General features: G+C 49.4%; 1 long non-coding RNA gene and 14 other non-coding genes across 15 annotated transcripts; 8 read left to right on the forward strand and 7 right to left on the reverse strand.

Moving 5' to 3' along the window:
* Positions 1-394: 394 nt before the first annotated feature.
* TRNAQ-CUG (transfer RNA glutamine (anticodon CUG)) lies at positions 395-466 on the reverse strand. The gene has a single exon. It is a non-coding gene; the product is annotated as a tRNA-Gln (tRNA).
* A 3,409-nt stretch (positions 467-3,875) lies between these two features.
* On the forward strand, positions 3,876-12,570 carry LOC138850549 (uncharacterized). Its single transcript, XR_011390456.1, has 4 exons — positions 3,876-4,998; positions 5,354-5,454; positions 5,767-5,946; positions 12,211-12,570. It is a non-coding gene; the product is annotated as an uncharacterized lncRNA (long non-coding RNA).
* Positions 7,718-7,791, forward strand: TRNAN-GUU (transfer RNA asparagine (anticodon GUU)). Its single transcript has one exon. It is a non-coding gene; the product is annotated as a tRNA-Asn (tRNA).
* On the forward strand, positions 11,751-11,914 carry LOC138850770 (U1 spliceosomal RNA). Its single transcript, XR_011390949.1, has one exon. It is a non-coding gene; the product is annotated as a U1 spliceosomal RNA (small nuclear RNA).
* A 7,790-nt stretch (positions 12,571-20,360) lies between the features above and the next one.
* TRNAG-CCC (transfer RNA glycine (anticodon CCC)) lies at positions 20,361-20,431 on the forward strand. The gene has a single exon. It is a non-coding gene; the product is annotated as a tRNA-Gly (tRNA).
* Positions 20,432-29,728: 9,297 nt separating this feature from the next.
* TRNAV-CAC (transfer RNA valine (anticodon CAC)) lies at positions 29,729-29,801 on the reverse strand. Its single transcript has one exon. It is a non-coding gene; the product is annotated as a tRNA-Val (tRNA).
* Positions 29,802-30,955: 1,154 nt separating this feature from the next.
* On the forward strand, positions 30,956-31,027 carry TRNAE-UUC (transfer RNA glutamic acid (anticodon UUC)). The gene has a single exon. It is a non-coding gene; the product is annotated as a tRNA-Glu (tRNA).
* Positions 31,028-32,132: 1,105 nt separating this feature from the next.
* Positions 32,133-32,203, reverse strand: TRNAG-CCC (transfer RNA glycine (anticodon CCC)). The gene has a single exon. It is a non-coding gene; the product is annotated as a tRNA-Gly (tRNA).
* A 1,061-nt stretch (positions 32,204-33,264) lies between these two features.
* Positions 33,265-33,338, reverse strand: TRNAN-GUU (transfer RNA asparagine (anticodon GUU)). Its single transcript has one exon. It is a non-coding gene; the product is annotated as a tRNA-Asn (tRNA).
* Positions 33,339-37,515: 4,177 nt separating this feature from the next.
* On the reverse strand, positions 37,516-37,589 carry TRNAN-GUU (transfer RNA asparagine (anticodon GUU)). The gene has a single exon. It is a non-coding gene; the product is annotated as a tRNA-Asn (tRNA).
* A 250-nt stretch (positions 37,590-37,839) lies between these two features.
* TRNAQ-CUG (transfer RNA glutamine (anticodon CUG)) lies at positions 37,840-37,911 on the forward strand. The gene has a single exon. It is a non-coding gene; the product is annotated as a tRNA-Gln (tRNA).
* Positions 37,912-46,031: 8,120 nt separating this feature from the next.
* TRNAE-UUC (transfer RNA glutamic acid (anticodon UUC)) lies at positions 46,032-46,103 on the reverse strand. The gene has a single exon. It is a non-coding gene; the product is annotated as a tRNA-Glu (tRNA).
* Positions 46,104-47,257: 1,154 nt separating this feature from the next.
* Positions 47,258-47,330, forward strand: TRNAV-CAC (transfer RNA valine (anticodon CAC)). Its single transcript has one exon. It is a non-coding gene; the product is annotated as a tRNA-Val (tRNA).
* A 9,296-nt stretch (positions 47,331-56,626) lies between these two features.
* On the reverse strand, positions 56,627-56,697 carry TRNAG-CCC (transfer RNA glycine (anticodon CCC)). Its single transcript has one exon. It is a non-coding gene; the product is annotated as a tRNA-Gly (tRNA).
* A 12,430-nt stretch (positions 56,698-69,127) lies between these two features.
* Positions 69,128-69,199, forward strand: TRNAQ-CUG (transfer RNA glutamine (anticodon CUG)). The gene has a single exon. It is a non-coding gene; the product is annotated as a tRNA-Gln (tRNA).
* The last annotated feature ends 351 nt before the right edge of the window (positions 69,200-69,550 follow it).

Consider the following 69,550-nt stretch of genomic DNA (forward strand, 5'->3'; position numbering starts at 1 on the left):
ACCTGTCCCCGATAGCCATGGGTGATTTCCCCACCGGCTCAGGTTTCAGCCTCAGCAGGGCCAAGGGCGCCCTGTGTGCCTCTGCCCCTTCGTTCATGGCGAGGGCAGGAGCCCCAGCCTCGCCCAGGATGGGGATCCTCCAGATTGGGTCATTTCCCTGGGGACCGGGCCGGTGTAAAGAACCCATTTCTGGAAGGCAGACTCCAGAGAGTGCAGGAGAGCAGAACAAACCTGCGAGGTTCCAGGTGCTGGCGGGGACAGGAGGCATCGAGGCCCAGAGCAGTCCATACCCTGCAGAGCTGCCTTCTTGTCCCTTACAAGGTGGAAGGACCTTGGGAGCGGTAATAAATCCCATTGAAACAGTCAAAATGACAGTTCAGTAAGTTAAAGGCAAAGGTCCCACCGAGATTTGAACTCGGATCGCTGGATTCAGAGTCCAGAGTGCTCACCACTACACCATAAAACCGAGATTAAGACCTACCTGCTCTGGAGGCCTGTGGTCCACAGTAACTGCCAGGCGCGGGCTCCTGAGGCGAGAAGACCACCTGGCTGCCCTGCGGCTGCCCGACCTCCCTAAGCACCGGTTGCCTGCGTGGCGCACATTGCGGCTCCCGCTTACTTCTCTGCAGTGGCCGGGCTCCGGAGCCCGAAACGTCTCCCTTCAAAGCCGGCGGTTGCCCGGGGAAGGTTCGGTCCCTGTGCCCTGGGAGCCGAGTCTCTGTGGCGCATTCAATTAGCGCGCGGATGGTCTCAGCTTCAGCTGTTGAGGCCATTTGGGGAGTGAACCAGCAGAAGGAAGACGTCTCTCTGTGTCTCCATCTTTCTCTAACTCTGTATTTCAAATAAATAAATATATTAAAAGAAGAGAAATATGTAGGGAGAGAAAGAAAGGAAAGGAAACCTGAAAGCTTTTACCTCTTGTAAATCTGGCAGGAGCGGGTTGACTTCATGCAGATGAAGCCTGTGCCCTGGTATCTTCATGAGACAATGTGGTGCCTTTCTTGTCCCCTTCCGGCCGCCATCGGTCACTTCCCCCATCCACACAGGATAACAAACCCCGCGTTTCCACGAACACGTTTAGGGTCCTGCTGGACAGAGGGGGCAGTGTCCGTTCTCCTGCGGGAGCAGCACGGGCGCCAGCCTCTGGGGAACCCGCACTCCCTGCGGCCCCGCACGCCTGCGCCTCGCCGCGCCCCCGCACGTCCCTGAAGCAGCCGCTGGAGCTCCTCCTCGGGACGCCCCGGGAGCTGCCGGGTGCCAGCCGCTCGCACAGGAGCCGCGCAGCCAGGGCCCCGCCACGGTCCCTGGGCCCGGGACAGGCCTGGCAGAGGGTGAAGCGGAGGACTGAGCCGACGAAGGCGTGCAAGGACAGCACAGTGCCACTGCCGGGGGGCGCGAGGGACATGGGTCTGCTCGCCTTGGTCCGCGCCGCTTACTTGAACTCCGTCACCAGGAGGAAGGACCGGGTGACAGCAAGGCCCGTCCTGGAGCCGCGGGAACACACGCGCTCCTGGCGGGTTAGATGTGGAGTCGAGGAACGCCCCGGCGTCAGAGCCCTCGTGTTTGGGATTGTTCTGAGCGTGGGGAGGATGGGGACCGAGCTCCAGCTGAGATGGAAACACTCAGGGGCGGCAGAGTTTGGGGGACAGGCTCGTGGTGGTCTTTGGGGGAACTCAAGACCTTGCTTGGGAGAGATTCCCTCGGGCGTCTGTGTCCCTGCTTTGTGTGCGTTGTCGTCGGAGCTCGTAGCGGCTCAACTCAGCTCCTTGTACCCTGGGCGCCTCTGGGTCTCCCTCCCGCCGGCCACCCCCGGGGTGCCCAAGCACCTGCGGACACCTCCCCAGAGGCCCGCTGTCTGTTCACTAAGGCTTGGTGGTTTCTAAGTTCAGCTGAAAGCCAGGCTGCCTGCGGGGCGGGGCTCCTGGTGCACCCGGTGCGGTTCGCCCTTTGTTGAGAATCTGCAGGGGGCGGCCTCCCAGGATTTCCCCGAAGTAAGGACAAGGCACAGCATGAAACATGGATCTTCTCAGACGTGCGTGTCCAACATAGCCGCTGCTGCTAGGGAAACACACCACAAAGACCTTACTGTGTGTCCCTAGTGGTCTAGTAGCTAGGATTTAGCGTTTTCACGCCGCGGCCCGAGTTCGATTCCCGGTCGCGGAAGGGTCGTTTTATGCTCCCATGGTCTTCCCAACTCTCCCTCTGGGCCTGCTGTTGTCATCTCCATATCCCCACTCAGGCCCCTGCCTCTTGACAAGTCCCACAAGCAACATACCCCACGCTACACAACTAGGTGGCCTAAACTCCATCACTACAGTGCAGTAAGAAATGAGATTCTGAAAGTGTGCAGGAAAATTTAACAGGAGTCTGAGAAGAGCCGGCTGACGCCCAGCATGGAAACTGTGGGGCTCTGCCTTATGTTTGTCGCTGATGGACGTCAGCATTCACTGAACCAGCACATGGAGATCACCATCTGCAGCACACTCTCATCCAAGGCCCCTCCCCCACCACGGTGTGGGGAAAATGTCTTCCTGGTGCTTACCTGAATCAGCCTGCTAGCCTAGAGGTCTGGTAAGCCTGGGACTTCCTGTGTTTCAATGATGTCCAGCTTTATGTTGGATTGCCAAAGACAAGTCAGTGGACAGGAAAAGTTTAGCTTCAAAAAAAGAAATAAAACAAGACTGAAGTTTGTGAAATGCCCAGTGCAATCTGGGCACATGTCTCAGTCTGTGCGCTACACTGAAACCTTTATATGGAAATCTGGAGTCCTCAGGAAGACTTTCGACGTCAGGAGTGAAGAGCCACTTCTCAAGACTCTGCAAACATTTTATGACTGTTGCCTTGGGTTTTCTAGCAGTGAACCTGTGTGACCCTGCTCTCCTACAGACCCTACAGACCTGCCTCCTACAACACAGAATTTCTTGCCTGACCTATGTCAGTTGTCAGAGTGGGGGATCCAATGCAGTTTTTCTGTGTAATCCCAGGGACTTAGTGACATTTGATTCTGGAATGATTGATGCACCTGGACTGGTGCTACCACTCTGTAGTATACAGGAGTGCACCTATGGAGATGGGAATTTAGGGGCCACCGCTGTTCCATAGCGGATAAAGCTGCTGCCTTCAGTGCCGGCATCCCACATGGGCACCATTCCAAGACCCTGCAGATTAAAACTCCCACAGAAATCAAGGGCCACTGCTTTGTTTCCCTTTAGGTCAGACTGACTAAAAGCGACTCTTGAGACATTACTAATAAATGGAAACAATGTATGAGCTCCCAGTAGAGCAGGTTACCAATAGAGTTAGGACACATCCTTATATATCCATGAACAAAGAGTTTCCTTCTGCAGTCTCTGGGTTGGCTTTGGTGTTGTTGCTCAAGGTGTTAATGTTGAGCTCTCTTTGATCTCTTGCTTTTGGAATCCTCTCTAGTTTTCCTCGCTCCATCACCAGCTCCTCAGCATTCAGAGTTACCTGTGGGCCAGAGTCTCTTGTCTGTCTCTTTTCATTGTGATTCTCTGCAAAGCAAGACTAGAAAGTGAGTCAGAAACTAAGCAGGCCCCATTCAGACATCGCAGACATGGATGGGACTCTATGAGCAAGGACTGAACATGCTGTGTGTATACTCAGAAAGCTCTGGGAGAATTGCTCCAGGAGGCCTCTGGGTTCACCTGGATAGCAGAGCCTTGGAAGGATTTCCTATCCCCTGCACAGGGTGTTCCCGATGTAGATGCAGGATGTCTATAGTGTCTTCTTCTCCAGCTCACAGGCCCCTTGCATAGTTGCCTTCAGGATTTCTCCAGCTGGAACCTTCATTTCCACCCCAAAGCTGCCCACCAGAGCGTGGTTTGATTCCCATTAATGCTCCTCCTGCAGACCCCACTGCAGTGTGGTGGGAGAGGACAGGCAACCCTGTCCACCTCCATCCCACCCAGAGTGCAGCCCAGGCACCATCAGGCCTGGGCCTCTGGTGCACTCAGATGTTCCCAGAGGGAGTCTCTCTCTACAGAGAGACGCCAGAGAAATCCACTTTTCCAACACCAGCATCTGCTTTATCTGGTGCATAACCTGAACACTGAAAGGAAACAACTCACAAGCAAGGAATTCCAACTGACCCATTTTAGTAAAGAGGAAACAAATTCAGCATGGACCAATCACTTGATCAAAGGAAGGGCATGGATGAAATGAATTACCATGCTGAGATGAGAGCTGGCCTGGAAAAGGGGCAACTGGGACAGAATCCAGAGCCCCATCAGGACTAGAACCTGGTGTGCCAGCCCCACTAGGTGGAGGATTAGCCTACTGAGCCATGGCGCCGGCCTGGGAAATCTTTCTTAAAAAATGATCTCAAGTTTCTGGGCACTGCAGGCAGCCTCCTGGAAGAATGGAGCCACTGTTCCAGCTTCATAGATGTGGCTGAGAGCTAATTTTGAGTTGCTGGACAAGGTTGAGGCCACCACAGCAGCTGGGAAGACAAGGGGGTTGGAGGAAATCTCGGAGAGGAAAAAGCCAGGAAGGCAGTTCCAGGCATGTGTGGAGCTTGTGTGAGTTTGGGTGGCTCCAGGCAGTCCTGCTACAGCTAAAGGGACCCAGAGAGACCTCAGCTGCCATCTGCTGAAGGGGAGATGGGCACAAGCACGTGGGCCTCTCCTATCCATGGGGAGACTGGGTTGAGCCAGGTTTTGGCCTGACCCAGCCCCAGGTGTTGTGCACATTTAAGGAGTGAATTATTGGATAGGGGTCCTCTCTCTATGCCTCTTATTTTCTCTCTGTCTCATTTTCTCTCATCCAAGGCCCTTCCCACACCAGGGTGTGGGGGAAGTGTCTTCCTGGTGCCTCGCTGAATCAGCCTGCTAGCCTAGAGGTCTGGTAAGCCTGGGGCTTCCTGTGTTTCAGAGATGTCCAGCTTTATGTTGGATTGCCAAAGACAAGTCAGTGGACAGGAAAAGTTCATCTTTAGAAAAAGAAATCCAACAGCCCTGCTCCCAGCTTCTGCTGCAGGTGAGTTAGCCAGACCCCCACCAGCTCCTCCTCAGCCTCAGTTTACCCTTCATGCTGCCCCTTCAGAGAAAATAAAGGTCTTTGCCAGGTCCCGGGATGAGAGCCGTAGCTCACACATGCACATTCACAGACTTGTTACAGCAAAGAGAAGACATTTGCAGGAAAATTCTCCTAAATCCATCTCATAGGAGGGTGGGGCCACAAGGAGAGCCCTACAGTATGAGAGCCACCAGGGTCCTTGGACAATAACAAGACTGTGAGAAGATCATGGTGACAAGGGCTAAGGACTAAACCCACATGACCTAGAAGTCAAAAGCCTGAGCTGGACACCAACATGTTTTCTGCTACGTCACAGATTGTCAGGGAAGGCGGAGGGAGGGCTTCCACCTGGAGGAAGCTGGACAAGTTCTACAGGGTGAGCATGACTTTGGCTGGGACAGGAACACGCTTTGCCCGGTGAGTCTTGTCAATGTTCTTGTACACATAGAAGGCCAGGTGGGGGAAAGGAGTGAACAGAAGCAGAAAGTGGAAACTGCCAACTAAAGAGCAAGGCATAGATCTGGGCTGATGCCCTGTGCCCAGGGTAAGCAACATTCTGCAAAGTTATTTCTCCTTAGGGCATTCCAGGGATATCTTCAGGAAATAACCAAAAATTCTTTAATGAAAAGTGAAAAAATGCTCATTTCTCATTCCTTAGGTGTTTCCAGTCAACCAGTCTTCTTAGGGAAGGATTTTGGGTTTGCTTTTGATGTGTTCCATCTGTTGCAGGGGAGGCAAATGCAAACCCAGAAGCTATTCCCTAAAGGTTTGGTTTTCTTGCTGTTGGGTTCTCTTTGGGAGAAGAAGACCTACAAGCTCTCTGTGTAGTTTCTTCTTGAGAAGACTCATTGAAGGCAAAGATTTTCAAGTTGTGATCCTGCTCCAGGCTCGAGTTGTGAAATCAAGACTGTAAGCACTTACTACTGAGATTGTACTGAAATAATAGGGCTGGATGCTTCTAGCAAAGGTTCTTGTTTCTTTGATTTTTTTAAAGATTTGCTTATTTTATTTGTGAGGTAGAGCTACAGGGGTGGGGTGGAGGAGGGAGAGACTGTGAGAGAGTTGTTCCATGGCCTGGCTCACTCCACAAATGGCCACAAAGGCCTGAGCTGGTCCAGTCTGCAGCCAGGAGCCAGGGGTTTCCTCTGGGTTGGCCAAGTGGGTGCAGGGGCCCAAGTAATTGGCCATCTTCCACTGCCTTCCCAGGCATATCAGCAGGTAGCTGGACTAGACGTGCAGTTCCCACACTCAAAGCTGCCTTCATATGAGATGTGGGCCCACAACACCAGCCCCTGCGTTTTTACTCAGTTTACTGTCCATGCTACAGGTCACAGAGAATTGTGTGCTTCTCACTACATTTTGAGGACAGAGGTCTAGGAGAAAGTTGCTCTATCTTTTTCTCTTCATTTTTCCCCCTGCTGTGCAAATATGATCATTGAAAGAGGAAGAATTCTATCAATGTCTCTTGTTAGGACTCTTCTATGAAGAAGGTTCATGCTTGGGATACTTCTAGGCTGGTGACCTGAGCACATTCACATTCCTTGTCATCTCTAGCCAAAGGCTAGAAGCCCCTGGGTACTTTGAAAACTACTAATGCTCCAAACCCACCTGAATGTCAAACTGAGATTGCTAGGAACAGAAACCAGTCATTCATGGTAGTTATAGGCTCACCACGTGATTACAACATGATAGCACGATTAGAAGCTACTGCATACACCTGGTCTAATTCCCACCTTTCTCTGATTCCTTGTCTCTCCCATGATGGGTGTCTTGCCCATGCAAGCAGAACATCTTTAGTCTTCCTCTGCACAGTCTCACATGTGTCACTCTCTGTCATAATTGGACCTTCTGTGGCAAGGATTTATCCATTTCTATGTAGATCTTTAAAAGGTGGCCCCTGCGTTCCCTTTTCCCCAAGCCTTATTCACTACAAAATCAACTAGCTGGGCTTTCAGATACCTGAACCTGTCAATCATAGGTAAATGCTCTGCACAGGGTTCCTGGGTGCTGTAGGATTGGCAGAAACCCCCAGGGACTTCCAGCTCTCTGAGCCATCAGGCAAAATGACTCCAGTAAGCTGACAATTCTCCCCCTCATTAGGGACTTTGGGAACAAAAACAAACCATGGGCCTGAGAGAGCAAAAGAAAGCCTAGGTGCTTACCTAATGGATCTCATGCAGAGCTGGATACTGAGGTGGGCTTGCAACAGCAGGAGTTCAGGAAATGCTGTATCTGGTGCACAAGGGACAGGCTGAAGATAGTTTGAGACTTTTAAATATTTCCACTAAGCTAAAGATATTTTTGTGTTTTGTTTTTCTCCTCAGTCAGAGTCTAGTACAATGAGGAGATAGGATATTATAATTTGAATACATTAAATTTGTATTTTATCAAAGACCAACATGAATCATCCTTGCTTCATCATTTAGTACATTTTTTTCAGCAGTTTGAAAAAAAGTATTTTGCTCATTTCTTTCTGAAAGACTACTGACTCCTGAGGCGGTGGGGTGAAGGCCATGCGGCTGTCCCCGCGGGTGCCTAACCTCCCAAAGCACCGCGCGGCTCCTGCTCGCCTCTCGGTGGAGTCCGGAGAGCTGGAATGGGCAGAGTTGCTCTGCAAGGCCGGCGGCAGCCTGGGATATGGGACCGGCGAAGGGGCGGTCCCTGTGCTTCTGGGCGTGGAGTCTCTGTGGCGCAATCGGTTAGCGCGTTCGGCTGTTAACCGAAAGGTTGGTGGTTCGAGCCCACCCAGGGACGGCTGCCCTCACTTTTAACCCACTTGCTAAATCAGTCAAATACCTTCATTTCTGACACCATCAGAGCCCCCCTTCCCCTGCATCCCCAATTGGGCACCAAATGTTAGGGAAAGAGGCACAGAATAGAGAGGAGTCAGCCAGACCCAATTTGTTCAGAGAAAAGAAATCCCAGAGGTCGCTTGGTCGACCAGCTGCCTGCAAATACAGGATGGAACACGTAGAGGAAGGCCCTGACCCCCAGGGGCTGGACCTTTTGAAGGAGGACTGGGGTTGGGGGTGGGGGTAGGGAACAGCAGGTAAAGGGGACTCAAGGAACTGGGCGAGGCTTTGGGAACCTGGAAAAGAATGCAGGGTGGAATATGAAGGCAATACGGTGTGAGAACCAATGGAGGTGCCAGGGCAAGAAATACATACCAAAGTTTCTCTCTTTTGGGCAGTGAGGGAGAATGGCTGAGCCTTTATGTCCTTGTTCCATCAGTTGCGCCATGTGGCCACCTGGTTCCAGCCATGGCGGCGGGGGGTGGGGCGAGGAGGTGGGGGCTAGCGCCTAGGATGCTGTCCGGGTATAGATCACACCATAGATAAGATTGCGCCATTTTACTAACAGACTGTAGGGCATTGCGGAAAGTTCAGAGTTGCCCTCTATGCACTAAACGTCAACCCTTTGAAAGTCACCCACTAAGCTCCTCAGATGCAACTTCCCCGAGGGATTTTGTCAGACTCGTGCGGTCTTGTGTCTGCCTTTTCGGAATGGAGCAGGCGCAGCAATGAACTAAGCCCCGGTGAGGTGAGGAGAGGGCCGTGAGGAGATGGCAGTGTCCCGCCCCGCGTGTGAGACTTGCCCGGTCCTCTCTGCTGGGACAGCATAGCTTCGTCTTGGTGGAATTCGACTGAAAACCGTCTTTCTAGCACCAAGTGGGGCTAAAACAAACGACAAAACGCGGTAAGCGTGGCTGATGGGCAGTCTCCGGGACGCTCTCGCTGGGTGCACACCTATGGCTGCTTTGTGCCACCACCTAAGGTCCCTAGGCACGACCGCGAGGCTGGAAGCAGGCTAAGGGAAGGGCGCGGCCCTCGGGGACCCTGAGGGGCGGCGCCCATGCAGATGAGGCCGCGCGGGGGCTGCTGCTCCGGCACCGGCTGCTGATCCACGCGCGAGTCCCACGCTGTGGAAATCCTCCTGGCCTGTTGCGGGACACTCGCTGGGATCTGCGGATCTGCGCAAGGAGAGCCTGAGGAGGAGAGGAAGTCACCGCGTGTGTACACAGCGAGTTGTGCGCCGCTGTGCTGGGGTGGAAGGGACGGTGGTCATACTCATTTAGCAGGAGACACACTACGATGAGCCAGGTGGTTCTTCCAGAGCAAGGCTTGGCCGTAGTACTGTGGCTGTACTGATTATGTGGCTGTCTGGGGACTGTGTGCGTGCTCTCCCCTGTTTCTTTTTCTAGTAAATGGTAGATATTTCAAGCTTTTTCAAGTGGCATCAAAAGTTTTCAAAGAACCACCTAGAATACTTTGCTTGTTCTACAATAGTTGTCCTACAATAGTTTCTCTCAGGTTCAGTCCAGTTTATTCATGCTCCTTGTTACCCCCCATTAGCCCCAAACAAAGCATGCACTGAGTTCTGTGGAGTGATTTCCTATCTTCTCATGCTTCTTGAATGCCCTGTCGTGTGGCAGCACAGTTTCTGCTCCCTGTCAGTGATTCCTGCCCTGAGCTCCCCCACCTGGCCACACCAGTAGTCTCAGTGTCTACTTCAACACACCCGTTACTGCATATGCTGGTGGAAGGCATTTCTTACTGGTGGCCCAGGGGAGAGCACCTGCAGGAGAGTTGCAAGGGTTCTTTTCCTCAGCTTAGTAGAGAAATAAAAAGCCAAGAAACAGTTGGCAGAGAGCCAGAAACTTTTATTCGAAAAGAAACTTGTATTTGATTGGCAAGTGACAGAGAAGGCGTCTGGTCCGAGAGCAGAGCAGCAGAGTGCTTGAACTGGGCACTACTGGCTTTGAGGACATGTCCCAAGTTTTAAGCCGTTACTGCCTGTTCATTAGGTTATCCTATTGGGGGCGCCCATGGGACAGGGCTTTCACATACTGTATGTTGACTGGCTTGGGGCTCATGAAGATAGTGGGGGTCTCCTGGAGACAGCCAGTCTCTTTACGGGCTCAGTCCCCTCCTCTGCTAGCTCTGGGTGGAAGACTGTAACTATCTTGAAGGTGTGATTTAAAAAGCCAAGGGTCACACAAGATAGCCAGGATCTCCTTAGAGCCAGTCTGACTCTCCCCAGGGGATCAGTGCCTTCCCCTGCCAGTTCTGGGTGAAAGAGTGCACCCACCCTGGAGGTGTGATTTAAAGCCCCAGGATCACACATGCAGGCGCTGATACGGGCCGGAAGTGGGATGGGCGAAGGGCGCTGCCTGAAAAACGCAGAGGGGACAACGTCCATGCAGCTGGGGACAGCGGGTCAGCTGCTCAGTCTCCGGGTGAGGAAGCACACCCAAGTCCCGTGCGAGAAAAAGGTCACATCACAGCCTCTTTCAGGAAACTCGCTGGGATCTGTGGATCAGCCCAAGGAGAGCCCAGGAAGCGGGAGGAACTCACTGTGTGTGTCTACAGCGAGTTGTGTGAGGCTGTGCTGGGACAGAAGGGGCGGAACTCATACTTACCTGGCAGGGGAGACACCATGATCACGCAGGTGGTTCTGTTAGGTAGGAAGTCACATATGAGCTATGTGTGTGTGACCAAGGCCTAAAGAGTTGACATGTAGGTCCAGCATATGCATCTCAAAGTCATCCCAATAACCTGCCAGGGGCAGCCCAGTATTTGCATCCTGCCCTGCTCCCTCTACCCAGTAACCTGCCAGGTGGGGGTCCCCGCCCCTTCTGCCTGATCACCTTCCAGGTGCAGCCCAGTATGTGCACTTCAAACATCCTAGGGATCTTCCAGAGGGTCCCGCCCATCCTTCCTCTAAGCAGGGCAATGGCAGCCAGGCTTCCTGCTGTTTCTGAGAACTTCAGAAGCAAAACTCAGATAGGAACTTTTCGCATTTACATCCAAAAGTCCTTTGTTCCGGGAAGAGCAGAGGCAGCAAGGCAAGGCCCATCCCCTTCAGAGCCCCTGGCCTCAACCCTCTGCCTGGCAGCTGAGCCACCCGCCTGGCCTGCCCAGGTGTACTCTCTCCACTCAACCATGTAACCTCACTCTCCCCCAGTCTGAGGGACTGACTGGGCACTCTCTCTCAGGGTCTGTCTGGAGAGGTGCCCATCCATTCTTACTTTGGCCCTGTCCTAATAAACCTTGCTGTTTTGCTTTCTGCTTACTCTCTGTCTCACGCCTGATTTCTTGCTTGGGCCCAGACAAGAACCCTGCCAATCTCTGGTAACAGTGCTCCCAGGGCGAGGCTCGTCCATTTCACTGCGGCAGTGCTAACCCCTGCGACTTCCCCATATGGGGGAAACTCGACTGCAGAATGTGTGGTAGTGGGGACTGTGTGCTCGCTCTCCCCTGATTTTTCTCCAGTTCAAAGAGTAGATGCTCCTCAGGCTTATCAAAGCAGGTGTAATGCATGGAGATAAATCGGGTCTCCCCGCGGCGCCCGCATGGGTGGGGGAGGAAGGGACGGGGCAGGCACAGCCGTCACTCAGCTGGACGAGGGCGCGCTGGTGGTTCTGCTGCTGGGCGCGGGGTGGGCGGGGCGCCTGCGGTGGCGTCCCGGACGGGGCGGGGCTATGTAGATAGAGCAACGCAACGCAGGGGCTGCTGGTCCGGGACCTGCTGTAGATTCACGACCGCTTTCCCGTGCTGTGGGAGAAAGCACGGGACCGCTGGCGGCACATACGTGCGCTGTGCGTGCGTGAGGACGAAGAGGGCCCGGGGCGGGGGAGGTTGAGGGGCGCAAAGTGAGCGCGTGTGAGAGTGCGAGGCGTGTGAGGCTGTGCTGGGGTGGAGGGTTTGGTCCTCATACTTACCTGGCAGGGGAGACACCATGATCAGGCAGGTGGTTTTCCCAGAGCGAGGCTCTCTCATTGCTCTGCGGGAGTGCTGACCCCTGCGATTTCCCCACATGCGGGAAACTAGACTGCAGAATTTGTGGTAGTGGGGCACTGCGTTCGCGCTCTGCCCTGGCTGTGCTTCGTTGAACAGTAGGTGGTTATTACCCTGTCGTCGGTGAGCAAGTACTTGCATCTTTCTATTTCCAACTTTGATGGGTTCCACAACCCTACTTACTGCATCTACACTGATAATTTTCTTGCAGTCTCATTCACTGTTACATTTCTTCCTCCTTGGATCTACTCCCTCTGGACTCATAGAGCCACCACTCACACTTTCTCTCCACGTAAACTGGCACAAGCTTGCGGTTCTACTCATTGTATTTCCACTTTCTCATACCTCACTATGTTCTTTGTACTTTTCCCTCTAGGGCTTGCTGCAATTTGCATCTCATTTGCAGCCCAGAGCCATGATCCCTGGTGGTGCCAGGTCCTGAAGAGGAGCAGTAGGCCCCTCTAAGACAATTATTCAGGGGACATCCTTACAGGTTTTACAGGAAAATGCAAATAAACCGCCTCAAACAAGGAAAGAAGGGCTGCTTCTCATGTAACAGGAAGCTCAGTGCTGGTTAGGGTTTCAAAATCTACAGCCTCACCACATTCTCTTCCTATGATCCCATAGGAACATCCCATAGGAGCCACTGCCTCCTGCTTTTGTATACACTTTCAAGACAGTGAGCCTCAACCGATCCAGAAACCACAACTACTTTTTATGGATTGGCCTCCTACCCCAAAACTTACCCTGCTTAATATAACCTATCTCATCTCTTATCTGTAACCACTGTAAGTTCAATATAAGCAATTTATAGGTTTTCCTTCTCTAAATTTTTTTTTTTTTTTACAAAAATGGTTCTTAGTCCAGTGGACTTATTTCCTACGATCATCCTTATTCCTGGGGGCTGGGGAATTTGTCCAAGGACCCAGTGCTTTTCTTGCTAAGGCTCAAAGAATCCTTGGTCTCAAGTGTTTTGGTCTAACAGTATCACTACAAATATGCTAAAAGTAGAACAATAGCACCATCTCATAAAGACTTAAATCAGTGTACTTTAGCAAACTGGATCTTTGCTACCATAGTGCTTTCTTGTGTACACACACACAGAGACAAACACACACACACACACTGCTCCTTCCTACTCACATATCAGATCAGGCATTTGCACTGACCTGATTATTCAGCCACACACACACACACACACACACACACAAAAGACATGACTTGAGCCATCTTGTAGTCCTCAATTTCCTGTCCCATTTCCTCCCTAGCTTTCTACTTCTCCTCCTCAGATTCTTATTTATTCTTGTCCTCCTGGAGGGTGTCCTCTTTCAAGTCTGTGGCCTTGTCTATCAGGGCACAGGGGAAAAACTAAGAATTGTGCTAATATGGACAGTATTACTGCTGATTGAAATCAACTCAAATAATTGAACTTATCGTCTCTCTCAGGGTGTGTTGTGGTAAACTCCTTAAAAAGTTCATCTTGAACATTTAGTTTTCCTCCAAAGAGAAATCTGAAGTGACAACTTCCAGAGGATGTAGAGTAAGCTCAAAACTGAAGCTCTGGCATTCACCAGGGATGAGGTGAAATAGCAGTAAAAGTTGCTGGGAGCCAGCTTCTAAGTGTGTAAAACAACCAAAGGGAAGTGATGTCTCTGTTGAGTTTGCAGATGGAGTTTACAAAAGCTGACTTGCTTCCTTTCTTTCATTTTTAGAGATTTATTTATTTATTTGAAAGTCAGCATTACAAAAGGAGAGGGATCTTCCATCCACTGGTTCACTCCCTAATGGCGACAACAGCCAGGGCTGGGCCAAGCCAAAGCCAGGAGCCAGAAGCCAGGAGCTTCTTCCAGGTCTCCCATGGGTTCACAGGGGCCAAAGCACTGGGTCATCTTGTGCTGTTTTTCCCAGGCCATTAGCAGAGAGTGGAGCAGCCAGGATGGGTCAGGCACCCTTATGGGATGCCAACATTGCAGACGCTTTATCAGTTAAGCCACAACTCATTCTTGAGAGAGACAAGGAACAGTTACAGGAGGGCAGTTGGCCTGCCAGTCTAAACTTGAAATCATTTAATTACAAGGTGTTCCCATGATCCCAAAAATGTGTACTGTGACACGATTTCCTTGTCATGTCCCCAGTGTCTGAAGTCTCCCCAGGTTTACAGATGTAAAGGAGTTTGGAAGAGCAGAGGATAAAAAGATATAAGCCAAGGTTCTAGCAAGTTTCAGAGCATGGCAAGAAGACTTCTTGGTGCAAGGTGTCCGGCGCATAACAAATCTTCCCAGGCAGATGAATCAATTAATTCACAGGCTTTTATGGGGTTCCAATCCCGGGCAAGGTTCCCTGGTCCCAACAGAGCAACAGACTGGGGGCCAGAGAAGTCGCACATCAGAGATTGGGAGGGCTCCTTTCATAGATTCAGGGCATGGGGGTTAAAGGTTGAGGCAGGTCTGATCCTCATTGGTTGACCTTTAGGCACCCTCAGGGACCTTGACAAGGACTCCCCCCACCCCCGGAAGTACAGGTAGGAACATTCCATTCCGGGAAGTATAGGCCTTCCTTCCATGTGGATCCCAAAGCTACCATCCCGACCTTTTGATGATAGGAAAGGGGGCGACGAATAGTCTCTCTGGCTACTTCCTGCTGACTGGGGACATCGTCTACAGGGGCCTGCTGGGGGGTATCTTGGGGCTCCGCTGGGACAGGCATGTATGTATGGAGAAGCATCTGGTTGAGCGCCTGGTTGCTGAAGGCCTTGGTTCATTCCATTATCAGCTGCTGTAAACACTTAAACAGACACTGCAGTATACAAGTCAAGGTGAGAATACCAGCCAATGATACTGAGAGTGGCATTAACAAAGTAATGAGAGGATTTCATAAAGGAGAGGAAATGAGGGGGGGGTGTCTCTGGACCCTTGTGAGGATTGTTTGATGGGCGTGGTTAAATCTGATCCCAGCCGAGATCGGGAGAAAGGCCACTCAACTTTTGCAGGTAGAGGGGTTTGTCTGTAGAGAAATTCTGAATAATCATATGACATTAAGTGGAGGAGAGGACCATCAGTACACACAGGTTGGGAGTAGAGCCATTGATGTTAGAGTAGAGGTTATGATTACAAAGGAATGAGATCCAAGTGGGATAGACAGGGTCTAGAACAAAGGACAGAGTCATTATTAGAGGGCTCAAGAAAGGTGCTGTCTAAGCCACAACTCAGTTTGCTGATTGAGAGGCAAATAGAACCTGACAGAAGGGGCTTGATAATAATCTGGTGGGCTTTAGGCCCTATAAGTTAAGAGGCCCGGATCTGTCTGTCTCTTCATTGGGATACATCCTAAGGGAGGTGTGAAGCTCCTTGGGGAAGGCACCCTGTTGACTTCCATTACCTACCTGGCCTGGGAGGAGAGCTGGCCAAGTGAAGGCAGGTGGCATCTCTAACAGGAAACTTACAGTTCTGCCTGCAATGTTGCTGACCCTACTTGGAGTCTCTTCTCAGAGTGGTGGTCACCTTGGAAGCTGGGCTGAGTGAAGCACTTTTCAGCTTAGAGCCAATAAGATCTGTGGCTCGGACCTGAAGTCCTTCGACTCCAGGGCAAGTCCATTTCCAGTGATCCAACTCTTGGCTGGCAGAGCTGCCAGGGCTCTTCCTAAGCTGACTTCTGCTGAGGCCCAGGCTTACCACATTGAAAGCCACAGCAGTGGACTGGCCTGTTGGGACTCCTAGAGGGCAGATCACTGTACAGAACAGCTATTCATAGGCCTGCCACCTATCTTTCCATTTCTGATGCCTGGCTTTCTTTCCCTCCTGGTTTTTGTTAAAGCAGACCAGAGGATGCAAGTCCAGGGGCTGCTCAAGTCCCATCTCTAATCTAAAAATCAAATTGTGCACCTTGGAGAGTCCTTCAGAATAGAATTAGTTTCCTGCCCTATTCTTTCTTCAAAATAACTCTTTCCATTTAACCTTCCTTACCAAATGCACACTTCTGTACTTGTGATGTTTTCCATCTGCCAATTTCCTTGATCTACATTTCTAAATAACCTGTTAAAAATGTCAGATTAAGATGAAGGTAACACATCAAATTTCAGACCTGAGTTTCTCCAAGCAATGTTGAACTGATTTCAAAGACAGTTTATAAACTGACCCAAACTTTTTTTATAGAATATAACATGCTGAGTATACAAAAGTTTACATTTAGACACATTTATCTCATTTGCCTTTATCCAATTTAAATTAGCAGTTACACCTAAATGACTTAAGATGCTGATATTAAATATTGCTATCTGAATTCAATTAAAGTTAAAATTACATTCATCTAAAACAAGTACTAATTACCTGTTTTTGTTTCATTGAGTACTGATCACCCGGAAACCTGTCAAAATAAATTCAAAAGAAGTTTAGCAAGTTATAAAGCGATATTTTCAAAGGTAGTGTTCTTCCTAGATTCAAAGAGAAATTCCTTCAAGCTCAGTGTCTTTTTACAGTTACAGTTGCATTTTTCCTAAGAACACCTTAGGCCCATGATGTCATATTCAGTTGGCCACGTGGGGCTTAGGCACTTGACCTAAAACCCAGCAGACCAAAGGGGTGGGGTGAAGGAGGGAAAAAAGAGGGAGAAGGAGAGTGTGAGAGAGACAAGAGAGGAGAAGAGCTAGTGAGGAAAGAGAGAGATGAGAGGAGAGAGTGAGCAGGAGAGAAGAGAAAGGAGACCAGAGGAGGAGGCTAGAGAGCCATCTGGGGAGTGAACCAGCGGATGGAAGACTTTCTATCTCTCTCTGTCTCTCTACCTCTCTCTGTAACTCTGCCTTTCAAAAGATTTATTTTTATTTATTTTGAAAGGCAGAGTTACAGAGAGGCAGAGGCAGAGAGAGGGTTCACTCCCCAGATGGCCCCAATGGCCGGAGCTGCACCAAGCTGAAGCCAAGAGCCTCCTTTAGGTCTCCCATGTGGGTGTAGAGGCCCAAGCACTTGGACCATCTTCTACTGCTTTCCCAGGCCATAGCAGATAATGGGATTGGAAGTGGAGCAGCCAGGACTTGAACCAGTGCCCATATGGGATACTAGCACTGTAGGCAGCGACTTTACCAGCTATGCCACAGCACTGCCCCCCCCCACACACACACACCTTTAAACATGTGAACTCAGAAATTGGTGGCATAACCCTATGGGAATCAAAGCCTTCTTTTGAATCTTTTCAGGTAGATTCCCTGCATTGTTGGATTTTGCTGCCATCCCACCAATGATCACATCCTCTTTGCCAGTATCATCTAAAGCAGATAACAAAAAGCCCTAGTGGCTAGAGTGTTGGTAGACATTAAAAATATATTTTTATTTGCACTGGAAATGAAAAGTGAAATTTGTCCTCAAAGTTATTTTCTTATATGGTCAGAATTGGATTCTTAGGCAGTTTTGGTGTGCTCAAAGTCCATTTCAAACTCTTGCTTGGTTCAGTAAACTTAGATCTATTCCATGAGGTTTTTTTTTTTTTTTAGTCCAAGGATGCAACTTGTATTTCTCATAATTCTTGCATCATCAAGCACAACCCTTCAGTAAAGAGTACATAGAAGTCTGTGAGAAAAAATAGATTGTAAATTTCAAATTGGGAAATGTGGGGTGCCAAAGCCAAGAGTGGGGCCTCCAAGGGACCCTAAGCCGGGACCCATCCAGAGCTGCAAGCTCCTTGCCTGAGGAATCAGGGATGCTTCCCGGGACTTTGTTTTTTTTTTGTTTTTTTGTTTTGTTTTGTTTTGTTTTTGAGTTTGGAAATGCTGTTGACCTTTGTAGATTATAAAGTGTTGATAGTTGAAGATGGCAGATGTCAGGTTTTCTGAAGGCAAATCCTAAAGCCCTCTCTCTGCCTGGTTTCCATAGTGAAATGGTTATCATGTTCCCCTCACACGTGAAAGGTCCCCGGTTCAAAACCAGGCAGAAACAAAGGAGCGGCGTTTTTGTGGGACCTGTCAGGCATTTTATCCTGGTCTGGGAACAACAAACCGAAAACCAGCCGATCCTGTAGCACAGGTGCTGGTGTTACTTACTTGATGTCTATCACCTTCAGTTTGGTTCACTGGACCCCAAGTCACCAGGATGAGGGCATTTGGATGTGGGGCCTGGGAGAGGTAATTAGACTTAGAAGAGGAATAAGACGGTGGTCTGCAAGCCAGGAAGAGTGCCCTGCCAAGGAACTGAATCAGCTGGCACTTTGCTAGTGGCAGCCCACATTAAAATAGCTCACTAAGGGATTCAATGACAGGACTCTGCAAAGTTCATCATCTCCTTAGTTTCTTAGGTCAAGTAGTTCGTTGTCCTTAAATGTGAGTGCTGGCAAGAGATACTAGAATGATGAGCAAGTGGGAAGCAAGAGGCAGATAAGGTGCTAATGACTTAACTGATGAAAACAGGGATACTACACGGATTCAGGCTGCAGTTGTGTCCAGATTTCAGATGTGGACGGTTCACACAGGGTCCAGTGTGGAAGTGGATGGCATGGAATAGACTGGCTGAAGGGAAGGCAATTTTTCATCTGCTTTTATTAGTGGAAGTAAGAGATGATAGGTGGAAAGTAGTTGCAAAAAGTGGCAGTAAGCTTGTATTCAATAAACTTATGCCCTTTTTACATTAAACTGGAAGCAATTTACGTTGTGAGAATGAGAAAGTGCATCCAAAGAGTACAGCAAGATTTGTATTGGGAGTAAGCAAATTCAAGCCCTCAGGTGATACCCTGCTCTTCAGGAGGTGCTGTTCTTGGGTCTAATCATAGAGTATTGCCGTGCAGAGTGATGTCGTGATGCTGACAGGGAACTGTCTGCTGTGTTGAGCATTAGCATTTGACGTGATGCAGAGATTTAGCAGAGACTCTAAGATGCATGCAACATTGACCTGAGAATTGAGGGTTGAGAGTAGGAAGTGCAGGTTTGTGAGAATAAATATAGATGTTGTTGGCATATAGAGGTGGTATTTGAAGGTGTATTGGCCAGACCTGGTGTGTGTCTTGGCTGATGGACAGAGGACAAATAAAACCAAGGCTATGCAAGCTCAAAGTGAAGGTTGATTCCCTTGCTGAGCCCTAAGTTCTGACCCAGCGTGGACCTTGCATGGCCTCTCAGTGAGAGAAGCACGATCCCCTGTCACGGCTCCTGTCCTCCAAAGCCGTCAGGACTCCCAGACCTGACTTGGGGAACAACAACTCTCCAGGTTCTTCTCCTCATCTTCCTTTCCCCAGGGAGAACTGGGTACAGAACTCTCAACTATTTGAACTTCATCAAAAGACCAATATGTTAACATTTCAACCATCAACATTTCTTTAAAATAAAAGATCTCTGCGACTGAGATCCCAGTAGAAGGAATGGGCCATCAAAGAAGGGGGTACCTTTCTCTAAAGGGAGGAGAGAACTTCCACTTTGACTATGACCTTGTCTAAATAAGATCAAAGTCAGCGACCTCAAGAGGCTTCCATAGCCTTGGAAACTCATGACTAGAGCCTAGGGAGATTTCTGACGCCATAAGCAAGAATGTCAAGTTGTTAAGTCAACAACAGGAGTCACTGTGTACGTACTCCTCATGTGGGATCTCTGTCCTTAATGTGTTGTCCAATGTGAATTGATGCTACAACTAGTACTCAAACAGTATTTTACACGTTATGTTCTGTGTGGGTGCAAACTGATGAAATCTCTATTTAATATATACTAAATCGATCTTCTGAATATAAAGATAATTGAAAATGAATCTTGATGTGAATGGAATGGGAGAGGGAGCGGGAGATGGGAGGGGTGCGGGTGGAAGGGAAGTTATGGCGGGGGGGGGAGAGCCATTGTAATCCATAAACTGTACCTTGGAAATTTATATTTACTAAATAAAAGTTTAAAAAAAAATCCACATCCTTACATAGCTGATAAATTAAAGCATACTAATTGAGGAAATTGGAAATTGGAAATTGGAAATCAACATTGACCTCAAGAGTTGTTGATCTTTTTATATCACACATCCCTGTACATGCTTTAAACATCATATAAAATAGACACCATGTTTTTATCATAAGATTGGTTATTACTTTTAGAAAAAAAAAAAACATACATCCTACAAAGTACAATTCCATGAACCAAAATTGACTTCTTCATTTCTCTATGTTGATTCTGTCCTTTGGTTTCCTTTCTTTTGCGTCTGCTGCTGCTACTTTCTCCTCTGATCAGAACTTTACTTACCTACCCCTACCAGTTAGGTCACCTTCTAAGAACCACTAAAGCAACACTTTGAGGTTGGCCGTTGAAGACAGCAGTAGAAACAAGCAACCTGAATGAATTTCTGATGTTTCACTGTGGAGATCTGTCATAGAGTTGGAAAGAACCTTTTTTGAGTTGCTTCAGGTAAAGTTAGACATTTTGATATTGATAGTTTTGTGAAAGTCTTCTATTAAAATACTTCTGTGTGGGTGCGTTTGTTAGCTTTGACTCAACACTACAATAAACCTCTTTTGCAACAATGGCTGTTTTTGGGGATACTCTCAGGAGTGACCACTTTGAATATAGCAGTGGTGGGTGCATTGGTGGTTCAGTGGTAGAATTCTCGCCTCCCACGCGGGAGACCCGGGTTCGATTCCCGGCCAATGCAGGTATGTCTTTTGCATTTTTGGGATCTTTACACTTCTCTGCAAAATTGCACTGAATAGGCTGGTGCTAGGACCCTTGTCTAGGCGATCCTGAACTGATGACAAGAGCCCATGAAGCAGCAACACAATTTTAGTGATATCTCAAAGTTACTACACTCAATAAGAGCGTAGGAGAGTTTTTGCAGTTTGGAATGTTGGTTCTTGGAGCCACTGCCACTACCACCTAGGCTCCTGGACGGTCCCTGAAAACTTCAAGAACACCCAGGTCCTTGATCACAGAGTGCACCTTGGGCTGAGCGCTGAGCCGCCTCTCTGTGGCAGGAGAGGAGCCTCGGAGCCGGGGGGCGCACCCGAGGGCCTGGGGCACAGACACCGTGAACCAGATTTCTTGGCCTGGGCCGCCATCTCTGCCTCCGTAAGTTCAATGCTGTTCTGAGAATGGGTCCAGGTCCCCCGCAGTGTGTGTGTCAACAGGTGTTGGCCTGAAAATTACATCTTTAATAAAAGAAAACAAAGTGTTTATCTTTAAACAACAGTCAAATGTTGAGGAAGAACATGTAGACCTCCTGACCGAAGATAAGCGACCTAAAATTTCCTTTCTCTTCCCTGAAAGAACCTCAATCCCCTGTAGCCTGAGAGCTGAGACTGGGGGAAACCACACATCCTGAGAAGAGGGGCTGAGTAACAAAGCAAACTGAATTGCCAACTGGTGAGGCCAAGGCAACTTAGGCTGGCTGACAAGGTCACAGCAGAAGGTGTCTCAGCAAGGCGTGAGAATGACAGCTGTGGTCCTCTTGGTGGTTTTAGATTTGATGGGAACTACACTCTGCATAAGAAAGCCAGAGCTTCCTGGTGGTTCTGCTAAGGATTGCTGCATTTCTAATTTTAAGTGCAATAAAGAAAATAAAGAGTTACAGAGAGAACTACAAAAGAGGGTATACATTTTAAAAAGGGCCTGCTTTGAACTTGGGGCTTCTGGTAAACATTAGATTAGGCAGGTACTATTCTAGCTTGTGTAGCCAGTTTCTGCATAGCTGGACAGCACTCCAGGCCTTGGCTTGTGTGGGCAGCCCATTGTCTCGCACCTGTCTGTGATTGTAACCCATGCTCTAAATATGCCCCCGGAAAATCAAAGAAACTGTAACTAGATGTAGACATAGAATCTAGAGGCACCATAAAATACAAGGTCAATGGTTCTAAGGAAATTGACAACAGACTTGCTATTGTAAGAAGAAAGAATCACATGTGATTTATGCTATGAAGATAAGTCTGGTACCTGAAAGCTAGAGCCATGCCTTCAGCCTTGCTGTGAGTGTGTCTCTCATTTCTTCCTGTGCCAACGCCTCTCACACCTTCAGGAAATGCTGGACTGGCTGGAGCTGGACTCTGGCACCCAACTTGCACGGTGTCCACTGTTAAGTGAGGGAGTCGATAGAGAAGGGCTGGAATCATGGGAAGTGAAAGCGGCACATGTGAGAAAAGCCAGGTGAAGACGCAGGCATCAAAGCTCTAAATTTTGCTGTGTTCTCCTTGCCAGTAAAGGAGCCTTTCAACACGCATTGGAGGAGATTCACTCAACTCTGCCTGGGGAGCCTTCAGTGCTCTGCTCTGAGGCAATGGCCTCAGAACAGAATATGGAGTCCTCATGGACTCACCCACACTTGTCTTCTAAACCCCTAAGGAGGTGCAGTATATTCCAAAAGAGCTACGTGACTCTTCCAATTTACAAAGACAGAAACACATGAGATACATGTGGAAATTGATATTAAGGGTATAGGATTATAGTGAAGGAGTCGTAACATTGGATGGATGGACTTTCTGAATGCCTTACTCACAGTGTGGTGACGATGGCGTGGCTTCTGGTCAAGGAACTCACTCTGTAGCAAATGAGTTGCAGCCGTGGGCCTAGGCTCATGGAATTCATTGATTTCACCACATTCTCTCACATCCTGAAGCCTCTGGTCTGATTAGAACAGTGGAATGACCTCTTGAAGCCTCAGTTACCATGCCAGCTATGTGGGACAAGGTTCTCCAGGCAACCATTCACCAGGCGGTGCTGTTTCTCCCATAGCCAGGATTCACAGGTCCAGGGACCAAGGAGTGGAAATGGAAGCAGCACCACTCATTATTACTGCTAGTAATACATCAGCAATAGTTGGCTTTCTCTACCTTTGCCTTCACATTCTTCTGGTCTGGAAGTCTTAGTTCAGAAGGGAGGAATGTACCCATCAACAGACAATGATTCTATCGAACATTAAGACTGCCACTCAGCCACTTTGGGCGTCTCATGCCTCTGAATCCACAAGCAAAAAAGGAAGCTACCGTGCTGGCTAGGTTGGTGGACCCTGATTGCCAAGGGCAAGTTGAACTGCTTCTCCATCCATGGAGGCAGGCAAGGAAGAGTTATGTCTAAGCACAGGAGATCCCTTGGACATCTCTTAGACATCTCTTAGAGCAACCGTGTCCTGAGATAAGTCAGTGGAAAACCAAACCAGCTCAATTCAGACAGGATTGTTAATGATCCAGATACTTCAGGAATGAAGGTTCATGTACCCCCACCCCGCCCCCACCCACACACACCAGGTGAATAACAAAGACCAGCTGAGGTGCTTGCAGAGAGCAAAGGAACATGGAACTGAGTGAAAGAAGGCAGTTACAAATACCAGACTTGTATGAGACCAGTTGCAGAAACAAGCATGTAATAGTTACAAGTATTTCTTCCTTTCTCTCTCTCTCTCTCTCTCTCTCTCTCTCTCTCTCTCTCTCTGTCTCACTTCCTCTCTCTCCCTGTTAGTCTCTCTTGCTCATCTCCTTACTCCTACCACATAAGATGTATCAACTTAACAATAGCATTGAAGTTACAGGATGCTAATGGGAAGAATAGCCTCTTGGTTTGTGGATCGTGATAGTTTTCTTATGTTAGGCACAAGTGAAAAGGGGCCATGGTCTTTATGTGGAGCATGCTTAGAGAGATGTTTCTGAATGGCAAGTTGACAAAGATTGCGCTAAGATTGTACTATCTGGTGGACAAGACACCCAGGTTAGGAGGTTGTTGTCTTCTTTTCAGTAACATATTTGTAACAATGACCACAAACGCACTAACCCTCCTTTTACAAGTAAAGCTTGACTAGTCCCTGGGTGGGCTCGAAGCACCAACCTTCTTTGACGCCTTAACAGGCGAACACGCTAACCGATTGCGCCACAGAGACACGGGAAGTATCATGTTTCCGGTTTCAGAATACACTAGGCATTCACTGAAAGCCTAGGTTTGGCCTCCTCGCTGCAAGATAACTGCAAACTCCAAGCTTCGGGAGTGTTTGGGACCCTGTCGCGTCTGTCCCGTTAGAAACCCTGACACCAGAAGGGCTGCCGAGTGGCCTTGGCCCCGCCTTACCCCTCGCCTGCTTCGGAACGCCAGGGACGCCCGAGTCCGCCACCGAGTCCGCGGGAGCCGTGCTGGGGCCCACGGGGTCCGAGCGCGCCCGTGGGCTCTGTGCCGGCGCTTCCCACTCCGCGCTCCGCCCGGCTGCCCTCGGCGGAGTCCGTGAGGTCGGTGCGACTGGTGCGGGTGAGTGACCGCGCCAAAAGCAGACGCTGGAAAAGGAGCCAAAGAAAGCAGAGGCGTCGCTGAGACAAGGAGACCTCCCAGGAGGCCTGCGGGGAAGCACCGGCCAGATCCCAGGCGTGGGAATCGTGACTGTGTGGAAAAAGCGGGAGGAAGAAGCGGAGACGCGCATGGGAGAGAAACGCTCAAGGATCTCTACAGGTCCAAGAAGGAGGCAGCGAAGAGCGTATTTCGTTTTATTTTTGAAGTCGCCAAATGATAGGCGGCACACTGGTTGCCAGCAAGCTTCTCCAGCCTGGAGGTCTGCAATTCGAGCCCGGGACACCGCGACGCCTACCAGCCGCAGCTAGCGAAGGGACCGGTGTCGCTTGGCTTGGACTCCTGCAGCCACTGGCGCGGAGGGAGGTCCCTGGCTCGAAGCGATCCGAAGAGGAGTAAACCTCACCGTGCACAAACCCGGAGCAGGTCGCGTCAAAGAAGGAAACTTAGACGTGCTCTTTGTCACAACTGGACGGGAAATACCCCCAACGGTGAACTGTTGCCTCTCAAGGACCACGCAGCAGGCGCTTCCACCAATGAAATAATGTGGCTGTAGCAGTTCTCCCGGGAGAGGCTTTTTTTTTTTTTTTTTTAGTGCGAAAGGTGCATAAGAGCTTTTTTTAAGAGAGAGAAATCTGGGTTCATACCGCGCACAAGGAACCAGCCACGTGGAGGAGCATCTAGCCCAGGAAGCCTGGAGGCTCAGGACTATAGCAAGCCCCCACCTGGGAAGAGGCCAGGGAAGAAGAGAAGGGGCCTGGAGAAACCGTGTCCCAGGCTTTTAACCCACTTCCAAAGGGGAGTGGTTAATTAACCTGATTGGCTGGTGGGCACCCAGGTGTGGCCAGGTAGGGGCATGAGGTCACACAGGGGCTTGGTGAAGGTATCAGGTAGGGCGTGAGGTCACACAGGGGCATGGCGAAGCCGTGGTCTTCCAGCTCACAGACCTAATGGATTTTAACCTATATGCCTGCCTACTTCATTCCCCCCTCAGGGACTCCATCCCTTTAATCCTAAGGGGAGTGGATGGACTTTGAATCATCTCTTCTGTAACTGCTTCCTGCTTATTGAGGGGCGTAGCACAGGCCCTGGCCTATCCAGGGTCTGGAAGTCTCTGTCTATCCTATCTAACAAATTTGCTTTGTGAGCTGGAGCAGTCTCAGTCATTGCCAAGGTCTGTGTCCCCTGCATGGTCAGTTACTCCCAGGAGTCGAGTTCTGAAACATAAGTTGTTAATTAGTATAAGCAAAACCAATTGTAGGTGGGTGCCCCTTTAGATGAAAACAACATAGCTTACAGATTCCCAGATAGTGGGTAGTGATAGGCTATCCTTATGTAGATTATACACGCATTTAGCTTGAGTATAGAGAATTGCAATAGAATAAAGCATTAGGTAGCTTTATCGTCAATAACAGTCCCCAGAGATAACTAAGAAAGGCAGGGACAGCATGTTTGCCTTAAGGAGACAAAGGCAAAAGTTTTACTTATCCCTTTTGCTTTGCAGTACTTAAGGCTTCTGGTTGGCTTCTAGGAACAGTCAGTCATGTCATTCACATTCACCTGTGGAGACTTAAGAGGTAGAAGTTTAATGCTAATTTCATGGAGGTAGTCCTGCTCAACAGCACCTGGTAAGGTCCCTGTCATGTACGCTGAAACGGATCTGAAAAGGATCTGAAGAATGGCTTGCTCAGGAATTCCTAATGTTGCAGTTTTTGTCACAAACTCCTTGATTCCTTGGAACACCTTGGCGGCTCCCCTGTCCAGCACAGTGTCTGTTTCAGAGGCTTTTAAGCAAACACAAGGCTTAGAATCCAGATCCTGGAATCCATAGCAACTTTTGTAGCTACCCTTTTCAGTACAAAGTCTGCATCAGGGCCTCTTTAAAGCTATATATGAAAGCTTGGAATCTGAATTTTGGAATTCCAATTCCATAGAGTCCTGTCATCAGCAATTCCCAATACCGGAGCTTTAGTTAGAAACTCCTTAGTTCTCTGGAACAACTTTTGCAGCTACCCTTTTCCGTACGGAGACTGCATCAGGGCATCTTTAAAGCTACACGAGAAAGCTCGGGATCCAAATCTTGGAGTCCCAAGTCCACAGAATTTTGCCATTTTGAGAAATCTCCTCGGCTGTCTTTAAATATCTAACCCTATGTTAAAACATACGAGCTAGGAATTTCACAAGATTTTACATTTGAGGCACCTAATAAACTTTAAAGAAATACCTAAACACACAGGCAATGGAGTTTGACACTTAGACATAACTAGAACTTATGATGCATAATATCACAATAGAACAAAGCAAATCTTTGGGATCAAGTTTTACCATTAATGTTAATACTGTAGTTCTTTTGAGAACAGAGATCCTACATGGGCAGTTAGTACACAGTGACTCCTGTTGTTAATTTAACAATTAACACTCTTACATGTGACGTCAGTGATCACCTGAGGCCCTTGACATGAGCTGCCTAGGCCATGGAAGCCTTCTGAGTTCTGCAAACGCCATCAGTGTTCAGACAGGGCCATACGCAAAGTGGGAGTTCTCTCCTCCCTCCAGAGAAAAGTACATCCTTCTCTGATGGCCACTCTTATCCACTGGGGTCTCACCCAGGGAGATGGGAGAGCTATTTCAAATACCAGTCAGACGACTTCTTCTTCTTCTTCTTCTTCTTCTTCTTCTTCTTCTTCTTCTTCTTCTTCTTCTTCTTCTGTTTTTTTTTTTTACACGAAGCCAGATTGAGTTTAGAATGAACTGAATGAGTTTAGAATAAAATGAGTTGAATGAGTTTAAAATAAAAAGCCGTGGTCCAGACTGGCTTGTCTCCACTCCCTGTATCCTAGTTTTTATGGGAACAATAAATTATTGCACTGCAGTACACATTGTAAATTACTGCACTACGGTACAGCACTTTTAAAAAGAAGTGAGTATTGCGGTATGTTTAATTCTGATAAATGCAGTCAGCATCCAGGTCAAGTTATAGAAGATTACTATGATTCAAGAAAGGTGTGTGGAGCCCCTTTCCAAGCCATTCCTTCCCTCTCTCTCTCTTAGTTAATCACTATTCTGAGTCTTATCACCAGAGCTCACAATTGCCTTTTAAAATTCATGTCAATGATTGTACAAGGGTACTCAAAATATACTGGAAAATGGCAGTCAAAGATAAGTTTCCTTGGCTGTAACTTTTTTTTTTTTTTTTGGAAATCCATTCAGATGAGCAGTCTTCACAAAGTTCACCAAAAAAAATCATATCATGAAAAAAAATGCTTGGATTTAAAATTTTTTTTCACCAAAGCAAATGTTTTAATTTCATTTTCCATGAAGTTTTTGAAGTGCCCTTGTGTACTTTTTTGTACCTGGCTTCCCCCCACCCCTGGGTAATTATGCCCATTATGTTCATGAGATATATCCAAGTTATGTGTATCATTTCTAAAATTTGGTCCCAAAGTTTCCTGAGCTTTTGATGGAAGAACAAGTAGGAAAGTCACTGAACCCCATATGGAATGCTGGACTTCCATGGCTGAAATAAATATCTTCCTAGGGATTTGTTTCTTGAACTCCAAATATTGCTCTGAATTAATTCAAAACTCACTTTTTAGTTAAGTTTTCTGCCAGCACCATGTATTCAAAGCAATGTAATTCGGTTTTCTATTCAGTGTAGATATGCATAGCATCTCTGTACTGTAATATATGTAGCTAGCCCATAATTGTAGGCATCTAACCCCCCCCCCCGCAAGCTTGCAAAATGAGTGAGCAATAGTAAAATGGTTGTGTCCATGCAGGTATCATTATGAGATCAGAGCAATTATTTCTCCTGCTTTCCTTTATATCTTCAGAGATCTTGCTTTGGCTTCCACAGGAAGTGATGAGAAGCCAATGCTTCTTCTTCTGCTATACCATGGTCAGTGAGCATGCAGATAACTCTCTCCATAGTATTTCTTGCCAGATGTTTGCTGGGGCTCTGCCCAGACCATCTGTCCATGTGAGATGCATCACTGGAGCCAAAGGAACCTGCACCCGACAGGCTGACCTGGCCCCTAGCGCTATGGGCTCATAATTCCTTGGTTCTTCTGTTTCTCCCATGCGCAGAAACAGAGCTCTTGACTCCTGCATGCTGAACCTGGGTCCTGGACCAAGGCTTTAGTTCTTTCTTTTAATTTTTGCATCGTGATTTCTCCCACCAGGGGCATCGCTGGGGGTTTCTGAGTGTCATGTTTCAAGTGAACTTCTGGGGTGATCTCTGTTAGGTGGTGATTGACAGAGATGCATTCTCTGTTTGATGGTGTGTGACAGGAAAACTAGTCTGCGAGTGTCTACTGATTGTCCATTATCCTGGAGAGGCTGGCATTTCCTGGCATTTGAGCCTGCAGCAGTGCGGAGCTGTTCACATCTCATCTTGCCAGTGTGTGGTGAAGTTATTATGGGACTATAGCTGTCAAGCAACAGATTTCTTTTTTTTAAGATTTATTTATTTATTTGAAAGGCAGAGTTACAGAGACTGAGAGAGAGAGAGAGAGAGAGAGAGAGAGAGAAATCTTCCATCTGCTGATTTACCCCCCCAAATGACCTCAAGAGCTGGGGCTGTGCCAGGCTGAAGGCCAGGAGCTTCTTCCGAGTCTCCCACGTGGGTGCAGGGGCCCAATCACTTGGGCCATCCTCCACTGGCCACCCAAGCCCTTCCAAGCAGCACCATCTAAGACCAAGGCACTAAAGCTCTCCTGGGAGAGAAGGCAAAGCTCTGGCTGTGGTGAAGACTGCACACCAGTGAAGACAGCACCAAGAACTCCAGGGACAAAGCAGAAGAGAGGGTGGGCAAGGGGTTGGGTGCCACAGGACGCACTCAGCACACGCTGGATTTCCAGTTTTAAACTGTCGGCTGCCTGCACCTTCAGAGGGGGCGTGCAACCCTCACAGTGTCCTGAGGATCCTCTAGGCTAAGGGTGGGTTAATGTAAATATACACTTTCAACCGGGGTGCCTGAGGAATATTGACAGTATCAGCTTGGTTTGAGATCCAGATGCAGATTTAAATTCAGGTTCTCTCCACCAATCAGTGGGTTCTGCCGCTGTGCTCCCATAGGATGGGAAGACAAGCAGGCCCCTCCTCAGCTCCCCTCTGGAGCTCACAAACCAGAAAGCACTGGTTCAGTGTCAGCTTAGGCAGAGGACTGAGACCTATGGAGAAGATTCACTGTAAGAAACCTGAAGAGCCTACACTGTGGTGTGCGGCGCTGGCTTCCCCATCGGCTCCGGTTTTTGTCCCAGCTGCTTCCCTGGATAGTAGTGGAGGATGGCCAAGTCCTTGGGCCCCTGCACCCACCTGGGGATTTGGAAAAAGCTCCTGGCACCTGGCTGTGCATTGTCTCAGCTTCAGCTGTTGAGGCCATTTGGGGAGTGAACCAGCAGAAGGAAGACGTCTCTCTGTGTCTCCATCTTTCTCTAACCCTGTATTTCAAATAAATAAACAAAGAAATATTTAAAAGAAAAGAAGAGAAATATGTAGAGAGAGAAAGTGAGAAAGAAAGGAAAGAAAACCTGAAAGCATTTCCCTCTTGTAAACCTGGCCGGAGCGGGGTGACAATGGCCAGCACGGGAGAAGAGAAACGAGGTCTGGTTGATGTGAGCTGCGTGGACACGTGGACACGGCCGCTTCTCCTCCTCACTCTGCTCTTATTCTCCTGGCTTCAGGAAAAGAGTTCTGTTTCCGCCCGGTTTCGAACCGGGGACCTTTCGCGTGTGAGACGAACGTGATAACCACTACACTACGGAAACCAACCGCGGTAGCACCTGCTAAAATATTTCCCCGAAAGCCATGCAGATGAAGCCTGTGCCCTGGTATCTTCATGAGACAATGTGGTGCCTTTCTCGTCCCCTTCCCGCCGCCTTCGGTCACTTCCCCATCCACACAGGATAACAAAGCCCGCGTTTCCACGAACACGTTACGGTCCTGCGGAACAAAGGGGCCAGTGTCCGTTCTCCTGCGGGAGCAGCACGGGCGCCAGCCTCTGGGGATCCCGCACTCCCTGCGGCCCCGCACGCCTGCGCCACGCTGCGTCCCCGCACGTCCCCGAAGGAGCCGCTGGAGCTCCTCCTCCGGATGCCCCGGGAGCTGCCGGGTACCCGCCACAGTGCCTGCGCCCGGAGCAGGCCTGGCAGAGGCTGAAGCGGAGGACAGAGCCGACGAAGGCGCGCAAGGACAGCCCAGTGCCACTCCCAGGGGGCGCGAGGGACATGGGTCTGCTCGCCTTGGTCCGCGCCGCTTGCTTGAACTCCGTCACCAGGAGGAAGGAGCGGGTGACAGCAAGGCCCGTCCTCGAGCCACAGGAACACACGCGCTCCTGGCGGGTTAGATGTGGAATCGAGGAACGCCCCTGCGCCAGAGCCCTCGTGTTTGGGATTGTTCTGAGCGTGGGGAGGATGGGGACCGAGCTCCAGCTGAGATGGAAACACTCAGGGGCGGCAGGGTTTGGGGGACGGGCTCGTGGTGGTCTTTGTGGATCTCAAGGCCTTGCTTGGGAGAGATTCCCTCGGGCGTCTGTGTCCCTGCTTTGTGTGCGTTGTCGTCGGAGCTCGTAGCGGCTCAACTCAGCTCCCTGTACCCGGGGCGCCTTCGGGTCTTCCTCCCGCCGGCCACCCCCGGGTGCCCTGGCGCCTGTACACACCTCCCCGGAGACCCGCTGTCTGCTCCGCAAGGCTGCGTGGTTTCTGAGCTCAGCCGGGACGCCAGGCTGCCTGCGGGAAGGGGCTCCCGGTGCGTCCGGTGCGGTTCGCCCTTTGGCGGGAATCTGCAGGGGGCGGCCTCCCAGGGCTTCCCTGAAGGCGGGACGAGGCGCAGGTGTGGTAACATGGATTAGTTCTTCTCCGACGCGCGTGTCCAACGCAGCCGCTGCTGCTATGGAAACAGACCAGACAGTGCTTGCTGTGTGTCCCTGGTGGTCTAGTGGCTAGGATTCGGCGCTTTCACCGCCGCGGCCCGGGTTCGATTCCCGGTCAGGGAAGGGTCGTTTTATGCTCCCATGCTCTTCCCAACTCTCCCTCTGGGCCTGTTGTTGTCATCTCCATTTCCCACCTGGCGCCTGTCACTTGACAAGTCCCACAAGCAACATACCCCACGCTACACAACTAGGTATGTGGCTTAAACTCCATCACTATAGTGCAGTAAAGAGTGAGCTTTGGAAAGTCAGCAGGAAAATTTAACAGGAATATGTCAAGATCAGGCTGACGCCCAGCATGGAAACTGTGGGGCTCTGCCTTATGTTTGTCGCTGATGGACGTCAGCATTCACTGAACCAGCACATGGAGATCACCATCTGCAGCACACTCTCATCCAAGGCCCCTCCCCCACCAAGGTGTGGGGGAAGTGTCTTCCTGGTGCTTACCTGAATCAGCCTGCTAGCCTAGAGGTCTGGTAAGCCTGGGGCTTCCTGTGTTTCAAAGATGTCCAGCTTTATGTTGGATTGCCAAAGACAAGTCAGTGGAAGGAAAAGTTCATCTTCAGAAAAAGAAATTCAAACAAGAATCAAGTTTTTGAAAATGCCTAGTGCAATCTGGGCACATGGTCTCAGTCTGTGGGCTGCACTGAAACCTTTAGGATGGAAATCGGGGCTCTTCTGAAGGACTTTCAACATCAGGAGTGAAGAGCAGCCTCTCAAGACGCTTTGCAAAGATTCTGTGACTGTTCCCTTGGGTTGTCTAGCAGTAAACCTGTGTGACCCTGCTCTCCGACAGACCCTACAGACCTGCCTCCTACATCACAATTTCTTGCCTGACCTATGTCAGTTGTCAGAGTGGGGGACCCAATGCAGTTTTCTGTGCAATCCCAGGGACTTAGTGACATTTGATTCTGGAATGATTGATGCCCCTGGACCGTCCAGGAGCCTAGGTGGTAGTGGCAGTGGCTCCAAGAACCAACATTCCAAACTGCAAAAACTCTCCTACGCTCTTATTGAGTGTAGTAACTTTGAGATCCCACTAAGATTGTGCTGCTGCTTCATGGGCTCTTGTCCTCAGTTCAGGATCGCCTAGACAAGGGTCCTAGCACCAGCCTATTCAGTACAATTTTGCAGAGAAGTGTAAAGATCCCAAAAATGCGAAAGACATACCTACATTGGCCAGGAATCGAACCCGGGTCTCCCGCGTGGGAGGCGAGAATTCTACCACTGAACCACCAATGCACCTACCAGTGCTGCATTCAAAGTGGTCACTCCTGAGAGTATCCCCAAAAACAGCCATTGTTGCAAAAGAGGTTTATTGTACTGTTGAGTCAAAGCTAACAAACGCACCCACACAGAAGTATTTTAATAGAAGACTTTCACAAAACTATCAATATCAAAATGTCTAACTTTACCTGAAGCAACTCAAAAAAGGTTCTTTCCAACTCTATGACAGATCTCCACAGTGAAACATCAGAAATTCATTCAGGTTGCTTGTTTCTACTGCTGTCTCCAATGGCCAACCTCAAAGTGTTGCCTTAGTGGTTCTTAGAAGGTGACCTAACTGGTAAGGGTAGGTAAGTAAAGTTCTGATCAGAGGAGGAAGTAGCAGCAGCAGACGCAAAAGAAAGGAAACCAAAGGACAGAATCAACATAGAGAAATGAAGAAGACAATTTTGAGAGAGAGACAGAGAGAAAGGTCTTCCTCTGCCGTTGGTTCACCCTCCGGTGGCCGCTGAAGCCGGCCCACGGCGCTGATCCAATGGCAGGAGCCAGGTACTTCTCCTGGTCTCCCATGGGGTAGAGGGCCCAAGCACTTGGGCCATCCTCCACTGCAGTCCCTGGCCATAGCAGAGAGCTGGCCTGGAAGAGGGGCAACCGGGACAGAATCCGGTGCCCCAACCAGGACTAGAACCCGGAGGATTAGCCTAGTGAGGCGCGGTGCAGGCCCCATCCTGCATTCTTTTGCAGGTTCGCATAGCCTCACCCAGTTCCTTGAATCCCCTTTGCTTGCTGTTCACTACTCCCACCCCCAGCCCCAGTCTTTCTTCAAGGTCCGGCCCCTGGCAGTCGGGGCCTTCTGCCACGTGGTCCATCCTGTATATGCAGGCAGCTGGTCGACCAAGCGACCTCTGGGATTTCTTTTCTCTGAACAAATTGGGTCTGGCTGCCTCCTCTCACTTCTGTGCCTCTTTCCCTAACATTTGGTGCCTAGTTGGCGATGCAGGGGAAGGGGGCCTCTGATGGTGTCAGAAATGAGGGTATTTGACTGATTTAGCAGGTGGGTTAAAAGTGAAGGCAGCCGTCCCTGGGTGGGCTGGAACCACCAACCTTCCGGTTAACAGCCGAACGCGCTAACCGATTGCGCCACAGAGACTACAGATTCAGAAGTACAGGGATTGCCCCTTCCCCGGCCCGCGTGTCCCGGGCTGCCGCCGGCCTTGCAGAGCGACGCTATGCGCTCCAGCGCCCAGGACTCCACCAAGAGGCGAGCGGGAGCCGCGCGGTGCGTTGGGAGGTCGGGCAGCCGCAGGGACAGCTGCACGGCCTTCACCCCACCGCCTCAGGAGTCAGTAGTCTTTCAGAAAGAAATGAGCAAAATACTTTTTTTTCAAACTGCTGAAAAAAAATGTGCTAAAAGATGAAGCAAGGATGATTCATGTTGGTCTTTGATAAAATACAAATTTACTGTATTCAAATTATAACATCCTATCTCCTCATTGTACTAGACTCTGACTGAGAAGAAAAACAAAACACAAAAATATCTTCAGCTTAGTGGAAATATTTAAAAGTCTCAAACTATCTTCAGCCTGTCCCTTGTGCACCAGATACAGCATTTCCTGAACTCCTACTGTTGCAAGCCCACCTCAGTATCCAGCTCTGCATGAGATCCATTAGGTAGAGGCCTCCATCACCTAGGCTTTCTTTTGCTCTCTCAGGCCCATGGTTTGTTTTTGTTCCCAAAGTCCCTAATGAGGGGGAGAATTGTCAGCTTACTGGAGTCATTTTGCCTGATGGCTCAGAGAGCTGGAAGTCCCTGGGGGTTTCTGCCAATCCTACAGCACCCAGGAACCCTGTGCAGAGCATTTACCTATGATTGACAGGTTCAGGTATCTGAAAGCCCAGCTAGTTGATTTTGTAGTGAATAAGGTTTGGGGAAAAGGGAACGCAGGGGCCACCTTTTAAAGATCTACATAGAAATGGATAAATCCTTGCCACAGAAGGTCCAATTATGACAGAGAGTGACACATGTGAGACTGTGCAGAGGAAGACTAAAGATGTTCTGCTTGCATGGGCAAGACACCCATCATGGGAGAGACAAGGAATCAGAGAAGGGTGGGAATTAGACCAGGTGTATGCAGTAGCTTCTAATCATGCTATCATGTTGTAATCACGTGGTGAGCCTATAACTACCATGAATGGCTGGTTTCTGTTCCTAGCAATCTCAGTTTGAAGTGGCTTCAGGTGGGTTTGGAGCATTAGTAGTTTTCAAAGTACCCAGGGGCTTCTAGCCTTTGGCTAGAGATGACAAGGAATGTGAATGTGCTCAGGTCACCAGCCTAGAAGTATCCCAAGCGAGAACCTTCTTCATAGAAGAGTCGTAACAAGAGACATTGATAGAATTCTTCCTCTTTCAATGATCATATTTGCACAGCAGGGGGAAAAATGAAGAGAAAAAGATAGAGCAACTTTCTCCTAGACCTCTGTCCTCAAAATGTAGTGAGAAGCACACAATTCTCTGTGACCTGTAGCATGGACAGTAAACTGAGTAAAAACGCAGGGGCTGGTGTTGTGGGCCCACATCTCATATGAAGGCAGCTTTGAGCATGGACAACTGCCCTTCTAGTCCAGCTACCAGCTGATATGCCTGGGAAGGCAGTGGAAGATGGCCAGTTACTTGGGCCCCTGCACCCACATGGCCAACCCAGAGGAAACTCCTGGCTCCTGGCTTCAGACTGGACCAGCTCAGGCCTTTGTGGCCATTTGGGGAGTGAGCCAGGTCATGGAACAACTCTCTCACGGTCTCTCCCTCCTCCACCCCACCCCTGTAGCTCTACCTCAGAAATAAAATAAGCAAATCTTAAAAAAAAATCAAAGAAACAAGAACCTTTGCTAGAAGCAACCAGCCCCTATTATTTCAGTACAATCTCAGTAGTAAGTGCTTACAGTCTTGATTTCACAACGCAAGCCTGGAGCAGGACAACAACTTGAAAATCTTTGTCTTCAATGAGTCTTTTCAAGAAGAAACTATACAGAGAGTTTGTAGGTCTTCTTCTCCCAAAGAGAACCCAACAGCAAGAAAAGCAAACCTTTAGGGAATAGCTTCTGGGTTTGCATTTGCCTTCCCTGCAACAGATGGAACACATCAAAAAGCAAACCCAAAATCCTTCCCTAAGAAGACTGGTTGACAAGAAACACCTAAGGAATGAGAAATGAGCATTTTTTCACTTTTCATTAAAGAATTTTTGGTTATTTCCTGAAGATATCCCTGGAATGCCCTAAGGAGAAATAACTGCAGAATGTTGCTTACCCTGGGCACAGGGCATCAGCCAAGATATATGCCTTGCTCTTTAGTTGGCAATTTCCCTTTTTCTGTTGGAGCTCCAACATGTGCTGAGTGTGTCCTGTGGCTCCCAACCCCTTGCCCACACTCTCTTCTACTTTGTCCCTGGAGTTCTTGGCGCTGTCTTCACTGGTGTGCTGTCTTCACCACAGCCAGAGCTTTGCCTTCTCTCCCAGGAGAGCTTTCGAGCCCTGGTCTTAGATGGTGCTGCTTGGAAGGGCTTGGGTGGCCAGTGGAGGATGGCCCAAGTGATTGGGCCCCTGCACCCATGTGGAAGACCTGGAAGAAGCCTCTGGTTTCAGCCTGGCACAGCCCCAGCTCTTGAGGTCATTTGGGGGGGTAAATCAGCAGATGGAAGATTTTTCTCTCTCTCCCTCTCTCTGTCTCTGTAACTCTGCCTTTCAAATAAATAAATAAATCTTAAGAAAAAAAAAAAAGCTGTTACATGAAAGCTATAGGCCCATAATAATTTCACCACACACTGGAAAGTGGAGAGGTGAACAGCTTCTCAGTTCTGCAGGCTCAAATGCCAGGAAATGCCAGCCTCTCCAGGATAATGGACAATCAGTAGACACTCGCAGACTAGTTTTCCTGACATGCGCCATCAAACAGAGAATGCATCTCTGTCAATCACCACCTAACAGAGATCACCCCAGAAGTTCACTTGAAACATGACACTCAGAAACCCCCTGCGATGCCCCTGGTGGGAGAAATCATGATGCAAAAATTAAAAGAAAGAACAAAAGCCTTGGTCCAGGACCCAGGTTCAGCATGCAGGAGTCAAGAGCTCTGTTTCTGCGCATGGGAGAAACAGAAGAACCAAGGAATTATGAGCCCATAGCGCTAGGGGCCAGGTCAGCCTGTCGGGTGCAGGTTCCTTTGGCTCCAGTGATGCATCTCACATGAACAGATGGTCTGGGCAGAGCCCCAGCAAACATCTGGCAAGAAATACTATGGAGAGAGTTATCTGCATGCTCACTGACCACGGTATAGCAGGAGAAGACACACAGGCTTCTCATCACTTCCTGTGGAAGCCAAAGCAAGATCTCTGAAGATATAAAGGAAAGCAGGAGAACAGGTGTCTGACACCATGAGGATTCCCCTCTGGAATAGTGGCTTGGCTGAAAGCCATAAAAGAGGTCATCTGGCAGGGTTCTTTGGATGCATGTAACCAGGTCATCACAGACAACAGTTGCAGTTATTGGAAGTCTGCAAGCTAGCTTACAAGTTTAGCTGTCAACACCCACAGCTGAGCAGCTGTGGGGAGTGCCCACCAAATCCTCCTGTTGCACCAAGCTCTTAGTCAAGCAGGGGGGCCCACTCCCCTTGTTGGAGGTTCAAGATCCCTGAATAGTAAGCTTGTGCCTACAAGTAAGTGAAGAGAGGGACACTAATGGAGTTCATAAACCACCTGGAATATGACTTGGTGCCTTTCTAGAAAAAGAGCAGTTTCCAAGTTGGCTGATATTCGAAGCCATGTATAACAGCCATAAGGAAGCAGTTGCACAGGCAACGCTACACTGTGGACACAGCTGCACAGGGGCTAAAATGTGCATGATACATCTTCCTAGTGCACAATACAACGACCTCTGTGGTGCTCTCATGAAGCCAACCAGGCTTCAGAAGATTTTGAAAGTACTTGCACAGAGTACAGAAACTTCTTTTTACAAATTATTATTTATAATGGTGAGAACGCTGTTGATAAAGCAAGCACAACTGAGGCACACGCTTGGGGACCAAACACTGCTGTGGGTGTTGTATCACAGATGTCAAATGCAAGTCCCCCAACGGACCTCACCGGCGCCAGCCCATTTGGCCCGAGGACTGGTTTCCTCCTCAGTGTGTGTTTCAGGCCTCCTGGGCTCCCAGCAGGTGGTCTGGGAGAGTGGAATGACGTGGGGAGGTGGCTTTTGTGGGGACAGCAGACAAGTAAAGACGAGAGACAAGAATGTGCTCCGCGGGCAGCACCTGGTAAAAATGCAACAGCAGCCGTCCCTGGGTGGGCTCGAACCACCAACCTTTCGGTTAACAGCCGAACGCGCTAACCGATTGCGCCACAGAGACCCAACTCTGAGAACACAGGGACCGATCCTTCCCCGGGTCAACTTCCGGCTTTGAAGGGAGACGTTTCGGGCTTTAGAGCCCGGCCACCGCCGAGAGGCGAGCGGGAGCCGCGGTATGCGCCACGCTGGCAACCGGTACTTAGGGTGGTCGGGCAGCTGCGGGCCAGCTGCGTGGTCTTTTTAGCCTCAGGAGCCCGCGCCTGGCAGTCAACGCGGTCCGCCTGCAGCCGTTTCCCGTGTGTTGTAAGCCTGGTTCCATGGTGTAATGGTGAGCACTCTGGACTCTGAATCCAGCGATCCGAGTTCAAATCTCGGTGGGACCTTTTCTTTTAACTTACTAAAATGCCATTTTGATCATTTAAATGGGATTTATTACCGCTCCCGAGGTCCTTCCGCCTTGTAAGGGACAAGAAGGCAGCTCTGCAGGGAACAGACTGCTCTGGCCCTCGATGCCTCCAGTCCCCGGCCGCCTCTGGAACCTCATACGTTCATCCAGCTCTAGGGCACTCTCTGGAGTCCGCGTTCCAGAAATGGGTTCTTTACAACGGCCAGGTCCCCAGGAAAATGACCGAGCCTGGGGGATCGCAGTCCTCGGCGAGGCTGGGGCTCCTGCCCTCGCCATGCACGAAGGGGCGGAGGCACACAGGGCGCCCTTGGTCCTGCTGGGGCTGAAACCTGAGCCCGTGGGGAAATCACCCACCGCTATCAGGGACAGGTGGGAAACGCCGGTGTCTGGACCGCGGATTTGGATCCCGGCAAAGTCTGGGTGGGACCTACTCGAGTGGGTAAAAAAGACTCTTATCCAGGACACCCAGGATTTCTGGGCGGGAGGAGCAGGGGAGAGGCCGTCTACAGGTCCCAGGAGAGAGCTCCCGGCCTGGCACTAGGCTCCGCCCAGCGGGCTTTGCAAAAACCACCGTACATCAGTCAATGAAGGACTCTTTGCAAGAAAAGGCATATTTCATTAAAAGAAGAAAAACATCCTTGTGCTATAATGTTTGTTAAAATTCCTTTCAGAGAAAGTGCAAGTGAGTCCCAGAACGGAGAGATGTTTGTGTAGAGGAGAGTAGCCCACAATATTTACCCTGCGTAGGATTTGAAAAGTACATAACCTGCTTTGCACGGAGGATTTGCACACTGCAACTTAGTAACCACCTGCTCTTCCACTTATCAAAGCCGGGGGAGAGTGCCAACGCAGTGCCCCACGACCAAAAATTCTGCAGCCGACAAATCGCACAGCCTCATACGCCCCGAACTCTTCACACGCGCTCACTTTGCGCCCCTCACGCCCCTGGGTGCCCTTCGACCTGAAGCACGCACAGCGCACGTATGTGCCGCCAGCGGTGCCGCGCTTTCTCCCACAGCACTGGAAAGCGGTCGTGAATCTGCAGCAGGTCCCGGCCCAGCAGCCCCTGCTTGCTCTATCTACGTAGCTCAGACCCTTACGCGACGTCACGGGAGGCGCCCCACCCTCCCCGCGCACAGCAGCTGCTCCACCAGCAGACCCTAGGCGAGCTCAGAGTGACAGCTGTGCCCGCCCCGTCCCTCCAAACCCCACCCCTGCGGGCGCCCCGGCCCAGGCCTCGGCCCTGGTCTGTCCGGACTGCGCCCATTCTTACACTGCGTCAGGCTTAGGAGTTTTGTCCGAGTGCCGAGCACCCTTTTCGAATTCATCGCTCTCGATACACGCAACATTTAGGGTCATCCAAGAGTATCTTTATACGGGAACTAAGCAAGACCACCTTCAGCACAGTGCACTCACGTGTGCGTAGCTCATTATTTACGTGGCTTTCTTCTGCCCAGGCTCTGGCTCTGCTCTGATACAGCTTCCTCATGGAAGTACTCCCAGCACAATTTCTGGCGCAACGGCTAAAAGCAGTGCCCTGGACCCCTACTACGACCTGCGGGCCAAGCTGGAGAGGAGCCAGCAGAACGTCTAAGACCTGAGAGAAAAATTCCTCACTGCCAGAGCTACTGTTTACTTCCTGCAGAGGCACGGAAGGTCTGCAGAGTTGGGGGCCCAGACTGAGAAGTGGACACTCTCCACTGTATCTTCCCTCTCCGTCGTCACAGTGAACTCCCTGACTGTGCTCTCATGGAAGACCCAGGTGGAGCCTCAGTCTTCAACCTGTGCCCAGACCTGGCTGTTGTAGGCATTTGGAATCTGACTCACAGTATAGCAGATCTCTCTTTAAAAATAAAAGAGGAGCATAGCGGGTAAAGCCACTGCCTAGGGGGCCTGCGCCATGGCTCACATGGTTAATCCTCTCCCTGCGGCGCCGAATCCCATGTGGGTGCCAGGTTCTAGACCCGGTTGCACATCTTCCAGTCCAGCTCTCTGCTGTGGCCCGGGAAGGCAGTAAAAGATGGCCCAAGTGCTTGGGCCCCTGCACCCGTGTGGGACACTAGGAGGAAGCACCTGGCTCCTGGCTTCAGATCGGCGCAGATTTGGGGGGTGAACCAACAAAAGGATGACCTTTCTCCCTTTCTCTTTCTCTCTCTCTCTCACTGTCTAACTCTATCTACAAATTAAAAAAAAAAAGCCACTGCCTGCAGTGCTGGCATCTCATATGGGTGCTGGTTTGAGTCCTGGCTGTTCTACTTCTGATCCAGCTCTCTGCCTGGCCTGGGAAAGCAACAGAAGAAGGCTCAAGTCCTTGGGCCCCTGCACCCATGTGGGAGACCCAGAAGAAGCTCTAAGCTCCACAAAAAGTGAAAGATTTTACATCCCCTGATTCCCTCCCCAAGTGGCTAAAACTGACAGGGCTGGACAGGCCAAAGTGTCTCCACTTTGGTGGCTGGGTTCCAAGTACCTGAGGTATCTTCCACTGCCTTCCCGGTAGCTCACTAGTAGGAGTTGGATGCAAAGTGCGGCAGCCACAACTTGAATCAGCGCTCCCATAGAGGCTGGTGGCCTCAAAGACAGACGTGTAACCTGATGTCCAAAAATGCAGCTCCCAAGAAAGTTTTTTAAATCTTCAAACTATTCGGGGATTACTGAAACTCCACACAGGAGAACCATCAGTCCTACAGTCCTTGGTGTCCTCCCAAACAAGGAAATCACTGCTGCAATTCCCAGGTCAACGTTTCATTGAAGAAGCCCCAGGGCTTGCTGCTTGCAGTGGCCCGTGACTTAGATGAGGCCTAGGAGATGTGAACCCTGGCATTGCCTCATTCAAATCCAGTCCTCTCGTCACGTTGCTCTACCTTCCATGAGCTTCTCGTTCCTCATCTCTAAACTGGGGAACACTCAGGAGTCCAAGGAGTACAGGAGTGACAATCCCTGCACATAGCCTGGTGCCTGGGTTTCCTGTGTGGTGGAGGGGACTGTGCGTCCTCCCCATAGACAGTGACCTCGGCTGCATGGCCACCTGTCCGCTGAGGAGGGCGCGACTCTGTTTCCTCAGGGTGTGAGGAGTACAAAGACCTCATTGCATCGGTGCTGGAGGAGAAGCCTGACTTTGAGGAGATGCGATCAGCTGCGAGGCTGGGGTAAGGAGCAAGTCTGTGCAAGGAGAAGTGGAAATATCCATGGCTGAACCGGACCAAGACTATCAGTGGGGTTGTGGGGTTGGGGTGAGGTAGGGCGTGGGGTTCTCCATGAAGTAACATATGGGTAAAACGGATCTAATGCCATGGGAGGACACAACAGTGCATGTCCAACTGTGTGTCCCTGACCCATTTTCTTAACTTTCCTGGGCTGGCTCACCTGTAAGAGAACAGTGCTGACAGCATCTCCTGCAGAGGTTCTCGAGGTCACACTCACCTGTACAAATGGTTGGCACCATCTCTGACACACATGGAATCTCAGTGATCTGCTGTACTTGCTAGACTTGCTCTTTCTTATAGACATGGTGACTGTAACTAATGGCATTTTCTAAAAAGATTTACCCTATGTTTGAAACTCTCTAGGAACGGGCAATGCTGGCCTTGAGAAAAGTAATAAATCATTTTCTAGGCAATAGCTGCTCAATTATCCAGTTCCCAATAGCACTATAGTGCTTTAAAAATGAGTAGAGAGGAAATATTTTTAAAATCAAAGAGTATTTGTAAAAGCTGGAAAACATCTCTTGTAGGAAAGTTCGTTAATGGTGCCAGTGCCATGGTGTAAATGTTAAACTGACACGACACCAGTATCCAGTATTTGTAGAGGTTCGACCCCCGTTACTCCTCTTCCAAGCCAGCTCCCAGATGATAGCCTGGGAAAAGCAGCGAAAGCTGTCCCAAGTGTTGGGCCCCTGCAACAAATGTGGGAGAAGAGGAAGAAGATCCTGGCTCCTAGCTCTGGCCATTCCCTGCCCCAGCATTTGAGGTCATCTGGGGAATGAACCAGCAGATGGAAGATCTCTCCCACACTAGCATCCGTCTATCCCTTTTTGTGTAGCTCTGACTTTCAAATACACAAATAAATCTTTTTATAATTATTGAGACCATTGCAGGGCATGAGGGCTGGTGCTGTGCAATAGTGGGTAAAGACAATGACAGCAGTAGTGGCATCCCATATGAGGGGAGGGTTTCTGGTCCCAGCTGCTCCACTTCCAATGCAGCTCTCTGCTGCAGCCTAGAAAAGCAGTAGAAGGTGGCCCAAGTCCATGTACCCTGCATATGCATGCGACCCAAATAAAGCTCCTGGCTCCTGGCTTCAGATCACATCAGCTCTGCTGTTGTGGACATTGGGGGAATGAACTAGCAGATGGAAGGCCTCTCTCTTTCTCTCTCTTTCTCTCTCTTTCTCTCACTTTCTCTCTCTCTCTCTCTCACTCTGCCCCTCTCTGCCAGAATGTAACTCTGCCTTTCAAACTAATAGATAACTCTTGGAAAAAAACACCATCTCAGGAAAATTGCTGTCCCATGAAAGGCAGGTTGTGTACATGGACTGTGGATTTGGGTGAAGCTTTCCCGTGCTCCCTTCACTCTCCTCTATGGGCCACTGTGCGTGCATCAGATGCTCTATGCCAGTGGTGGCAGGGTGACTCAGGTGAGATGTCAACCAGGAACACTGAAAATCATCTGACCCACCCAGGACTGCACTTGACACCTGAGCCCAGCGCTGTTTTCAACCTATATGCCTTTTCAAGGAGAAGCTTCTAGGCCTGTCTACACAGATGCTACAGCTCAGTTCAGACAGACGTTTAGAGGAGTTGGGCCCTCTTCCTCCCACTTATAGCCATCTGACCTCCAAACCGTGTTCATGCCTCTGACTCTGTGCACGGTCTGCATCTGTTGGCTTATGTGAGTGTGGTTCAGTAAAACCCAGGTTTCTGAGTCCCGCCTTTATCACTCTCCTCTGCTTCCATCCTCATCTGCCTCCTGTGTCTCATTTGGTCCTTGCTCCGAAGGCTCCTCGTGGATCCTAGGGTTCTTCTGCCTCAGCCCTCGCCTTCCACTGCTCTCATGCCAAGGCCACCATGCTGCATCATTGGGCTGGGCCCCAAAAGTGTGATCGAATCTCACACATGGCCCAGTCTTCCTCATATTGCAGCACCGGGTGTGAGAATGATGTGAATGTGCTGGAGCTGGGAAGCAGGTGACCATGAAGCTTGATCCCCTTCAGCCTGTCAGTGCAGCCCTCAGGCCCTGCAGTGGAGTTCAGGAAATTAGCAGGAAGCCTTCCCTTAAGCAAATGTGAATGCCTTGCCTGACCATAATTCTCTCCTGGACAGGATGCACCTCCAACCTCTACTGGCAGGTCCTGGATTCCATTGTTCAGCTGTATGATGAAAACATGGTCCTCAGGGAAAAATACCAGAGACTCCCAGTGTGCAGGAACCCTCCGTGCAGAGGTAAGTGGTGAGGGCACAGCGGGAGGTCTTTGAAAATGTTGCCTTCAATGAGTCTTCTCATGAAAGAAACTACACAGAGAGCTTTTAGGTCTTCTTCTCCCAAAGAGAACCCAACAGCAAGGAACGCGAACCTTTAGGGAATAGCTTCTGGGTTTGCAATTGCCTCCCCTACAATGGATGGAACAAATCAAAACCAAACTCCAAATCCTTCCCTAAGAAGATGGGTTGATGGGAAACATCTAAGGTATGAGAAATGAGCACTTTTCCACTTTTCTTTTTTTTTTTTTTTAATTTTTTTGACAAGCAGAGTTAGACAGTGAGGGAGAGACACAGTGAGAAAGGTCTTTCTTCAGTTGGTTCACCTCCCAAATGGCTTCTACAGCCGGCTGGCTGTGCCAATCCAAATTCAGGAGCCAGGTGCTCCCTCCTGGTCTCACATGCGGGTGCCAGGCCCAAGCACTTGGGCCATCCTTCACTGCCTTCTCAGGCCACAGCAGAGAGCTGGACAGGAAGAGGAGCAACGGGGACAGAACCGGAGACACCATCGGGGCAAGAACCCAGACTGCTGGCAAAGCAGCTCACTAGGCTAATCCTCAACATCACATTTTATTAAAGAACTTTTTGGTTATTTACTGAAGATATCCCTGGAATGCCCTAAGGAGAAATACCTTTGCAGAATGTGGCTTTCCCCTGGGCACAGGGGCACCAGCCGAGAGCTATGCCTTGCTCTTTAGTTGGCAATTTCCCTTTTTCTGCTTCTGCTCACTTCTTTCCCCCAGCCCTGCCCTCTAACTGTACGAGAACATTGACAAGTCTCACCAGGCAAAGCGTGTTCCTGTCCCAGCCAAAGTCATGCTCACCCTGTAGATCTTGTCCAGCTTCCTCCAGGTGGAAGCCCTCCCTCCGCCTTCCCTGACAATCTGTGATGTAGCAGAACCATGTTGGTGTCCAGCTTGGGTTTTTCACCTCTGGGTCATGTGGGTTTATTCATTAGCCCCTTGTCACCATGATCATCTCACAGTCTTGTTCTTGTCCAAGGACCCTGGTGGCTCTCACACTGTAGGGCTCTCCCTGTGGCCCCACCCTCCTATGAAATGGATTTAGGAAAATTTTCCTGCAAATTGTCTTCTCTTTGCTGTAACAAGGCTGTGAATGTGCATGTTTGAGATATGACTCTCATCCCGGGACCTGACAAAGACCTTTATTTTCCCCAGGGGCAGCATGGAGGGTTAACTGAGGCTGAGGAGGAGCTGGTGGGGGTCTGGCTAACTAACCTGCAGCAGCAGCTGGGAGCAGGGCTGTTGGCATCGGGAGGTGCTGGGGCCCTGTGTCCCATACCACGGGCAGCTAGCACACTTCAGGAGACTCTGCCTTGCATGTGCTAGCGCCACCATCTCCTTCCGGCCTGTGGTCCACTCCTGTCACTTCTCCCCTTCCCCTCAGTCGGGCTCCCCCTGGCCTCCATTTCCATCAGCTCTAGCACCAGCCCCAGGCAGTTGTCAGCAAGACCACACAGAAGATTGTTCATGAGTTGTTTTTGTTTGTTTGTTTATCTATTTCAGGTAACAACTGAAGTATTAAATGACTTGTTTAATTTCAACACCAAAAGTTAAGTCACCAATAATTCTCCAATTGATGAGAAAATAAAACAACAAAGCAAGTCTAAATCAAAGAAGTCACCATCTCTGAGAACCAAATTACATGGCAGGACCAATGGACCCTTTGCTTGGGGAAATCCCAGCCCTTCCATCTACAAATGTGATAGCCCCTAAGACACCAATGCCCAGATCAGGAGAGGATCCTCAAAGGCCCTCATCCTTTTCCCTCCCAACTCCAGCCTGGAAAGAGCAAGGATTTGGGTCCAGGAACGGGCAGAAAAAAGTCCCTACAGATGGTTTACCAGCTCTCTGGCACATGTTCATGTTCCTTGAATGGTAGGGTATAGAAACCTCAGAAAATAAATTTTATTTAACGTACATTTTGTTGCCTATCTTTTTTGTACAAGTTGAAATTAAAACTTTCTTTCTCCAGCTTGATCAGCAATGTCAATCCTTTTTAAAGGTGTTGTTATTTGGAAGGCACAGTGACATGCACACACACATACACACACAGAGAGCAAAAGGGAGAAAAAATGAGATAGAGATGAGAGAGAGAGAGAGAGAGAGAATCACTTTTCTTGTCCACTGACTTGTCTTTGGCAATCCAACATAAAGCTGGACATCTTTGAAACACAGGAAGCCCCAGGCTTACCAGACCTCTAGGCTAGCAGGCTGATTCAGGTAAGCACCAGGAAGACACTTCCCCCACACCTTGGTGGGGGAGGGGCCTTGGATGAGAGTGTGCTGCAGATGGTGATCTCCATGCGCTGGTTCAGTGAATGCTGACGTCCATCAGCGACAAACATAAGGCAGAGCCCCACAGTTTCCATGCTGGGCGTCAGCCTGATCTTGACATATTCCTGTTAAATTTTCCTGCTGACTTTCCAAAGCTCACTCTTTACTGCACTATAGTGATGGAGTTTAAGCCACATACCTAGTTGTGTAGCGTGGGGTATGTTGCTTGTGGGACTTGTCAAGTGACAGGCGCCAGGTGGGAAATGGAGATGACAACAACAGGCCCAGAGGGAGAGTTGGGAAGAGCATGGGAGCATAAAACGACCCTTCCCTGACCGGGAATCGAACCCGGGCCGCGGCGGTGAAAGCGCCGAATCCTAGCCACTAGACCACCAGGGACACACAGCAAGCACTGTCTGGTCTGTTTCCATAGCAGCAGCGGCTGCGTTGGACACGCGCGTCGGAGAAGAACTAATCCATGTTACCACACCTGCGCCTCGTCCCGCCTTCAGGGAAGCCCTGGGAGGCCGCCCCCTGCAGATTCCCGCCAAAGGGCGAACCGCACCGGACGCACCGGGAGCCCCTTCCCGCAGGCAGCCTGGCGTCCCGGCTGAGCTCAGAAACCACGCAGCCTTGCGGAGCAGACAGCGGGTCTCCGGGGAGGTGTGTACAGGCGCCAGGGCACCCGGGGGTGGCCGGCGGGAGGAAGACCCGAAGGCGCCCCGGGTACAGGGAGCTGAGTTGAGCCGCTACGAGCTCCGACGACAACGCACACAAAGCAGGGACACAGACGCCCGAGGGAATCTCTCCCAAGCAAGGCCTTGAGATCCACAAAGACCACCACGAGCCCGTCCCCCAAACCCTGCCGCCCCTGAGTGTTTCCATCTCAGCTGGAGCTCGGTCCCCATCCTCCCCACGCTCAGAACAATCCCAAACACGAGGGCTCTGGCGCAGGGGCGTTCCTCGATTCCACATCTAACCCGCCAGGAGCGCGTGTGTTCCTGTGGCTCGAGGACGGGCCTTGCTGTCACCCGCTCCTTCCTCCTGGTGACGGAGTTCAAGCAAGCGGCGCGGACCAAGGCGAGCAGACCCATGTCCCTCGCGCCCCCTGGGAGTGGCACTGGGCTGTCCTTGCGCGCCTTCGTCGGCTCTGTCCTCCGCTTCAGCCTCTGCCAGGCCTGCTCCGGGCGCAGGCACTGTGGCGGGTACCCGGCAGCTCCCGGGGCATCCGGAGGAGGAGCTCCAGCGGCTCCTTCGGGGACGTGCGGGGACGCAGCGTGGCGCAGGCGTGCGGGGCCGCAGGGAGTGCGGGATCCCCAGAGGCTGGCGCCCGTGCTGCTCCCGCAGGAGAACGGACACTGGCCCCTTTGTTCCGCAGGACCGTAACGTGTTCGTGGAAACGCGGGCTTTGTTATCCTGTGTGGATGGGGAAGTGACCGAAGGCGGCGGGAAGGGGACGAGAAAGGCACCACATTGTCTCATGAAGATACCAGGGCACAGGCTTCATCTGCATGGCTTTCGGGGAAATATTTTAGCAGGTGCTACCGCGGTTGGTTTCCGTAGTGTAGTGGTTATCACGTTCGTCTCACACGCGAAAGGTCCCCGGTTCGAAACCGGGCGGAAACAGAACTCTTTTCCTGAAGCCAGGAGAATAAGAGCAGAGTGAGGAGGAGAAGCGGCCGTGTCCACGTGTCCACGCAGCTCACATCAACCAGACCTCGTTTCTCTTCTCCCGTGCTGGCCATTGTCACCCCGCTCCGGCCAGGTTTACAAGAGGGAAATGCTTTCAGGTTTTCTTTCCTTTCTTTCTCACTTTCTCTCTCTACATATTTCTCTTCTTTTCTTTTAAATATTTCTTTGTTTATTTATTTGAAATACAGGGTTAGAGAAAGATGGAGACACAGAGAGACGTCTTCCTTCTGCTGGTTCACTCCCCAAATGGCCTCAACAGCTGAAGCTGAGACAATGCACAGCCAGGTGCCAGGAGCTTTTTCCAAATCCCCAGGTGGGTGCAGGGGCCCAAGGACTTGGCCATCCTCCACTACTATCCAGGGAAGCAGCTGGGACAAAAACCGGAGCCGATGGGGAAGCCAGCGCCGCACACCACAGTGTAGGCTCTTCAGGTTTCTTACAGTGAATCTTCTCCATAGGTCTCAGTCCTCTGCCTAAGCTGACACTGAACCAGTGCTTTCTGGTTTGTGAGCTCCAGAGGGGAGCTGAGGAGGGGCCTGCTTGTCTTCCCATCCTATGGGAGCACAGCGGCAGAACCCACTGATTGGTGGAGAGAACCTGAATTTAAATCTGCATCTGGATCTCAAACCAAGCTGATACTGTCAATATTCCTCAGGCACCCCGGTTGAAAGTGTATATTTACATTAACCCACCCTTAGCCTAGAGGATCCTCAGGACACTGTGAGGGTTGCACGCCCCCTCTGAAGGTGCAGGCAGCCGACAGTTTAAAACTGGAAATCCAGCGTGTGCTGAGTGCGTCCTGTGGCACCCAACCCCTTGCCCACCCTCTCTTCTGCTTTGTCCCTGGAGTTCTTGGTGCTGTCTTCACTGGTGTGCTGTCTTCACCACAGCCAGAGCTTTGCCTTCTCTCCCAGGAGAGCTTTAGTGCCTTGGTCTTAGATGGTGCTGCTTGGAAGGGCTTGGGTGGCCAGTGGAGGATGGCCCAAGTGATTGGGCCCCTGCACCCACGTGGGAGACTCGGAAGAAGCTCCTGGCCTTCAGCCTGGCACAGCCCCAGCTCTTGAGGTCATTTGGGGGGGTAAATCAGCAGATGGAAGATTTCTCTCTCTCTCTCTCTCTCTCTCTCTCTCTCTCTCAGTCTCTGTAACTCTGCCTTTCAAATAAATAAATAAATCTTAAAAAAAAGAAATCTGTTGCTTGACAGCTATAGTCCCATAATAACTTCACCACACACTGGCAAGATGAGATGTGAACAGCTCCGCACTGCTGCAGGCTCAAATGCCAGGAAATGCCAGCCTCTCCAGGATAATGGACAATCAGTAGACACTCGCAGACTAGTTTTCCTGTCACACACCATCAAACAGAGAATGCATCTCTGTCAATCACCACCTAACAGAGATCACCCCAGAAGTTCACTTGAAACATGACACTCAGAAACCCCCAGCGATGCCCCTGGTGGGAGAAATCACGATGCAAAAATTAAAAGAAAGAACTAAAGCCTTGGTCCAGGACCCAGGTTCAGCATGCAGGAGTCAAGAGCTCTGTTTCTGCGCATGGGAGAAACAGAAGAACCAAGGAATTATGAGCCCATAGCGCTAGGGGCCAGGTCAGCCTGTCGGGTGCAGGTTCCTTTGGCTCCAGTGATGCATCTCACATGGACAGATGGTCTGGGCAGAGCCCCAGCAAACATCTGGCAAGAAATACTATGGAGAGAGTTATCTGCATGCTCACTGACCATGGTATAGCAGAAGAAGAAGCATTGGCTTCTCATCACTTCCTGTGGAAGCCAAAGCAAGATCTCTGAAGATATAAAGGAAAGCAGGAGAAATAATTGCTCTGATCTCATAATGATACCTGCATGGACACAACCATTTTACTATTGCTCACTCATTTTGCAAGCTTGCGGGGGGGGGGGGTTAGATGCCTACAATTATGGGCTAGCTACATATATTACAGTACAGAGATGCTATGCATATCTACACTGAATAGAAAACCGAATTACATTGCTTTGAATACATGGTGCTGGCAGAAAACTTAACTAAAAAGTGAGTTTTGAATTAATTCAGAGCAATATTTGGAGTTCAAGAAACAAATCCCTAGGAAGATATTTATTTCAGCCATGGAAGTCCAGCATTCCATATGGGGTTCAGTGACTTTCCTACTTGTTCTTCCATCAAAAGCTCAGGAAACTTTGGGACCAAATTTTAGAAATGATACACATAACTTGGATATATCTCATGAACATAATGGGCATAATTACCCAGGGGTGGGGGGAAGCCAGGTACAAAAAAGTACACAAGGGCACTTCAAAAACTTCATGGAAAATGAAATTAAAACATTTGCTTTGGTGAAAAAAAATTTTAAATCCAAGCATTTTTTTTCATGATATGATTTTTTTTGGTGAACTTTGTGAAGACTGCTCATCTGAATGGATTTCCAAAAAAAAAAAAAAAAGTTACAGCCAAGGAAACTTATCTTTGACTGCCATTTTCCAGTATATTTTGAGTACCCTTGTACAATCATTGACATGAATTTTAAAAGGCAATTGTGAGCTCTGGTGATAAGACTCAGAATAGTGATTAACTAAGAGAGAGAGAGGGAAGGAATGGCTTGGAAAGGGGCTCCACACACCTTTCTTGAATCATAGTAATCTTCTATAACTTGACCTGGATGCTGACTGCATTTATCAGAATTAAACATACCGCAATACTCACTTCTTTTTAAAAGTGCTGTACCGTAGTGCAGTAATTTACAATGTGTACTGCAGTGCAATAATTTATTGTTCCCATAAAAACTAGGATACAGGGAGTGGAGACAAGCCAGTCTGGACCACGGCTTTTTATTTTAAACTCATTCAACTCATTTTATTCTAAACTCATTCAGTTCATTCTAAACTCAATCTGGCTTCGTGTAAAAAAAAAAAAACAGAAGAAGAAGAAGAAGAAGAAGAAGAAGAAGAAGAAGAAGAAGAAGAAGAAGAAGAAGAAGAAGAAGTCGTCTGACTGGTATTTGAAATAGCTCTCCCATCTCCCTGGGTGAGACCCCAGTGGATAAGAGTGGCCATCAGAGAAGGATGTACTTTTCTCTGGAGGGAGGAGAGAACTCCCACTTTGCGTATGGCCCTGTCTGAACACTGATGGTGTTTGCAGAACTCAGAAGGCTTCCATGGCCTAGGCAGCTCATGTCAAGGGCCTCAGGTGATCACTGACGTCACATGTAAGAGTGTTAATTGTTAAATTAACAACAGGAGTCACTGTGTACTAACTGCCCATGTAGGATCTCTGTTCTCAAAAGAACTACAGTATTAACATTAATGGTAAAACTTGATCCCAAAGATTTGCTTTGTTCTATTGTGATATTATGCATCATAAGTTCTAGTTATGTCTAAGTGTCAAACTCCATTGCCTGTGTGTTTAGGTATTTCTTTAAAGTTTATTAGGTGCCTCAAATGTAAAATCTTGTGAAATTCCTAGCTCGTATGTTTTAACATAGGGTTAGATATTTAAAGACAGCCGAGGAGATTTCTCAAAATGGCAAAATTCTGTGGACTTGGGACTCCAAGATTTGGATCCCGAGCTTTCTCGTGTAGCTTTAAAGATGCCCTGATGCAGTCTCCGTACGGAAAAGGGTAGCTGCAAAAGTTGTTCCAGAGAACTAAGGAGTTTCTAACTAAAGCTCCGGTATTGGGAATTGCTGATGACAGGACTCTATGGAATTGGAATTCCAAAATTCAGATTCCAAGCTTTCATATATAGCTTTAAAGAGGCCCTGATGCAGACTTTGTACTGAAAAGGGTAGCTACAAAAGTTGCTATGGATTCCAGGATCTGGATTCTAAGCCTTGTGTTTGCTTAAAAGCCTCTGAAACAGACACTGTGCTGGACAGGGGAGCCGCCAAGGTGTTCCAAGGAATCAAGGAGTTTGTGACAAAAACTGCAACATTAGGAATTCCTGAGCAAGCCATTCTTCAGATCCTCTTCAGATCCGTTTCAGCGTACATGACAGGGACCTTACCAGGTGCTGTTGAGCAGGACTACCTCCATGAAATTAGCATTAAACTTCTACCTCTTAAGTCTCCACAGGTGAATGTGAATGACATGACTGACTGTTCCTAGAAGCCAACCAGAAGCCTTAAGTACTGCAAAGCAAAAGGGATAAGTAAAACTTTTGCCTTTGTCTCCTTAAGGCAAACATGCTGTCCCTGCCTTTCTTAGTTATCTCTGGGGACTGTTATTGACGATAAAGCTACCTAATGCTTTATTCTATTGCAATTCTCTATACTCAAGCTAAATGCGTGTATAATCTACATAAGGATAGCCTATCACTACCCACTATCTGGGAATCTGTAAGCTATGTTGTTTTCATCTAAAGGGGCACCCACCTACAATTGGTTTTGCTTATACTAATTAACAACTTATGTTTCAGAACTCGACTCCTGGGAGTAACTGACCATGCAGGGGACACAGACCTTGGCAATGACTGAGACTGCTCCAGCTCACAAAGCAAATTTGTTAGATAGGATAGACAGAGACTTCCAGACCCTGGATAGGCCAGGGCCTGTGCTACGCCCCTCAATAAGCAGGAAGCAGTTACAGAAGAGATGATTCAAAGTCCATCCACTCCCCTTAGGATTAAAGGGATGGAGTCCCTGAGGGGGGAATGAAGTAGGCAGGCATATAGGTTAAAATCCATTAGGTCTGTGAGCTGGAAGACCACGGCTTCGCCATGCCCCTGTGTGACCTCACGCCCTACCTGATACCTTCACCAAGCCCCTGTGTGACCTCATGCCCCTACCTGGCCACACCTGGGTGCCCACCAGCCAATCAGGTTAATTAACCACTCCCCTTTGGAAGTGGGTTAAAAGCCTGGGACACGGTTTCTCCAGGCCCCTTCTCTTCTTCCCTGGCCTCTTCCCAGGTGGGGGCTTGCTATAGTCCTGAGCCTCCAGGCTTCCTGGGCTAGATGCTCCTCCACGTGGCTGGTTCCTTGTGCGCGGTATGAACCCAGATTTCTCTCTCTTAAAAAAAGCTCTTATGCACCTTTCGCACTAAAAAAAAAAAAAAAGCCTCTCCCGGGAGAACTGCTACAGCCACATTATTTCATTGGTGGAAGCGCCTGCTGCGTGGTCCTTGAGAGGCAACAGTTCACCGTTGGGGGTATTTCCCGTCCAGTTGTGACAAAGAGCACGTCTAAGTTTCCTTCTTTGACGCGACCTGCTCCGGGTTTGTGCACGGTGAGGTTTACTCCTCTTCGGATCGCTTCGAGCCAGGGACCTCCCTCCGCGCCAGTGGCTGCAGGAGTCCAAGCCAAGCGACACCGGTCCCTTCGCTAGCTGCGGCTGGTAGGCGTCGCGGTGTCCCGGGCTCGAATTGCAGACCTCCAGGCTGGAGAAGCTTGCTGGCAACCAGTGTGCCGCCTATCATTTGGCGACTTCAAAAATAAAACGAAATACGCTCTTCGCTGCCTCCTTCTTGGACCTGTAGAGATCCTTGAGCGTTTCTCTCCCATGCGCGTCTCCGCTTCTTCCTCCCGCTTTTTCCACACAGTCACGATTCCCACGCCTGGGATCTGGCCGGTGCTTCCCCGCAGGCCTCCTGGGAGGTCTCCTTGTCTCAGCGACGCCTCTGCTTTCTTTGGCTCCTTTTCCAGCGTCTGCTTTTGGCGCGGTCACTCACCCGCACCAGTCGCACCGACCTCACGGACTCCGCCGAGGGCAGCCGGGCGGAGCGCGGAGTGGGAAGCGCCGGCACAGAGCCCACGGGCGCGCTCGGACCCCGTGGGCCCCAGCACGGCTCCCGCGGACTCGGTGGCGGACTCGGGCGTTCCTGGCGTTCCGAAGCAGGCGAGGGGTAAGGCGGGGCCAAGGCCACTCGGCAGCCCTTCTGGTGTCAGGGTTTCTAACGGGACAGACGCGACAGGGTCCCAAACACTCCCGAAGCTTGGAGTTTGCAGTTATCTTGCAGCGAGGAGGCCAAACCTAGGCTTTCAGTGAATGCCTAGTGTATTCTGAAACCGGAAACATGATACTTCCCGTGTCTCTGTGGCGCAATCGGTTAGCGTGTTCGCCTGTTAAGGCGTCAAAGAAGGTTGGTGCTTCGAGCCCACCCAGGGACTAGTCAAGCTTTACTTGTAAAAGGAGGGTTAGTGCGTTTGTGGTCATTGTTACAAATATGTTACTGAAAAGAAGACAACAACCTCCTAACCTGGGTGTCTTGTCCACCAGATAGTACAATCTTAGCGCAATCTTTGTCAACTTGCCATTCAGAAACATCTCTCTAAGCATGCTCCACATAAAGACCATGGCCCCTTTTCACTTGTGCCTAACATAAGAAAACTATCACGATCCACAAACCAAGAGGCTATTCTTCCCATTAGCATCCTGTAACTTCAATGCTATTGTTAAGTTGATACATCTTATGTGGTAGGAGTAAGGAGATGAGCAAGAGAGACTAACAGGGAGAGAGAGGAAGTGAGACAGAGAGAGAGAGAGAGAGAGAGAGAGAGAGAGAAAGGAAGAAATACTTGTAACTATTACATGCTTGTTTCTGCAACTGGTCTCATACAAGTCTGGTATTTGTAACTGCCTTCTTTCACTCAGTTCCATGTTCCTTTGCTCTCTGCAAGCACCTCAGCTGGTCTTTGTTATTCACCTGGTGTGTGTGGGTGGGGGCGGGGTGGGGGTACATGAACCTTCATTCCTGAAGTATCTGGATCATTAACAATCCTGTCTGAATTGAGCTGGTTTGGTTTTCCACTGACTTATCTCAGGACACGGTTGCTCTAAGAGATGTCTAAGAGATGTCCAAGGGATCTCCTGTGCTTAGACATAACTCTTCCTTGCCTGCCTCCATGGATGGAGAAGCAGTTCAACTTGCCCTTGGCAATCAGGGTCCACCAACCTAGCCAGCACGGTAGCTTCCTTTTTTGCTTGTGGATTCAGAGGCATGAGACGCCCAAAGTGGCTGAGTGGCAGTCTTAATGTTCGATAGAATCATTGTCTGTTGATGGGTACATTCCTCCCTTCTGAACTAAGACTTCCAGACCAGAAGAATGTGAAGGCAAAGGTAGAGAAAGCCAACTATTGCTGATGTATTACTAGCAGTAATAATGAGTGGTGCTGCTTCCATTTCCACTCCTTGGTCCCTGGACCTGTGAATCCTGGCTATGGGAGAAACAGCACCGCCTGGTGAATGGTTGCCTGGAGAACCTTGTCCCACATAGCTGGCATGGTAACTGAGGCTTCAAGAGGTCATTCCACTGTTCTAATCAGACCAGAGGCTTCAGGATGTGAGAGAATGTGGTGAAATCAATGAATTCCATGAGCCTAGGCCCACGGCTGCAACTCATTTGCTACAGAGTGAGTTCCTTGACCAGAAGCCACGCCATCGTCACCACACTGTGAGTAAGGCATTCAGAAAGTCCATCCATCCAATGTTACGACTCCTTCACTATAATCCTATACCCTTAATATCAATTTCCACATGTATCTCATGTGTTTCTGTCTTTGTAAATTGGAAGAGTCACGTAGCTCTTTTGGAATATACTGCACCTCCTTAGGGGTTTAGAAGACAAGTGTGGGTGAGTCCATGAGGACTCCATATTCTGTTCTGAGGCCATTGCCTCAGAGCAGAGCACTGAAGGCTCCCCAGGCAGAGTTGAGTGAATCTCCTCCAATGCGTGTTGAAAGGCTCCTTTACTGGCAAGGAGAACACAGCAAAATTTAGAGCTTTGATGCCTGCGTCTTCACCTGGCTTTTCTCACATGTGCCGCTTTCACTTCCCATGATTCCAGCCCTTCTCTATCGACTCCCTCACTTAACAGTGGACACCGTGCAAGTTGGGTGCCAGAGTCCAGCTCCAGCCAGTCCAGCATTTCCTGAAGGTGTGAGAGGCGTTGGCACAGGAAGAAATGAGAGACACACTCACAGCAAGGCTGAAGGCATGGCTCTAGCTTTCAGGTACCAGACTTATCTTCATAGCATAAATCACATGTGATTCTTTCTTCTTACAATAGCAAGTCTGTTGTCAATTTCCTTAGAACCATTGACCTTGTATTTTATGGTGCCTCTAGATTCTATGTCTACATCTAGTTACAGTTTCTTTGATTTTCCGGGGGCATATTTAGAGCATGGGTTACAATCACAGACAGGTGCGAGACAATGGGCTGCCCACACAAGCCAAGGCCTGGAGTGCTGTCCAGCTATGCAGAAACTGGCTACACAAGCTAGAATAGTACCTGCCTAATCTAATGTTTACCAGAAGCCCCAAGTTCAAAGCAGGCCCTTTTTAAAATGTATACCCTCTTTTGTAGTTCTCTCTGTAACTCTTTATTTTCTTTATTGCACTTAAAATTAGAAATGCAGCAATCCTTAGCAGAACCACCAGGAAGCTCTGGCTTTCTTATGCAGAGTGTAGTTCCCATCAAATCTAAAACCACCAAGAGGACCACAGCTGTCATTCTCACGCCTTGCTGAGACACCTTCTGCTGTGACCTTGTCAGCCAGCCTAAGTTGCCTTGGCCTCACCAGTTGGCAATTCAGTTTGCTTTGTTACTCAGCCCCTCTTCTCAGGATGTGTGGTTTCCCCCAGTCTCAGCTCTCAGGCTACAGGGGATTGAGGTTCTTTCAGGGAAGAGAAAGGAAATTTTAGGTCGCTTATCTTCGGTCAGGAGGTCTACATGTTCTTCCTCAACATTTGACTGTTGTTTAAAGATAAACACTTTGTTTTCTTTTATTAAAGATGTAATTTTCAGGCCAACACCTGTTGACACACACACTGCGGGGGACCTGGACCCATTCTCAGAACAGCATTGAACTTACGGAGGCAGAGATGGCAGCCCAGGCCAAGAAATCTGGTTCACAGTGTCTGTGCCCCAGGCCCTCGGGTGCGCCCCCCGGCTCCGAGGCTCCTCTCCTGCCACAGAGAGGCGGCTCAGCGCTCAGCCCAAGGTGCACTCTGTGATCAAGGACCTGGGTGTTCTTGAAGTTTTCAGGGACCGTCCAGGAGCCTAGGTGGTAGTGGCAGTGGCTCCAAGAACCAACATTCCAAACTGCAAAAACTCTCCTACGCTCTTATTGAGTGTAGTAACTTTGAGATATCACTAAAATTGTGTTGCTGCTTCATGGGCTCTTGTCATCAGTTCAGGATCGCCTAGACAAGGGTCCTAGCACCAGCCTATTCAGTGCAATTTTGCAGAGAAGTGTAAAGATCCCAAAAATGCAAAAGACATACCTGCATTGGCCGGGAATCGAACCCGGGTCTCCCGCGTGGGAGGCGAGAATTCTACCACTGAACCACCAATGCACCCACCACTGCTATATTCAAAGTGGTCACTCCTGAGAGTATCCCCAAAAACAGCCATTGTTGCAAAAGAGGTTTATTGTAGTGTTGAGTCAAAGCTAACAAACGCACCCACACAGAAGTATTTTAATAGAAGACTTTCACAAAACTATCAATATCAAAATGTCTAACTTTACCTGAAGCAACTCAAAAAAGGTTCTTTCCAACTCTATGACAGATCTCCACAGTGAAACATCAGAAATTCATTCAGGTTGCTTGTTTCTACTGCTGTCTTCAACGGCCAACCTCAAAGTGTTGCTTTAGTGGTTCTTAGAAGGTGACCTAACTGGTAGGGGTAGGTAAGTAAAGTTCTGATCAGAGGAGAAAGTAGCAGCAGCAGACGCAAAAGAAAGGAAACCAAAGGACAGAATCAACATAGAGAAATGAAGAAGTCAATTTTGGTTCATGGAATTGTACTTTGTAGGATGTATGTTTTTTTTTTTTTCTAAAAGTAATAACCAATCTTATGATAAAAACATGGTGTCTATTTTATATGATGTTTAAAGCATGTACAGGGATGTGTGATATAAAAAGATCAACAACTCTTGAGGTCAATGTTGATTTCCAATTTCCAATTTCCAATTTCCTCAATTAGTATGCTTTAATTTATCAGCTATGTAAGGATGTGGATTTTTTTTTAAACTTTTATTTAGTAAATATAAATTTCCAAGGTACAGTTTATGGATTACAATGGCTCTCCCCCCCCCGCCATAACTTCCCTTCCACCCGCACCCCTCCCATCTCCCGCTCCCTCTCCCATTCCATTCACATCAAGATTCATTTTCAATTATCTTTATATTCAGAAGATCGATTTAGTATATATTAAATAGAGATTTCATCAGTTTGCACCCACACAGAACATAACGTGTAAAATACTGTTTGAGTACTAGTTGTAGCATCAATTCACATTGGACAACACATTAAGGACAGAGATCCCACATGAGGAGTACGTACACAGTGACTCCTGTTGTTGACTTAACAACTTGACATTCTTGCTTATGGCGTCAGAAATCTCCCTAGGCTCTAGTCATGAGTTTCCAAGGCTATGGAAGCCTCTTGAGGTCGCTGACTTTGATCTTATTTAGACAAGGTCATAGTCAAAGTGGAAGTTCTCTCCTCCCTTTAGAGAAAGGTACCCCCTTCTTTGATGGCCCATTCCTTCTACTGGGATCTCAGTCGCAGAGATCTTTTATTTTAAAGAAATGTTGATGGTTGAAATGTTAACATATTGGTCTTTTGATGAAGTTCAAATAGTTGAGAGTTCTGTACCCAGTTCTCCCTGGGGAAAGGAAGATGAGGAGAAGAACCTGGAGAGTTGTTGTTCCCCAAGTCAGGTCTGGGAGTCCTGACGGCTTTGGAGGACAGGAGCCGTGACAGGGGATCGTGCTTCTCTCACTGAGAGGCCATGCAAGGTCCACGCTGGGTCAGAACTTAGGGCTCAGCAAGGGAATCAACCTTCACTTTGAGCTTGCATAGCCTTGGTTTTATTTGTCCTCTGTCCATCAGCCAAGACACACACCAGGTCTGGCCAATACACCTTCAAATACCACCTCTATATGCCAACAACATCTATATTTATTCTCACAAACCTGCACTTCCTACTCTCAACCCTCAATTCTCAGGTCAATGTTGCATGCATCTTAGAGTCTCTGCTAAATCTCTGCATCACGTCAAATGCTAATGCTCAACACAGCAGACAGTTCCCTGTCAGCATCACGACATCACTCTGCACGGCAATACTCTATGATCAGACCCAAGAACAGCACCTCCTGAAGAGCAGGGTATCACCTGAGGGCTTGAATTTGCTTACTCCCAATACAAATCTTGCTGTACTCTTTGGATGCACTTTCTCATTCTCACAACGTAAATTGCTTCCAGTTTAATGTAAAAAGGGCATAAGTTTATTGAATACAAGCTTACTGCCACTTTTTGCAACTACTTTCCACCTATCATCTCTTACTTCCACTAATAAAAGCAGATGAAAAATTGCCTTCCCTTCAGCCAGTCTATTCCATGCCATCCACTTCCACACTGGACCCTGTGTGAACCGTCCACATCTGAAATCTGGACACAACTGCAGCCTGAATCCGTGTAGTATCCCTGTTTTCATCAGTTAAGTCATTAGCACCTTATCTGCCTCTTGCTTCCCACTTGCTCATCATTCTAGTATCTCTTGCCAGCACTCACATTTAAGGACAACGAACTACTTGACCTAAGAAACTAAGGAGATGATGAACTTTGCAGAGTCCTGTCATTGAATCCCTTAGTGAGCTATTTTAATGTGGGCTGCCACTAGCAAAGTGCCAGCTGATTCAGTTCCTTGGCAGGGCACTCTTCCTGGCTTGCAGACCACCGTCTTATTCCTCTTCTAAGTCTAATTACCTCTCCCAGGCCCCACATCCAAATGCCCTCATCCTGGTGACTTGGGGTCCAGTGAACCAAACTGAAGGTGATAGACATCAAGTAAGTAACACCAGCACCTGTGCTACAGGATCGGCTGGTTTTCGGTTTGTTGTTCCCAGACCAGGATAAAATGCCTGACAGGTCCCACAAAAACGCCGCTCCTTTGTTTCTGCCTGGTTTTGAACCGGGGACCTTTCACGTGTGAGGGGAACATGATAACCATTTCACTATGGAAACCATGCAGAGAGAGGGCTTTAGGATTTGCCTTCAGAAAACCTGACATCTGCCATCTTCAACTATCAACACTTTATAATCTACAAAGGTCAACAGCATTTCCAAACTCAAAAACAAAACAAAACAAAAAAAAAAAAAAAAAAAAAAAAACAAAGTCCCGGGAAGCATCCCTGATTCCTCAGGCAAGGAGCTTGCAGCTCTGGATGGGTCCCGGCTTAGGGTCCCTTGGAGGCCCCACTCTTGGCTTTGGCACCCCACATTTCCCAATTTGAAATTTACAATCTATTTTTTCTCACAGACTTCTATGTACTCTTTACTGAAGGGTTGTGCTTGATGATGCAAGAATTATGAGAAATACAAGTTGCATCCTTGGACTAAAAAAAAAAAAAACCTCATGGAATAGATCTAAGTTTACTGAACCAAGCAAGAGTTTGAAATGGACTTTGAGCACACCAAAACTGCCTAAGAATCCAATTCTGACCATATAAGAAAATAACTTTGAGGACAAATTTCACTTTTCATTTCCAGTGCAAATAAAAATATATTTTTAATGTCTACCAACACTCTAGCCACTAGGGCTTTTTGTTATCTGCTTTAGATGATACTGGCAAAGAGGATGTGATCATTGGTGGGATGGCAGCAAAATCCAACAATGCAGGGAATCTACCTGAAAAGATTCAAAAGAAGGCTTTGATTCCCATAGGGTTATGCCACCAATTTCTGAGTTCACATGTTTAAAGGTGTGTGTGTGTGTGTGGGGGCAGTGCTGTGGCATAGCTGGTAAAGTCGCTGCCTACAGTGCTAGTATCCCATATGGGCACTGGTTCAAGTCCTGGCTGCTCCACTTCCAATCCAGTTATCTGCTATGGCCTGGGAAAGCAGTAGAAGATGGTCCAAGTGCTTGGGCCTCTACACCCACATGGGAGACCTAAAGGAGGCTCTTGGCTTCAGCTTGGTGCAGCTCCGGCCATTGGGGCCATCTGGGGAGTGAACCCTCTCTCTGCCTCTGCCTCTCTGTAACTCTGCCTTTCAAAATAAATAAAAATAAATCTTTTGAAAGGCAGAGTTACAGAGAGAGGTAGAGAGACAGAGAGAGATAGAAAGTCTTCCATCCGCTGGTTCACTCCCCAGATGGCTCTCTAGCCTCCTCCTCTGGTCTCCTTTCTCTTCTCTCCTGCTCACTCTCTCCTCTCATCTCTCTCTTTCCTCACTAGCTCTTCTCCTCTCTTGTCTCTCTCACACTCTCCTTCTCCCTCTTTTTTCCCTCCTTCACCCCACCCCTTTGGTCTGCTGGGTTTTAGGTCAAGTGCCTAAGCCCCACGTGGCCAACTGAATATGACATCATGGGCCTAAGGTGTTCTTAGGAAAAATGCAACTGTAACTGTAAAAAGACACTGAGCTTGAAGGAATTTCTCTTTGAATCTAGGAAGAACACTACCTTTGAAAATATCGCTTTATAACTTGCTAAACTTCTTTTGAATTTATTTTGACAGGTTTCCGGGTAATCAGTACTCAATGAAACAAAAACAGGTAATTAGTACTTGTTCTAGATGAATGCAATTTTAACTTTACTTGAATTCAGATAGCAATATTTAATATCAGCATCTTAAGTCATTTAGGTGTAACTGCTAATTTAAATTGGATAAAGGCAAATGAGATAAATGTGTCTAAATGTAAACTTTTGTATACTCAGCAAGTTATATTCTATAAAAAAGTTTGGGTCAGTTTATAAACTGTCTATGAAAAGAGTTCAACATTGTTTGGAGAAACTCAGGCTGAAATTTGATGTGTTACCTTCATCTTAATCTGACATTTTTAACAGGTTATTTAGAAATGTAGATCAAGGAAATTGGCAGATGGAAAACATCACAAGTACAGAAGTGTGCATTTGGTAAGGAAGGTTAAAAGGAAAGAGTTATTTTGAAGAAAGAAGAGGCCAGGAAACTAATTCTATTCTGAAGGACTCTCCAAGGTGCACAATTTGATTTTTAGATTAGAGATGGGACTTGAGCAGCCCCTGGACTTGCATCCTCTGGTCTGCTTTAACAAAAACCAGGAGGAAAAGAAAGCCAGGCATCAGAAATGGAAAGATAGGTGGCAGGCCTATGAATAGCTGTTCTGTACAGTGATCTGCCCTCAAGCAGTCCCAACAGGCCAGTCCACTGCTGTGGCTTTCAATGTGGTAAGCCTGGGCCTCAGCAGAAGTCAGCTTAGGAAGAGCCCTGGCAGCTCTGCCAGCCAAGAGTTGGATCACTGGAAATGGACCTGCCCTGGAGTTGAAGGACTTCAGGTCCGAGCCACAGATCTTATTGGCTCTAAGCTGAAAAGCGCTTCACTCAGCCCAGCTTCCAAGGTGAACACCACTGCTGAGAAGAGATGGCCAAGTAGAGTCAGCAACATTGCAGGCAGAACTGTAAGTTTCCTGTTAGAGATGCCACCTGCCTTCACTTGGCCAGCTCTCCTCCCAGGCCAGGTAGGTAATGGAAGTCAACAGGGTGCCTTCCCCAAGGAGCTTCACACCTCCCTTAGGATGTATCCCACATGAAGAGACAGACAGATCCGGGCCTCTTAACTTATAGGGCCTAAAGCCCACTAGATTATTATCAAGCCCCTTCTGTCAGGTTCTATTTGCCTCTCAATCAGCAAACTGAGTTGTGGCTTAGACAGCAGCTTTCTTGAGTCCTCTAATAATGACTCTGTCCTTTGTTCTAGACCCTGTCTAGCCCACTTGGGTCTCATTCCTTTGTAATCATAACCTCTACTCTAACATCAATGGCTCTACTCCCAACCTGTGTGTACTGATGTCCTCTCCTCCACTTAATGTCATATGATTATTCAGAATTCCTCTACAGACCAACGCCTCTACCTGCAAAAGTTGAGTGGCCTTTCTCTTGATCTCAGCTGGGATCAGATTTAAACCAGTCCATCAAGCAATCCTAACAAGGGTCCAGAGACCCCCTCTTTTCCTCTCCTTTATGAAATCCTCTCATTACTTTGTTAATGCCACTCTTAGTATCATTGGTTGCTATTCTCACCCTGACTTGTATACTGCAGTGTCTGTTTAAGTGTTTACAGCAGCTGATAATGGAATGAACCAAGGCCTTCAGCAACCAGGCGCTCAACCAGATGCTTCTCCATCCATACATGCCTGTCCCTGCGGAGCCCCAAGATACCCCCCAGCAGGCCCCTGTAGACGATGTCCGCAATCAGCAGGAAGTAGCCAGAGAGACTCTTCGTCGCCCCCTTTCCTATCATCAAAAGGTCGGGATGGTAGCTTTGGGATCCACATAGAATGAAGGCCTATACTTCGGGAATGGAAGGTTCCTACCTGTACTTCTGGGGGTGGGGGGAGTCCTTGTCAAGGTCCCTGAGGGTGCCTAATGGTCAACCAATGAGGATCAGACCTGCCTCAACCTTTAACCCCCATGCCCTGAATCTATGAAAGGAGCCCTCCCAATCTCTGATGTGCGACTTCTCTGGCCCCCAGTCTGTTGCTCTGTTGGGACCAGGGAACCTTGCCCGGGAGCAGAACCCCATAAAAGCCTGTGAATTAATTGATTCATCTGCCTGGGAAGATTTGTTATGCGCCGGACACCTTGCACCAAGAAGTCTTCTTGTCATGCTCTGAAACTTGCTAGAACCTTGGCTTATATCTTTTTATCCTCTGCTCTTCCAAACTCCTTTAGATCTGTAAACCTGGGGAGACTTCAGACACTGGGGACATGACAAGGGAAATCGTGTCACAGTACACATTTTTGGGATCATGGGAACACCTTGTAATTAAATGATTTCAAGGCTAGACTGGCAGGCCAACTGCCCTCCTGTAACTGTTCCTTATCTCTCTCAAGAATAAGTTGTGGCTTAACTGATAAAGCCGCTGTCTGCAATGTTGGCATCCCATAAGGGTGCCTGACCCATCCTGGCTGCTCCACTCTCTGCTAATGGCCTGGGAAAAACAGCACAAGATGACCCAGTGCTTTGGCCCCTGTGAACCCATGGGAGACCTGGAAGAAGCTCCTGGCTTCTGGCTCCTGGCTTTGGTTTGGCCCAGCCCTGGCTGTTGTCGCCATTAGGGAGTGAACCAGTGGATGGAAGACCCCTCTCCTTTTGTAATGCTGACTTTCAAATAAATAAATAAATCTCTAAAAACGAAAGAAAGGCAGCAAGCCAGCTTTTGTAAACTCCATCTGCAAACTCAACAGAGACATCACTTCCCTTTGGTTGTTTTACACACTTAGAAGCTGGCTCCCAGCAACTTTTACTGCTATTTCACCTCATCCCTGGTGAATGCCAGAGCTTCAGTTTTGAGCTTACTCTACATCCTCTGGAAGTTGTCACTTCAGATTTCTCTTTGGAGGAAAACTAAATGTTTAAGATGAACTTTTCTAAGGAGTTTACCACAACACACCCTGAGAGAGACGATCAGTTCAATTATTTGAGTTGATTTCAATCAGCAGTAATACTGTCCATATTAGCACAGTTCTCAGTTTTTCCCCTGTGCCCTGATAGACAAGGCCACGGACTTGAAAGAGGACACCCTCCAGGAGGACAAGAATAAATAAGAATCTGAGGAGGAGAAGTAGAAAGCTAGGGAGGAAATGGGACAGGAAATTGAGGACTACAAGATGGCTCAAGTCATGTCTTTTGTGTGTGTGTGTGTGTGTGTGTGTGGCTGAATAATCAGGTCAGGTTTCCCATTTTCTGCTTCTGCTCACTTCTTTCCCCCCCTGGCCTTCTATGTGTACAAGAACATTGACAAGACTCACCGGGAAAAGTGTGTTCCTGTCCCAGCCAAAGTCATGCTCACCCTGTAGAACTTGTCCAGCTTCCTCCAGGTGGAAGCCCTCCCTCCGCCTTCCCTGACAATCTGTGATGTACCAGAAAACATGTCGGTATCCAGCTCAGGCTTTTGACCTCTAGGTCATGTGGGTTTAGTCCTTAGCCCCTTGTCACCATGATCTTCTCACAGTCTTGTTATTGTCCAAGGACCCTGGTGGCTCTCATACTGTAGGGCTCTCCTTGTGGCCCCACCCTCCTATGAGATGGATTTAGGAGAATTTTCCTGCAAATGTCTTCTCTATGCTGTAAGAAGTCTGTGAATGTGCAGGTTTGAGCTACGGCTCTCATCCTGGGACCTGGCAAAGACCTTTATTTTCTCTGAAGGGGCAGCATGAAGGGTAAACTGAGGCTGAGGAGGAGCTGGTGGGGGTCTGGCTAACTCACCTGCAGCAGAAGCTGGGAGCAGGGCTGTTGGATTTCTTTTTCTAAAGATGAACTTTTCCTGTCCACTGACTTGTCTTTGGCAATCCATCATAAAGCTGGACATCTCTGAAACACAGGAAGCCCCAGGCTTACCAGACCTCTAGGCTAGCAGGCTGATTCAGGGAGGCACCAGGAAGACACTTCCCCCACACCCTGGTGTGGGAAGGGCCTTGGATGAGAGAAAATGAGGCAGATAGAAAATGAGAGGCATAGAGAGAGGACCCCTATCCAATAATTCACTCCTTAAATGTGCACAACACCTGGGGCTGGGTCAGGCCAAAACCTGGCTCAACCCAGTCTCCCCATGGGTAGGAGAGGCCCACGTGCTTGTGCCCATCTCCCCTTCAGCAGATGGCAGCTGAGGTCTCTCTGGGTCCTTTTAGCTGTAGCAGGACTGCCTGGAGCCACCCAAACTCACACAAGCTCCACACATGCCTGGAACTGCCTTCCTGGCTTTTTCCTCTCTGAGATTTCCTCCAACCCCCTTGTCTTCCCAGCTGCTGTGGTGGCCTCGACCTTGTCCAGCAACTCAAAATTAGCTCTCAGCCACATCTATGAAGCTGGAACAGCGGCTCCATTCTTCCAGGAGGCTGCCTGCAGTGCCCAGAAACTTGAGATCATTTTTTAAGAAAGATTTTCCAGGCCGGGGCCATGGCTCAGTAGGCTAATCCTCCACCTAGTGGGGCTGGCACACCAGGTTCTAGTCCTGATGGGGCTCTGGATTCTGTCCCAGTTGCCCTTTTTCCAGGCCAGCTCTCATCTCAGCATTGTAATTCATTTCATCCATGCCCTTCCTTTGATCAAGTGATTGGTCCATGCTGAATTTGTTTCCTCTTTACTAAAATCGGTCAGTTGGAATTCCTTGCTTGTGAGTTGTTTCCTTTCAGTGTTCAGGTTATGCACCAGATAAAGCAGATGCTGGTGTTGGGAAAGTGGATTTCTCTGGCGTCTCTCTGTAGAGAGAGACTCCCTCTGGGAACATCTGAGCGCAACAGAGGCCCAGGCCTGATGGTGCCTGGGCTGCGCTTTGGGTGGGATAGAGGTGGACAGGGTTGCCTGTCCTCTCCCACCACACTGCAGTGGGGTCTGCAGGAGGAGCATTAGTGGGAATCAAACCACGCTCTGGTGGGCAGCTTTGGGGTGGAAATGAAGGTTCCAGCTGGAGAAATCCTGAAGGCAACTATGCAAAGGGCCTGTGAGCTGGAGAAGAAGACACTATAGACATCCTGCATCTACATCGGGTACACCCTGTGCAGGGGATAGGAAATCCTTCCAAGGCTCTGCTATCCAGGTGAACCCAGAGGCCTCCTGGAGCAATTCTCCCAGAGCTTTCTGAGTATACACACAGCAGGTTCAGTCTCTGCTCATAGAGTCCCACCCATGTCTGCGATGTCTGAATGGGGCCTGCTTAGTTTCTGACTGGCTTTCTAGTCTTGCTTTGCAGAGAATCACAATGAAAAGAGACAGACAAGAGACTCTGGCCCACAGGTAACTCTGAATGCTGAGGGGCTGGTGATGGAGCGAGGAAAACTAGAGAGGATTCCAAAAGCAAGGGATCCAAACAGAGGTCAACATTAACACCTTGAGCAACAACACCAAAGCCAACCCAGAGACTGCAGAAGGAAACTCTTTGTTCATGGATATATAAGGATGTGTCCTAACTCTATTGGTAACCTGCTCTACTGGGAGCTCATACATTGTTTCCATTTATTAGTAATGTCTCACGTTTGCTTTTAGTCAGTCTGACCTAAAGGGAAACAAAGCAGTGGCCCTTGATTTCTGTGTGAGTTTTGATCTGCAGGGTCTTGGTATGGTGCCCATGTGGGATGCCGGCACTGAAGGCAGCAGCTTTATTCGCTATGGAACAGCGGTGGCCCCTAAATTCCCATCTCCATAGGTGCACTCCTGTATACTACAGAGTGGTAGCACCAGTCCAGGTGCATCAATCATTCCAGAATCAAATGTCACTAAGTCCCTGGGATTACACAGAAAAACTGCATTGGGTCCCCCACTCTGACAACTGACATAGGTCAGGCAAGAAATTCTGTGTTGTAGGAGGCAGGTCTGTAGGGTGTGTAGGAGAGCAGGGTCACACAGGTTCACTGCTAGAAAACCCAAGGCAACAGTCATAAAATGTTTGCAGAGTCTTGAGAGGTGGCTCTTCACTCCCGATGTCGAAAGTCTTCCTGAGGACTCCAGATTTCCATATAAAGGTTTCAGTGTAGCGCACAGACTGAGACATGTGCCCAGATTGCACATTGCATTTCACAAACTTCAGTCTTGCTTTATTTCTTTTTTTGAAGCTAAACTTTTCCTGTCCACTGACTTGTCTTTGGCAATCCAACATAAAGCTGGACATCTTTGAAACACAGGAAGCCCCAGGCTTACCAGACCTCTAGGCTAGCAGGATGGTTCAGGTAAGCACCAGGAAGACATTTCCCCCACACCGTGGTGTGGGAGGGGCCTTGGATGAGAGTGTGCTGCAGATGGTGATCTCCATGTGCTGGTTCAGTGAATGCTGACGTCCATCAGCGACAAACATAAGGCAGAGCCCCACAGTTTCCATATTGGGCGTCAGCTGGCTCTTCTTAGACTGCTGTTAAATTTTCCTGCACACTTTCAGAATCTCATTTCTTACTGCACTGTAGTGTCAGAGTTTAGGCCACCTAGTTGTGTAGCCTGGGGCATGTTGCTTGTGGGACTTGTCAAGAGGCAGGGGCCTGAGTGGGGATATGGAGATGACAACAGCAGGCCCAGAGGGAGAGTTGGGAAGACCATGGGAGCATAAAACGACCCTTCCGCGACCGGGAATCGAACTCGGGCCGCGGCGGTGAAAACACTAAATCCTAGCTACTAGACCACTAGGGACACACAGTAAGGTCTTTGTGGTGTGTTTCCCTAGGAGCAGCGGCTATGTTGGACACGCACGTCTGAGAAGATCCATGTTTCATGCTGTGCCTTGTCCTTACTTCAGGGAAATCCTGGGAGGCCGCCCCCTGCAGATTCTCAACAAAGGGCGAACCGCACCGGGTGCACCAGGAGCCCCGCCCCGCAGGCAGCCTGGCTTTCAGCTGAACTTAGAAACCACGAAGCCTTAGTGAACAGACAGCGGGCCTCTGGGGAGGTGTCCGCAGGTGCTTGGGCACCCGGGGGTGGCCGGCGGGAGGGAGACCCAGAGGCGCCCAGGGTACAAGGAGCTGAGTTGAGCCGCTACGAGCTCCGACAACAACGCACACGCAAGCAGGGACACAGACGCCCGAGGGAATCTCTTTCAAACAAGGTAGGTCTTGAGTTCCCCCAAAGACCATCACGAGCCCGTCCCCCAAACCCTGCCGCCCCTGAGTGTTTCCATCTCAGCTGGAGCTCGGTCCCCATCCTCCCCACGCTCAGAACAATCCCAAACACGAGGGCTCTGACGCCGGGGCGTTCCTCGACTCCACATCTAACCCGCCAGGAGCGCGTGTGTTCCTGTGGCTCCAGGACGGGCCTTGCTGTCACCCGGTCCTTCCTCCTGGTGACAGAGTTCAAGTAAGCGGCGCGGACCAAGGCGAGCAGACCCATGTCCCTCGCGCCCCCCGGCAGTGGCACTGTGCTGTCCTTGCACGCCTTCGTCGGCTCAGTCCTCCGCTTCACCCTCTGCCAGGCCTGTCCCGGGCCCAGGGACCGTGGCGGGGCCCTGGCTGCGCGGCTCCTGTGCGAGCGGCTGGCACCCGGCAGCTCCCGGGGCGTCCCGAGGAGGAGCTCCAGCGGCTGCTTCGGGGACGTGCGGGGGCGCGGCGAGGCGCAGGCGTGCGGGGCCGCAGGGAGTGCGGGTTCCCCAGAGGCTGGCGCCCGTGCTGCTCCCGCAGAACGGACACTGCCCTCTCTGTCCAGCAGGACCCTAAACGTGTTCGTGGAAACGCGGGGTTTGTTATCCTGTGTGGATGGGGGAAGTGACCGATGGCGGCCGGAAGGGGACAAGAAAGGCACCACATTGTCTCATGAAGATACCAGGGCACAGGCTTCATCTGCATGAAGTCAACCCGCTCCTGCCAGATTTACAAGAGGGAAATGCTTTCAGGTTTCCTTTCCTTTCTTTCTCTCCCTACATATTTCTCTTCTTTTAATATATTTATTTATTTGAAATACAGAATTAGAGAAAGATGGAGACACAGAGAGACGTCTTCCTTCTTCTGGTTCACTCCCCAAATGGCCTCAACAGCTGAAGCTGAGACCATCCGCGCGCTAATTGAATGCGCCACAGAGACTCGGCTCCCAGGGCACAGGGACCGAACCTTCCCCGGGCAACCGCCGGCTTTGAAGGGAGACGTTTCGGGCTCCGGAGCCCGGCCACTGCAGAGAAGTAAGCGGGAGCCGCAATGTGCGCCACGCAGGCCACCGGTGCTTAGGGAGGTCGGGCAGCCGCAGGGCAGCCAGGTGGTCTTCTCGCCTCAGGAGCCCGCGCCTGGCAGTTACTGCGGACCACAGGCCTCCAGAGCAGGTAGGTCTTAATCTCGGTTTTATGGTGTAGTGGTGAGCACTCTGGACTCTGAATCCAGCGATCCGAGTTTAAATCTCGGTGGGACCTTTGCCTTTAACTTACTGAACTGTCATTTTGACTGTTTCAATGGGATTTATTACCGCTCCCGAGGTCTTCCACCTTGTAAGGGACAAGAAGGCAGCTCTGCAGGGTTCGGACTGCTCTGGGCCTCGATGCCTCCTGTCCCCGGCAGCACCTGGAACCTCGCAGGTTTGTTCTGCTCTCCTGCACTCTCTGGAGTCCGCCTTCCAGAAATGGGTTCTTTACACCGGCCCGGTCCCCAGGGAAATGACCCAATCTGGAGGATCCCCATCCTGGGCGAGGCTGGGGCTCCTGCCCTCGCCATGAACGAAGGGGCAGAGGCACACAGGCTGCCCTTGGTCCTGCTGAGGCTGAAAC

Source organism: Oryctolagus cuniculus, chromosome 7 (genome assembly GCF_964237555.1).
Source record: "Oryctolagus cuniculus chromosome 7, mOryCun1.1, whole genome shotgun sequence".
Taxonomy (NCBI): domain Eukaryota; kingdom Metazoa; phylum Chordata; class Mammalia; order Lagomorpha; family Leporidae; genus Oryctolagus; species Oryctolagus cuniculus.